The 72,089-nt window shown below is 42.1% G+C and overlaps 1 protein-coding gene and 1 long non-coding RNA gene across 2 annotated transcripts; both read left to right on the forward strand.

Annotated features, from left to right (window-relative positions):
- Nucleotides 1–388: 388 nt before the first annotated feature.
- On the forward strand, nucleotides 389–9,489 carry LOC117717052 (uncharacterized). Its single transcript, XR_013110237.1, has 3 exons — nucleotides 389–600; nucleotides 1,193–1,331; nucleotides 6,254–9,489. It is a non-coding gene; the product is annotated as an uncharacterized LOC117717052 (long non-coding RNA).
- A 47,357-nt stretch (nucleotides 9,490–56,846) lies between these two features.
- LOC117714125 (cytochrome P450 2B19) lies at nucleotides 56,847–70,055 on the forward strand. Its single transcript, XM_034510780.2, has 9 exons — nucleotides 56,847–57,049; nucleotides 58,737–58,899; nucleotides 59,041–59,190; nucleotides 61,020–61,180; nucleotides 61,887–62,063; nucleotides 62,812–62,953; nucleotides 65,123–65,310; nucleotides 65,486–65,627; nucleotides 68,693–70,055. The coding sequence occupies exons 1-9, from the start codon at nucleotides 56,876–56,878 to the stop codon at nucleotides 68,872–68,874; spliced, it is 1,479 nt and encodes a 492-aa protein (XP_034366671.1). The 5' UTR covers nucleotides 56,847–56,875; the 3' UTR covers nucleotides 68,875–70,055.
- Nucleotides 70,056–72,089: the final 2,034 nt, after the last annotated feature.

Here is a 72,089-nt window from a genome sequence, read left to right on the forward strand (position 1 = left end):
TCTCCAAGGGCAGCAATGCTTATTGTTATTGGGTCTCTTGTGGTAAACAGCTCCATTCTGGCCTGCTCAGGCTGACAGGCTGGCAGGCTGGCAGGTGGGGGAAGGGTACAATGCACAGAGAAGAAGTGGGTAGAACCTGTAGAGACCACCTACAGTAGATAGCCATGGCCCCTGGTCAATGGATGGAGCCAGCCACCCATCTCAAAGTTTTTTAATTCAGAAATATTTTTTTCTGAAAGAAGAACAGAAAAAAAAAATGGAACAAAGACTGAAGGAAGGGCCAACTCTGGAACAGCCCCACCTGACGATACATCATGTCTGCAAACACCAAACTCAACACTGTTGCCATGGTGCTTGCAGATAGGTGCTTGCAGACAGGAACCAAGTGTGGCAGTTAGTGGAGAGCTTCAGTCAGCAACTGACCAATGCAGAGGCAGATGCTTGGAACCAACCATGAAACTGAACTCAGAATCTGGTGGAAACACTGGCAGAAGGACTGGAGAAAGGGAGGGGAATTGCAACCCCATTGGAAAAACAAAGCTGGCCTGACCACCCAGTTCTCCCAGAGACTAGGCTTCCAACAAAGAAATGTACCTAAAGGTATCTTTTTTTTTCCCAGATACATATGTAGCAGACACTGGCCTTCCCTGACAACAATGAGAGGGTAGGTGTAGGTAAAACGGCTGGGGAACGCAGGGTTCCTCACGCCAGGCTGTGGGTGGGTAGTTGGCTGGTAACGCTCTGGGTTCCTCCAGCTGGAAGTTAGGCCCGGCTGCTGTGGCTCCACAGTTTCTCATGGCACGGCCTCAAACATGAGAAAGTCCATGGGTTTCCAAAACGGAATTATTGGCATGATAGATGGTGAATGGATCTGGATGCACCCCCCCAAAACCCAGGGCAGTCCTGAGTTAAATAGGGAGGGAAAGAGGGGGGGGGGGGGCTGGGGAGGAATGCTTATTTGGCTCCATCCTCTGACCTTCAGGTACCTCATTAGTATGTAAATCTCTCTAGGGCTTGAGGCCTGTTTATCATGACCTCCACCTGTGTCCTACATGACTGAAGGGTGCAGGTTGAATGGAGATTAGACCTCCTGTCAGGAGTCTGGGTTCTTGGGTTGTGGCTGAACCCACAACCCAAGAACCAGGATACCCTTTCACGGCCCGACATCCCATTCTCTTTTCTTTCATAAAAGGAGGGGCAACTCTGTTAATGAGAGATGTGGACCACATGGAGTAGTCTGCAACCCGAGCGCATGGGGAGATATATGCTGTCCCTGACAGGCAATGTCCTGTTGGGTCCCCAGTTATCTCAAACCCAGCACAGCCCGACAGGTATGTCCTTGGTCCTGGGGTAGTTTGATGCCCCAGTGTAGTGGGAGGCTGGAATGGTGAGGCAGTAAAGTGTGGGTGGGTAGGCATGCACTCTCATACAGGCAAAATGAAGGGGGAGGGCAGATGTGGGATGAGGAGGTGGCATAGGGGTAATCGGGAAGTGGGATATCAGATGGGGGGTTGGTGGAAGGGGTCACCGGGAAGTGGGATATCATTTGAGATGTAAATGAATGAAATGAATAATAATATTTTTTAAAGAAAATTACTTATGGCCAGATATATCACACATACTGTCATTCTAGCACATGGCATATTTAGTCAGGTGGATCATTACCCTGGATACAGGATGACATTGTCCCAAATCTATTTAAAAAATCATGATTGATACAGGTGGACCATCTAATCTAAACCAAGGGGTAGCAAGAAGTTGAGTTTGTTGCCAGTTGGGTCTTGCCAGGACCTGCAGAGGTGAGCTGTGTGGTTCCCTGAACTCCATTATCTAGCTCTGAGCTCACTCTTCAGTCCAGAAAAGCCTTGTGAGCCCCAAAGAAAGTCCTACTTCCTTCTGGAAGAAAAGGCTGTCCAGCCTCTCTCTCTCTCTCTCTCTCTCTCTCTCTCTCTCTCTCTCTCTCTTTCTCTCTCTTGCTCTCTCTCTCTCTCTCTCTCTCTCTCTCTCTTGCTCTCTCTCTCTCTCTCTCTTCAATATAGTACTTAAAGTTGTAGTAAGGGCAATAAGACAACTAATGGAGATCAAGTGAACATGAATTGGAAAAGGTGTCAAGGTATCATACCCCCAAAACTCTAAAAGAGAACTCATACAGTTGGTAAACACCTTCAGCAAAGTGACTGGATACAAATGTAACTCAGTAACTCAGAGAAAACAGTAGTCATGCTTAATATGAGAGATAAACAGGTTGAGAAAGAAGTTAAGGAGAAAATACCCTTCAGAGTACCCACAAATAATATAAAATACCTTGTTGTAACTCTGACCAAGCACAAGAAAGACCTATATGAAAAAAATTCAAGTCTTTGAAGGAAGAAATAGAGAGAGAGATATCAGAAGATAATCTGTAGGATTGACATAGGGAAAAATGGCTATTTTACTAAAAGCAATCTAGAATTTTATTTAGTATTTTTGTGTGAATATTCATAAGGGAGATTTTCTGAAGTTTTCTTTCTTTGTTCTGTCTTTGTGTGGTTTAGGTATGAGTGCAATTATGGCATCATAGAACAGATCTGGTAGTGTTCCTTCTGTTTGTATTTTGTGGAATAGTTTGAAGAGAAATGGCATTAGGTCTTCCTGGAAGGTCCAATAGAACTCTGCACTAAAACCATCTGGTCCTGGGCTTTTTTTGGTTGGGAGACTGTTAATGACTGCTGCTATTTCTTTAGGGGTTATGGGATGGTTTATATGGTTTATTTGCTTCTGATTTAACTTTGGTACCTGGTATCTGTCTAGAAAATTGTCCATTTCATCCAGATTTTCCAGTTTTGTTGAGTAGTAGGAGCAAATGATTTTTTTTAATTTCCTCAGTTTCTGTTGTTATGTCTCCCTTTTCAGTTCTGATTTTATTAATTTGGATATTGTCTCTTTGCCCTTTGGATACTCTGGAAAGGGGTTTAAATATCTTGTTGATTTACTCAAAGAACCAGCTTCTGGTTTTGTTGATATTTTGTATAGTTCTTTCTGTTTCTACTTGGTTGATTTCAGCCCTGAGTTTGATTATTTCCTGCCATCTACTCCTCTTGGGTGTATTTGCTTCTTTTTGTTATAACGTTTTCAGGTGTGCTGTCAAGTTGATACTGTATGCTCTCTCCAGTTTCTTTTTGTAGGTATTTAGAGCTACGTGTTTTCTTGTTAGCACTGCTTCCATGGAGTCCCACAAGTTTTGGTATGATGTGTCCTCATTTTCATTTAATTCTAAAAAGTCTGTAATTTCTTTGTTTATTTCTTCTTTGACCAAGTCATCCTTGAGTAGAGCATTGTTCAGTTTCCATGTGTATGTGGGCTTTCCATTGTTTTTGTCATTATTAAAGACCAAACCTTAGTACATGGTGATCTGATAGGATGCAAGGGATTATATCAATCTTTTTGTATCTGTTGAGGCCTGTTTTGTGACCAATTATATGGTCTATTTAGGAGAAGGTACCATGAGGTGCTAAGGAAAAGGTATATTCTTTTGTTTTAGGATGAAATGTTCTATAGATATCAGTTAAATCCATTTGGTTCATAACTTCTGTTAGTTTCATTGTGTCTCTGTTTAGTTTCTGTTTCCATGATCTGTCCACTGCTGAGAGTGGGGTGTTGAAATCCCCAACTATTATTTTGTGAGGTGCAATGTGTGCTTTGAGGTTTAGTAAATTTTCTTTTATGTATGTGGGTGCCCTTGCATTTGGAGCATAGATGTTCAGAATTGAGAGTTCATCTTGGGAGATTTTTTCTCTGATAACACATCGAAACAATCATCCATCATGATCAAGTAGGCTTTATCCCAGTAATGCAGGAATGGTTCAATACACGCAAATCCATCAGTGTACTCCACTATATAAGCAAACTCAAAGAAAAAAACCACATGATCAACTGGTTCCTTTCGGTCTGGACCCAGGAACTGAGCATATCTTGGCTGACAGCTCTGCCCCCAATCACACAGAACCCAGAGGAAGCAGGGCTCCCAGGAACTCTAACCTGGGCAGTATCTTAAGTAAGCAGACAGCAACATTCACCCTGAACAGGAAGTAACTGGGACCCACAAAGACACAGGAAGTCACTCCTGTCCCGGAGCACTGGTTCCTTCCGGTCTGGGCCAGAGCGCTGAGCAGATCTTGGGTGGCAGCTCTGCCCCCAATCTCTAAGAACCTAGAAGAAGTGGGGCTCCCAGAGATCTAACCTGGGCAGCATCCTGTCTGTGCTTGAGCACTGAGCAGATTTTGGGCCCCAGTGCTTACCCAAGTAGTTACACCCACCCCACAAAGTTCTGATACAACCAAGATAATAGGAAAGACAGGCTCCAGTCAGAGACAGGGCAGGTAGCACTAAGGAGATCAGATGGCAAAAGGAAAGCACAAAAGCATAAGCATCAGTAATCCAGGGTACTTGGCATCATTAGAACCTAGTTCTCCCACACTAAAGTCCTGAATTCCCCATATCACCAGGAAAGCAAGATTCAGATTTAAAATCAATTATAATGATGATGATAAAGGACTTTAAGAAGGACATAATTAACACTCTCAAAGAATTTGAGGAGAACACAGGTTAAAAAGTAGAAGTCCTTAAAGAGGAAACACAAAAATCCCTTAAAGATTTACAAGAGAACACAACCAAACAGGTGAAGAAATTGAACAAAACCATCCAGGACATAAAAATGGAAGTAGAAACAATCAGGAAATCACAAAGGGGGACTAAGCTGGAGATAAAAAACCTAGGAAAGAAATCAGGAATCATAGACACAAGCATCACCAACAGAATACAAGAGATAGAAGAGAGAATCTCAGGTACAGAAGATACCATAGGAAATATCAACACAACTGTCAGAGAAAACACGAAATGCAAATAGTTCTTAACACAAAATATTCAGGAAATCCAGGACACAATGAGGAGACCAAACCTAAGGATAATAGGTATAGATGAGAGTGAAGATTTCTAAATTAAAGGACCAATAAATATCTTCAACAAAATTATAGAAGAAAACTTCCCTAATCTAAAGAAAGAGATACCCATAAACATACAAGAAGCCTATAGAACGCCAAATAGACTAGACCAGAAAAGAAATACCTTCTTTCACATAATAACCAAAACACCAAGTGCACAAAACAAAGAAAGAATATTAAATGCAGTAAGGGAGAAAGGCCAAGTAATATATAAAGGCAGACCTATCAGAATTACACCAGACTTCTCACCAGATACTATAAAAGCTTGAAGATGCTGGACAGATGTCATACAGACCCTAAGAGAACATAAATGCCAGCTCAGGTTACTATACCCAGCAAAACTCTCAATTACCATAGTTGCAGAAACCAAGATATTCCATGACAAAACCAAATTTACACAAAATCTTTCCACAAACCCAGCATTACAAAGGATAATAGCAGGAAAGCTCCAATATAAGGAGGGAAATTATACCTTAGAAAGAGCAAGAAAGTAACCCTCTTCCAACAAATCCAAAAGAAGATAGCCACACAAAGATAACTTCACATCTAATAACAAAAATAACAGGAGACAATAATCACTGTTCCTTAATATCTCTTAACATCAATGGACTCAGTTCCCCAACTAAAAGACATAGGCTAATGGACTGGATACATAAATGGGACCCAACATTTTGCTGCATACAGAAAACCCACCTCAGTGCAAAGACAGACTCTACCTTAGAGTAAAAGACTGGAAAACAATTTTTCAAGCAAATGGTCCTAAGAAACAAGCTGGAGTAGCCATTCTAAAATCTCCAGCCCTAGAACACAAAGGGAGGGACTCATGACTTCACCTGTATAGGTAGTTGAGGGTGGCCTTGCCAGGCATCAGTGGAAGTGGACAGCCTTGGTACCTGAAAGTTTGGATTCCCTAGTGTTGGGGAGCTGCAAGAGCAGAGAGGCGGGAATGAAAGGATGGTGGGAGCACACCCTCATAGTAATTGGAGGGGGGGAATGGGGTAAGGGGTTAGGCATCAGTAGAAGTGGAGGGCCTTGGTGCCTGAAAGTTTGGATTCCCTAATGTTGGGAAATTTGAGAGCAGGAAGGCAAAAATGGGAGGACTGTGGGAGCACACCCTCATAGAAACTCCCAGAACTATATGGATTAGACATGACAGAGGCAGGCCGCCAGAAGACTAGATTCCAGAATTCAAACAAACAATTATCTTGATACTAAAATTTGTTTTGAGAATTATATATTGCAGAATACATAGCCTTGTTGTATCTACTCATCAGGCAAGCTGAGCAGACCTGCTTGAAACCTCTGATGTCCTGGAATTCCAGCTGGATGCAATGAAGACACAGTGTCAGAGGCTTATCAATTAACTCTTCCCTCCACCCCTCTTCTAATATCTCAACACCCATAATCAGCTTGAAGAAGTTAATGAAGAGTCAGTGCCCCTATTCCCTGGGTTTGGGGACTGAGGTGGTTAATATTGGGCTGTCTTTCTAGGGAAAAGTAGTGGTTTTGGTGGAACAGGGAGAATTAGCTAGGATTTATTGCATAGCCATAACCTACTGGTAGAAATATGTATAATTGTTATTAAGATGAAGTTATAATTTCTTAAATGGTACAAAATTTACTTTGATTTCAAATTTAAGGTTTTCATTGGTACGAGCTTCTTATTAATATAAAAGTGAGATGAATATTGTTACTATCATAGGCATTGCACCTGTATAACACATTTAGGAATACAAGGCTTAGACCCAGTCCTTCTTTAACTTTTTTAACTTATTTGAGATGGTTAGACTGTGAGTTAAGGGACTATAGCAAATTCATGGCTTTGAGTTTATGGTTTGGGAGTTTTCTGTATTTTCTTTAGAAATAGCTGAGAGCAGTTAACAGACAACAGTCCAGATTACCTTACATGGATAGTTGGTTTTCAAAATGTCAGAAGTCCACAGAATTGACGTTACAAACATTTCTGTAGTAATGTTCATTTTGATTAGAGACCGTCTGCTCCTGACAGCTTCCTTTCTTGGATTTTATGAAGAAATTGAGCATCTTTGGAGTTATTCCAATTGTGATGAAACAGCCAGTAGGCAAGAATTGCCTCTTTTCATCTACAGACAAAATACTGTTCAGAAAAGGACACACTTGCAGAATAGTCGACTGATTATATCTGTCCAGACAGAGTAATCAGCCCTTAATAATTCTGCATGACTAGGTCTGTCAGATGACCCTGGGTCAGAAGGCTGAAGATCAGATTCTCCAACATTCTGTAGTATGGGGACTGTCCTGGTGTTCAGCGGTCTCTATAAATTGGCTATGTTTTAGAAGCTATGCTTTGTGCTTCCCATAATCTCAGTTAATTCAGTCATCCTGGATTTCTGATGGGGTTGAAAACTTATACTCTTATAGCCAATCCTTGCTATTTACTTTCAGAGAAAAGATTTGAGAGGATGGTTTTCACCTGACATCCATTCTAAAGCCAAGAAAAAAAGCCAGGTTCAGAACTAAGTCTTTTATTTAGGAGAGATGACAGAGATTCTGCTTAGTGAACAAAATGATTGACTGGGTATTAGGTCTATCTTGCACCTTATTGACATAAATTAGTATAGTTATGCTCCAACTGTATTTTGAGAGAAAAGTTTTATTTTAATAGGAAGGATGATATGTAGGAGGAGCTAAGGTGGGAGGAGTAAGCAGAGGAGGAGTAAGGAAAGGAGGAGGAGGAGAAGGAGAGGAGGAGCTAGGTTATGAGAGAGAAAGAGAGAGGGGGGCCAGACATGGAGGCAGATGTTCACATGTCTCTCCCAGTCAAAGATAGTTGATACATCTAGGTTACACTTCTGATTGATACTGAGCATTACCAAATTTATAAAGCCATTGCTTAACATTTAAAAAATTGTATAAAAGGAAAAAGGAGAAGGGTTATGGGATAGGTGTTTTCTAGGGAGAGAAAATGGGGAAAGGGGATGGCATCTGAAATGTAAATAAAATATCCAATAAAAAATTAAAAAACACATGATCACATCACTAGATGCTAAGAAAGCATTTGACAAAATTCAACATCACTTCATGTTAAAAGTCTTGGAAAGATCAGGAATTCAAGGCACATACCTAAACATAATAAAAGCAATATACAGCAAACCAGTAGCCAACATCATACTAAATGGAGAGAAACTTGAAGCAATCCCACTAAAATCAGGGACTAGAGAAGGCTGCCCATCTCTCCCCACCTATTCAATATAGTACTCAAATTCCTAGCCAGAGCCATTAGAGGACAAAAGGAAGGCAAAGGGATACAGATAGGAAAGGAAGGAGTCAAAATTTCACTATTTGCAGATGATATGATACTATATTTAAGTGACCCTAAAACTTCCACCAGAGAACTACTAAACCTGATAAACAATTTCAGCAATGTGGCTGGATAAAAAATGAACTCAAATCAGTAGCCTTCCTCTACTGAAAAGATAAACAGGCTGAGAAAGAATTTAGTTAAATGACACCCTTCACAATAGTCAAATTAATATAAAATAACTTAGTGTGACTCTAACCAAGCAAGTGAAAAATCTGTAAGAGAAGAACTTCAAGTCCCTAAAGAAAGAAATCAACGAAGATCTCAGAAGATGGAAAGGTTTCCCATGCTCACGGATTGGCAGGATTAATTTAGTAAAAATGGCCATCTTGCTAAAAGCAATCTACAGATTCAATGCAATCCCCATCAAAATTCCAACTCTATTCTGCACAATGATAGAAAGTGCAATTCTCAAATTCATTTGGAATAACCAAAAACCCAGGATATCTAAAACTAGTCTCAAGAATAAAAAAACTTCTAGGGGAATCCCCATCCTAGGCCTCTAACTGTACTACAGAGGAATAGTGATAAAAAACTGCATGGAATTGGTACAGAGACAGGCAGGAAGATCAATGGAATAGAACTGAAGATCAAGAAATGAACCCACACACCTATGGTCACTTACAAAGAAGTCAAAAAATTAGACTCCAGACATTGAAATACCCTTATTAAAAATGGGGTACAGAGCTAAACAAAGAATTCTCAACTGAGGAAACTTGAAAGGTGGAGAATCACCTAAAGAAATGTTCAATATCCTCAGTCATCAGGGAAATGCAAATCAAAACAACCCTGAGATTCCATCTCACACTGTAGGGCCATGAAAGGGGTCTTGGTTTTGGTCAAAGCAATGGCTGGAAATCCTGGAGACCCAACAGGTGTCCATTGCCTGTAAGGGACTGGGATTCATTCCGCCATGCTCCGAGAATCCAGGCACCTAACATGTGGCATAAAACCCCATTGACCTACACTTTTCAATCACGTTCAAGGTAATGCAGCCCCACCCAAAGAGCACAGGTAGTGGTTGTGACTACAGGCCTCAGGCCCTAGAGAGATTACATACTAATGAGATGCCTGAAGGACAGAGGGCAGAGCCAATTAAGCATTCTTCCCAAGCCCCTTCCTCCTCTCTCCCTCCCTATTTAACTCAGGTTTGCCCTGGGTTTCACTGGGGTGCACATCCAGACTCAACCATCATCTCTCATGCTAATAAAGCCATTTTGGAAATCCAAGGACTTTCTTGTGTCATTGGGGCCATGCTGTGAGGAACCATGGAGAAGGCCTTTAAATGGGATGCTGTAGCCACAGCCTAACTTCCCACCTGGAGGAACTTTCAGCATTCCCAGCCACCCTACCCACAGCTGGCACCCCATATTGGTTCCCTTGTTCTGAAGGACATCCCAGGACAATCTCCCTGCTGGGGACAGGTTGAGAGCAGGAAGGATTTGCTACTGTCTTTGCTGCTGCCTCTGCCTGTGTCTCCACTGTCCCACTGTCCGTTGGTCTCTGACAGGCCTGGTGCAGGAGGTCTGGGCCAAAGGCCACAGAGTGAAAGCAGGGAGGGGAGATTGCCTGCCCCTGCTGCTGCCTCTGTTCACTCACTGCTGTTGCTGCCAGGTCACTTCCAGGTGCTGCACCTGTCTCTCCATGCTGAGCCTGCCAGGCCGGAGCCCAGGCTGGGTCCATAAGAAGCTGGCAAGGAGGCATCTTGGTGTCCCAGGCAGGTCCTGGGAGACCAGATCTCTCCCCAAGTGTTACAGCTCTTGTCACAGAAACTCTCAGACACCAGGATGATCCTCGAGCACTTTACTTCCCTTAAATAGAGCCCTTATATACAGTTTCAGGTTGGGTTAGGGTCTGGCAGCAGATAACACCTATTAGCTTAGTCTGAGAGCTTGGAGATTCCTCATCTGCACGTAGGAAAGCCTGAGGCACTGTTCCTCATGACTGATGGCCATAGACCTCTCTGTAGGAGGGGCTGTGGAGGGCTGAAGCTGAATGAAAAGAACCAGGGCCCAGGACCCAAGCCGAACACCTGCTGTCTGGGGTTCCAGGCTTATGCTCGACCAAGCACCCAGTTGCTTCTCACAGCCCACTGCCCCACGTCACACCAGGCAGAATGGCTAAGATCAAAAACTCAGGTGATAGCAGATGCTGACAAGGATGTGAGGAAAGAGGAACACTCCTCCATTATTAGTGGGATTACAAGCTGTTACAACTACTCTGGAAATCAGTCTGGTGGTTCCTCAGAAAATTGGACATAGCATTACCTGAGGATCCAGCTATACCACTCCTGGGCATATACCCAGAAGATGCTCCAACATATGACAAGGACATATGCTCCACTGTGTTCGTAGCAGCCTTATTTATAATAGCAGGATGCTGGAAAGAATCCAGATGTCCTTCTACAAAGGAATGGATACACAAAATTTGGTAATTTATGCAAGGAAATATTACTAAGATATTAAAAACAATTAATTCAATTAATATTAGGCAAATGGATGGAACCAGAAAATCTTATCCTGAATGAGGTAACCCAATCACAATAGAACACACATGGTATGCACTCACTGATAATTGGATATTAATCCAAGAGCTTACAATACCCAAGATACATCTCATAGACCACATTAACCTCATGAAAAAGGAAGACCAAAGTGTGGGTGCTTTGGTCCTTCTTAGAAGGAGTAACAAAATACTCAAGGGAGCAAATATGGAGAGAAATCATGGGACAGGAACCGAAGGAGGGGCCATCTGGAGACCATTCCACCTGGGTATTTATCTCATGTGCAGTCACCAAAGGTAGACACCGATGTGGATGTCAGGAAGTGCATGCTGACAGGAGCCTGATATAGCTGTCTCCTTAGAGGTCTGCCAGAGCCTGAAATATACAGAGGCAGATGCTCACAGCTAACCATTAAACTGATCATGGGGTTCCCAATGGAGGAGTGAGAGAGAAGTCTGAAGGAGCTGAAAGGGGGAGAACAACAATATAACCCAACCAGAGCTCCCAGGGTCTAAACAACCAGCCTGGTAACACGTAGGGAGGAACCAGTGGCTCCAGCTCTCTATATAAGGAATGATGGGCTTGTCTGGCATAGGTGGGAGAGGAAGTTCTTGGTCCAGTGAAGGCTGGATGCCCCAGTGTGGGGGAATTCATGGGTTGGAAGGTGGGAGTGGGTAGGTAGGCAGGGGCACATCCATATAGAAACAGGAGAAGGGGAAGATGGGATAGGGGGTTCCTGGGTGTGAGGAGAATGGGAAAAGGGGTTCCACATCTGAAATGTAAATAAAATATCCAATAAAAAAATAAATGAAAAACAGAAAAATAAAATAATAACTAAAAGCAATCTACTGATTAATGCAGTTCCCATCAAAATTCCAACACAATACTATTCAGATCATGAAAGAACAATCTCAACTTCATATGGAAAAAGAAAAAGCCCAGGACAGTTAAAACAATCCTGAACAGTAAAAGAACTTCTGGAGATATATCTATCCCTAAAATCAAGGTATAATGCAGAGCAGAAGTAATACAAACTGCATGATATTGGTATAGAAACAGACAAGTTGTTCAATCTTCCCACCTGAACCAACAGTTCTTCTCACTGAATGATCTCCAAAACAAAAGCAGAAGGAAGCTCATACTAAGACTCCATATAGGTCTCACCTGAATAAAACACTTAAGGAGGCCAACTTTGTCCATCTGCAAGAGGTTCTCCAAGAGGGGTAGGGGACAGGGTCCCGGTGGAAGATGACCATGGACCTTTGCATGGCCCCTGACCAAGAGTAGAAAGAAGCCCAGGAGGATAGCAAGGAGAAGCAGGATGGTAGCATCCATGGTCCTGGTCTAACCAGAATCTATTTCATTGCATACTCCAGCAAGACTTTTGGTGCTGAACCTACCTCTCCACTAGGATATGCAACTCCAGCTATTCCCAAGTCCTGTCTCTCATTGTCCAGGTATGTGAGCACCATAGTTTTGCTTGGGCTGCTGGTGACCTGCTCATTTGCTATTCTATTGCCCCCACCCTAGAGGTTGGCAAGAAAACCATGAAACAGATACACAGGACAAAAGGTCACTGGGAGAAATGCCTATTGACTTCTGGGTGTGTGTGTGCACATGTCAGCTCAATTTTATCAATTTATTTACTGAAGCATTGACCTGTGTGTGTATTCTCCCTTTGTGAAAAACATTTCTTACATGAAGATATTTATTGAGACCCGCACCCTGTCCACTCCTGTGTGGACACCGGACTCCTCCCGAGACATCATAGAGGATCCACTGAACCCAGAGCAGTAGGTAAGAAGACTCAGACACTGCCTTGCAGGGAGCGCTCAGATTCCAGCAGAAACCCAAACCCTGCCCCTGTGGAGAGGCACTCCCCTTACGCCATTCTCCCAGATCTGAGGCCTGGTGCAGACTTGCACCTGGTCTCCCTCCTGTGTGAACACCGGACTCCTCCTGAGACATCATAGAGGGTCCACTGAACCCAGAGTGATAGAGGGTCCACTGAACCCAGAGCAGCAGAGGTACCACTAAGGCCAGAGTGGCAGAGGAACAACTGAACTCAGAGTGACAGACAACATATCCCGAGACATCCTAGAGGAACCACTGCATTCAGAGCAGTGAACACCTTGTCCTGAGACATCCTAGAGGAGACACTGCACTCGGAGCAGAGGGCACCTTCTCCTGAGACATCCTAGGGGAGACACTGCACCAAGAACAGCAGACACCTAGCTGGTCTGCTACCTTGGAGGCATCATATCCTGAGGCATCCTAGAGGTACCACTGTACTCTGAGCAGCTGGAGAAGATCACAGAGACATCTGGACCCTGAGGAGATCAGACACAAGCAAGATAACTGAAAAGACAGGCTTCAGTCAGAGACAGCGAGTACAGGCAGCACTAGAGTTAACCAGATGGCAAAAGGCAAGCGCAAGAATGTAAGCAACAGAATCCAAAGTTAAATGACATCATCAGAACCCAGTTCCCCTATCATAGCAAGCCCTGAAAACCCCATCACACCAGAAAAGCAGGATTCAGAATTAAAATCACTTCTTATGATGATGATAGAGGACTTTAAGAAGGACATAAATAAGACTCTCAAAGAATTTAAGGAGAAGACTGGTAGACAGATAGAAGCCCTTAAAGAGGAAACACAAAAATCCTTTAATAAATTGCAAGAAAACACAACCAAACAGGTGAAGGAATTAAACAAAACCATCCAAGATCTTAAAATGGAAGTAGAAACAATAAAGAAATCACAAAGGGAGCCTTCCTCAGAGATAAAAAACCTTAAAAAAGATCAGGAGTCATAGACACAAGTATCACCAACAGAATACAAGAGATAGAAGAAGAGAGAAGCTCATGTGCAGAAGATACCATGGAAAACATTGACACAATTGTCAAAGAAAATGCAAAATACAAAAAGCTACTAACCCAAAACATACAGGAAATCCAAGACACAATGAGAAGGCCAAACCTAAGGTTAATAGGTACAGATGAGGGGGAAGTCTCCCAACTTAAAGGACCAGTAAATATCTTCAACAAAATTATAGAGGAAAACTTCCCTAACCTAAAGAAAGAGATGTCCTTAAGTATACAAGAAGCCTACAGAACCCCAAATAGTTTAGACCAGAAAAGAAATACTGTGGGGCAGAAATCTCGCGGGCGGGGAAAGGAGGGAGTCCGGCGACAGAGTCTCAGGGCGGTCTGACACCAGGGCTTCCCGCGCCGCCAGCCCCACATTCATGCAGCTGTTGGTGGGCGGGCCGGCGGCTGCATCGGCAAGGTTCCAGGGTTCCAAAAGCTGGGAATCAGGCGGAGAGACCATGGACACGTGGAGTCCAGTTTTCCAAAGCTTTTATTGTTCATGACATGGTGAATGGATGCAGGTGTTGTGCGCTTCTTCCCCCAAAGGCCAGGGGAGACCAGTCTTATAGGGAAGAGAGAAAGGGGAGGGAATAACTTAATTAGCTACGCCCCTGGCCTTTTGATAATTCATTAATATTTAAATCTCTGGAGGTAGAGACTTGTTAGTCACACACTCTACCTGTCCTACGTGACCAAAGGTAACAGATTAAATGGAGTTACCTCGTCCAAGGCCCAACAAAATACTTCCTGCCACATAATAATCAAAACATCAAATGTACAAAACAGAGAAAAAATACTAAAAGCAGTAAGGGAAAAAGGTAAAGTAACACATAAAGGCAGACCTATAAGAATTACACCAGACTTCTCAACAGAGACTATAAAAGCCAGAAGATCCTGGACTGATATACAGACCCTAAGAGAACACAAATGCCAGCCCAGACTACTATACCCAGCAAAACCCTCAATCAGTATCGATGGAGAAACCAAAATATTCCATGACAAAACCAAATTTACACAATATCTTACCACAAATACAGCACTTCAAAGGACAATTGGTGGGAAACTCCAGCACAAGGAGGAAAATTACAACCTAGAAAAAGCAAGAAAGTAATCTTCCAACAACCCTAAAAGAAGGTAGCTATACAAACATAACTCCACTGCCAATAACAAAAATAACAGAAAACAACATTCATTTTTCCTTAATATCTCTTAATATCAATGGACTCAATTCTCCAATAAAAAGATATAGACTATCAGACTGGATATGTAATCAGGACCCAACATTTTGCTGCATAAAGGAAACACACCTTTGTGAAAAAGACAGACACTACCTCAGAGTAAAAGGTTGGAAAACAATCTTCCAAGCAAATGGTCCCAAGAAACAAGTGGGAGTAGCGATTTTAATATCAAATAAAATTGTTTTTCAACCAAAAGTAATCAAAAAGATAAAGAAGAACACTTCATATTCATCAAAATGTACCAAGAGGAACTCGCAATTCTCAACATCTATGCCCCAAATGCAAGGGCACCCACATACATAAAAGAAACTTTACTAAACCTTAAAGCATACATAGCACTGCACACAATAATAGTGGGAGATTTCAACACCCCACTCTCAGCTATGGACAGGAACTAAACCGAGACACAATGAAACTAACAGAAGTTATGAACCAATTGGACTTAACTGACATCTATAGAACATTTCATCCTAAAACAAAAGAATATACCTTTTCCTCAGCACCTCATGGTACCTTCTCCAAAATAGACCATATAATTGGTCACAAAACAGGCCTCAACAGATACAAAAAGACTGAAATAATCCCTTGTGCCCTATCAGACCACCATGGACTAAGACTCGTGTTTGATATGGACAAAAACAACAGAAGCCCACATACACGTGGACACTGAGCAATGCTCTATTCAATAATAACTTGGTCAAGGAAAAAATAGAGAAAGAAATTGAAGACTTCTTAGAATTAAATGAAAATGAGGACACATCATATCAAAACTTGTGGGACTCCATGAAAGCAGTACTAAGAGGAAAAATCATAGCTCTAAGTGCCCACAAAAAGAAAATGGAAAGAGCATACACTAACAACTTGACAGCACACCTGAAAGCGTTAGAACAAAAAGAACCTAATATACCCAAGAGGAGTAGATGGCAGGAAATAATCAAACTCAGAGCTGAAATCAACCAAGTTGAAACAGAAAGAACTATACAAAATATCAACAAAACCAGGAGCTGGTTCTTTGAGAAAATCAACAAGATAGAGAAATCCTTAGCCAGACTAAACAAAGGGCACAGAGACAGTACTCAAATTAAAAAAAATCAGAACTGAAAAGGAAGACATAACAACAGAAACAGGAAATTTAAAGAAACCATCAGATCCTACTACAAAGGCCTATACTCAACAAAATTGTAAAATCTAGATGAAATGGACAATTTTCTAGATAGATATCAGGTACCAAAGTTAAACGAGGAGCAGATAAACCATCTAAACAGTCGCATAACCCCTAAAGAAATAGAAGCAGTCATTAAAAATCTCCCTACCAAAAAAAGTCCGGGACCAGATGGTTTTAGTGCAGAATTCTATCAGACCTTCGAGGAAGACCTAATACCAATTCTCTTCAAACTATTCCACAGTATAGAAACAGAAGGAACAATACCCAATTTGTTCTATGAAGCTACAATTACGCTCATACCTAAGCCTCACAAAGACCCAACAAAGAAAGAGAACTACAGACCAATCTCTCTTATGAATATTGATGCAAAAATACTCAATAAAATTCTTGCAAACCGAATCCAACACATCAAAGTAATCATGCATCATGATCAAGTAGGCTTTATACCAGGAATGGAGGGATGGTTCAATATCCAGAAATCTATCAATGTAATCCCCTACATAAATAAACTCAAAGAAAAAAAACCACATGATCATCTCATTAGATGCTGAGAAAGCATTTGACAAAATTCAACACCCCTTCATGTTAAAGATGGAAAGATCAGGAATTCAAGGTCCATACCTAAACATAGTAAAAGCAATATACAGCAAGCCAGTAGCCAACATCAAACTAAATGAAAAGAAACTTGAAGCAATCCCACTAAGATCAGAGACTAGACAAGGCTGCCCACTCTCACCCTACCTATTCAATATAGTACTGGAAGTCCTAGCTAAAGCAATTAGACAACAAAAGGAAGTCAAGGGGATAAAAATAGTAAAGGAAGAATTCAAAATTTCAGTATTTGCAGATGATATGACAGTATACTTAAGTGACCCTAAAATTTCCACCAGAGAACTCCTAAACCTGATAAACAACTTCAGCAAAGTGGCTGGATATAAAATCAACTCAAACAAATCAGTAGCCTTCCTCTATTCAAAAGATAAACAGGCTGAGAAAGAAATCAGGAAAATGACACCCTTCAAAATAGTTACAAACAATATAAAATATCTTGGAGTGAATCTAACCAAGCAAGTGAAAGATCTGTATGACAAGAACTTCAAGTCTCTGAAGAAAGAAATCAAAGAAGATCTCAGAAGATAGAAAGATCTCCCATGCTCCTGGATTGGCAGGATTAATTTAGTAAAAATGGCCATCTTGCCAAAAGCAATCTATAGATTCAATGCAATTCCCATCAAAATTCCAAATCAATTCTTTATAGAGATAGAAAGAGCAATTTGCAAATTTATTTGGAATAACAAAAAACCCAGGATAGCGTCCCTGACCTCAAACTGTACTACAGGGCAATAATAATAATACAAACTGCATGGTATTGGTACAGATACAGGCAGGAAGATCAATGGAATAAAATTGAAGACCCAGAAATGAGCCCAAATACCTATGATCACTTGATTTTTGACAAAAAAGCTAAAACCATCCAGTGGAAAAAGGACAGCATTTTCAGCAAATGGTGCTGGTTCAACTGGAGGTCAACATGTAGAAGAATGCAAATCAATCCATTCTTATCTCCTTGTACAAAGCTCAAATCCAAGTGGATATAAGACCTTCACTTAAAACCAGATACACTGAAACTAATAGAAGAGAAGGTGGGAAAGACCCTCAAATACCTGGGCACAGGGGAAAAGTTCCTGAACAGAACACCAATGGCATATGCTCTAAGATCAAAAATTGACAAGTGGGACCTCATAAAATTGCAAAGTTTCTGTAAGGCAAAGGACATTGTTAATAAGACAACACGGCAACCAACAGATTGGGAAAAGATCTTAACCAATCCTATATCTGATAGAGGGCTAATATCCAAGATATACAAAGAACTCAAGAAATTATACTCCAGACAACTAAATAACCTTATTAAAAAACAGGGTACAGAGATAAACAAAGAATTCTCAACAGAGGAAACTCGAATGGCCGAGAAGCACCTTAAGAAATGCTCAACATCCTTAGTCATCAGGGAAATGCAAATCAAAACAACCCTGAGATACTACCTCACACCAGTCAGAATGGCTATGATCAAAACTCAGGTGATAGTCAATGTTGGCAAGGATGCGGAGAAAGAGGAATACTCCTCCATTGTTGGTGGGATTGCAAGCTGGTACAACCACTCTGGAAATCAGTCTGGCGGTTGCTCAGAAAACTGGACATAGCATTACCTGAGGATCCAGGTATACCACTCCTGGGCATATACCCAGAAGATGCTCCAACTTATAACAAGGACATATGCTCCACTGTGTTCATAGCAGCCTTATTTATATTAGCCAGAAGCTGGAAAGAACCAAGATGTCTCTCAACAGAGGAATGTATACAAAAATGTGGTACATTTACACAATGGAGTATTACTCAGCTATTAAAAATAATAAATTTGAGAATTTTTTAGGTAAATGAATAGAACTAGAAATTATCATCCTGAGTGAGTTAACCCAATCACAAAAGAACACAGATGGTATTTACTCACTGATAAGCAGATGTTAGCCCAAAAGCTTGGAATATCGAAGACTCAACTCACAGACCACATGAAGCTCATGAGGAAGGTAGACCAAGAGGGGATGCCTCAGTTCTACTTAGAACGATTAACAAAAATACTCAAGGGAACAAATATGGAAATAAAACATGGGACAGAAACTGAAGGAGGGACCATCTGGAGACCATTCCACCTGGGTATCCATCCCATATACAGCAACCTAAGCTAGACACTGATGTGAATGGCTGGAAGTGCATGCTGTCAAGGACATGATATAGCTATCTCCTTAGAGGTCTGCCAGAGACTGATACATTCAGAGGACGATGCTCACAACTAACCACTGATACGATCAGGGGTTTCCCAATGGAGAAGTTAGAGAGAAGACTGAAGGAGCAGAAAGGGTTTATGACCCCATGAGGAAAGCAACAATACCAACCAACCAGATCCCCCCAGGGTCTAAGCCACCAGCCTGGGAGCACATAGGAAGGGACCCATGACTCCAGTGGTATATGTAGGGGAGGATGGGCTTGTCGAGCATAGGTGGGAGAGAAGATTCTTGGTCCTATGAAAAATGAACAGTGAGTGGGGGGGGATGTAAGGGTGGGGAGAGGGTAGTGGGTGACGGGAGTAGGTGGGGGCACAGCCTCATAGAACCATGAGGAGTGGGGATGAGATAGGAGGTTTCTGGGTGGTGGGAGGAAGTAGGGTAAGGGGATAAAATCTGAAATGTAAATATAATACCCAATAAAAAATTCAAAAAAAGATATTTGTTTCAGTTCTTTGGAACAAATTTGGAAGATATTGACCAGTTCTTTGATAACAGAAACCTTAAGTTCCAAAATGGGTCATGGTCCACCCACATATCAGTTTCAGACAGCCACACAAATAATAGAGGGTCAGGTACATTGATGTCAAATGGTGCTGGGTTGGTCATAGCTGTTAGAATTGGTGGTGATCCTCAACTTAAATACATGTGAGACCCAACTGGTCAAGTTGTATAACATCAGAAAAATGTATTATGATCCATAGTAAGGACAGCACTCATGTCTTCTAGAATATCTCTTCCCCAGAGGTTGCCAGGAACATCAGCCACAACGAGTGTAAAAGACCCCTGACTGCCATCCAAGTTGTACCGAAAAATAGATCAAGTAGAAATTTTGAGAGCCTGTTAACCTCTAAAGCCCATAATGGAGGGATCCAGGCCATAATATCCAATGGGAGAAACCCAGTGATTCATATTTTATTATTGTATTGACATCTGGCCCTGTGGTGAACAATCCTTTAACAGGTATGCCATCTAAATGTACACTCATCATCTGAGAATTGGGAAACAAAGGGAAGGTCCAAACAACTCCTGGCTCATCAGGGCTCCCTCTTACTGGAGGTGATGAGGGGTGCCCCATTTGGAGTTTAAATTGTCTTCCTAGTTTTGAGAATGACAGCCTCAAGACAATATAAACCTTTGTTACAACAAGGACTTCTGGTCTTAGGCCTAGCTGAGAGGCAGTCCTGTCCGAGATGAATGACTTGACACAGCCCCAACAGGTACAAAAAGGGGGCCCTTCAGGAGGGTTTCACATCCTCTGTAAAGCTTCATGACCAAGCATTGATGGAGAAAGTCAGGGCTACAATGGAGCCAGCACTAGGATACAAATCACAAGTGGTAACAACCCATTTATGGATATCATCATTTCTTATGGCCTTAACAGTGTTATAAATGGGGGCATTAAAGCCTTCCCATGTGACCTGCTTGATTAGCATGTTTCTGGCAGAGCCAGTATCAACATGTCTTTCCAGTGCCTCAGTCAAACAGAACAGGAAGTCCATGAAGGACTCTTCTGACTGCCTAAAAAGGTTGAGAAAGTGAGCAGGGGAATCTCAAGGGGTACAGTCTTTAAGGCCTTCAATGTAAGATCAGCCACTTTTGTAAAGCAAGCAGTTTGATAGTGGTTGGAGTGACTTGATTAATGTATGCCCAGAGGCCAGTAAGAATGTCAAGGGTAATGTTAAGTTTCTATTCCAGTTTAATTCTAGCCTTATTCTCAGACAAGTCATGATATACAGACCTCTAAATAAGAAACGAGGTGGGATTGAGCACTGCCTTAAGGAGATCATTCCAATTTCAGTAGGTCTAAAGGTGCATGGCCCATTACTTCAGTATGTGTTCAAAATATGAAGAATCTCAACAAAAATCATTGACAGATTTTCTGATTAGTGCCAAGTTGGCCAGAAAAATGAGAATCCAGGGACTAGTCTCTGTATCAAGGCCAAGTTTGACAGGGCCTCATGATATACCTGAGGAGTATGAGGCCTGTGGGGGTGAGACAATCAGAACTAGAAAAAGGCATCACAGGAGTGGCAGCTGAAAGACAAATTCCCCCTAAATCATGCCAGTGGAAAGCTGGGAGTACAGTTACTGGTGCAGGAAAGAAAGGGCTTGTGAGCAAGGGACCTGGGACAGCAATGCTAGGTGACTGCTTAGAGCCTGACAGCTGGGTGTGGGCTGAAGCAAAGGTGCCCTTGTCCTCATCACTGAGACCATGCTGTTTACCCAGAGAACTCATAACGGGGTCAGTAAGAAAGTTGCATATTAACCTGGTCTTCACAGTGTTTGTTATGTAATACCACCATTTCCTCTGGGGAAGAATTCTTAAGACTTGCTATGCCTGCAAGGAGGATAAGGACAAAGAATAAAAGAGGGGTAATCCCAGACTGTACCTCCTGCTTGCAGGGGAAGAAGGAAACATGCATCCAGAAGTCAGAGTCTCAGAGATAGCCAGAGGGCCAAAATACCAGCCTCCTCCCAAAATTGGTCCAGATCATGAGTTTTAATCTTGAGATCTCATGTTACCAGTACAATTTACAGTGGTCCCTTATGGATGAGGAAAGAAAACCCATAACAACAAGCCAAACTAAAACAAGTGATGAACAGACAGATATGACCAACAAGGTGTCAAAAGTACTAAGCAGGGGACTTTCTCAGGTGTCACTTCAAGGCCATATAAGCCATATGCCTGCATGCTTTCTGGAAGCAAAAGGGCATTCAAGAGCTGATCCTAGTACCACAGTCTGGAAGAACAGTCCCTATGCAAGGAACCAGAATGGATCCAGGGCCTATAAGAGAAATTACTTAAACTAATAAATCAAGAGAAAATATATGCTATGATATCAGACTTACAACATAAAGAAAAATAAAAATATGGAAACAAGGCTTAGAAATAAGATACTAAATGAGATTTAAAACATAAAAAAATAAAATTATGGAAGAAAAGTTTAAACAATAGGTATAAGAACTTATGGAGCAGAATGAACAACAGGAAGAGAAATTTAACACTTGACAAAAACTTGGTCTAGGGGAAATATTAGAACAAAAGGTACAGAATTTTACAAGTCATGATAAACAACATAGATAGAAAAATAAAGTTTGGAGATTAGGCTTGGAGGAAGAACAAAAGGAGCAGAAGTTTACAGATCAGACTGAATAACAGAAAATTTTGAAAATTGGAGACAGAGCCTGGAGGAGAAATTACTAATATTAAGCAATTAAAATAAAGTACATACTGAAATAACAAAATTGTGATATAAGAAAAACAATAAAATTTGGAATCATAGGTTAGAACAAAAGATTCAAGAACTTGGAACACAATTAACAACAAAAATAAAAAAAATGAGGCATGGGGGCAAGTTGTGAAACAGAGACTACAAAAATATAATTTGGGTGGAATAAACTGCTAGGATGGCAGACACATAAGCACTAGAGAGGTATGAAAAACAAAGGTAGAACTTAAGAGAGGGGTGTAAAATATTAATTAGGGAAAGTACTCAGATAGAGACAGTAGATAAAAATAAAGAAAGCCAGCCCAATGTTGTTAACAAACAAACTTTGGTTTATCCAATTAGTATTCAACAAAGACAGCAGATGATAATCATCCACAAAATGTTCAGCAATTTGGATGGCAGCCTGTGGATAATAGTGAACTGAGAAAATTTAAAGAAAGCATCACTAATTTGCATTCATCATTTGTAAGACAAATCCTGACTTCTTGGGCTGCCAAATATAAAATAATCCTTCAAGACTGGAAAGATATGGCCAGACCAATATCAAAACCTGGGCCATATTTATAATTGGATTCATGGTTGAGAGAAGAGACTAAGGAGATAGTACGAGAAAATAAAGTGAGAGGTATCAATATTTCTAAGGATCATCTGCTTGGTGATGGTCATTTTCCTAAAGTTAATGTACAGGCCAAATATGATAAAGAAACATTGACATTTATATAGCAGACTTAAATGCCCAGGACAGGGTTGAAGAAACAGGAAAAAAAAGGCTTAAACTGGTTTTACAGGTTTTGGAAAGTCTAAAAGAAAAAACACTGTAGGACTTTTACAAAGTTTGACTTCAACTGTAGAAACAAGGATCTCAGAAAGGCACTAATTGAATCTTTAGCTTCAGAAAATGCCATTGATGAATGCAAAAAAAAAAAAAGAAAGAAAAAGAAAAAGAAAAACAGAACACTAAGGGCAAAAACAGCATCAATGTATTAATAGATTAAAAATCCAGTTGATATTAGATACATTCCCCTAATGTAGCCTTAATAGGGTTGTCAATAAGGGCTTTGAAAAAGATCCAAACACTCAAATGTATTAATTGACGTGCACAAGATAATTTCCAAAGGAACTGCAAGAAAAATCAAATTAATTCCAAAAGGGAGCCCGTGCCTCCAGAAATATGTAAAAATGTCAAAAAGGCTGACATTGGAGCAGTGAATTTAAATCAACAACTGACAAATGGGGGCAGGTTCAGATACTGGCAGAGACAGGAAAGATACCTAGAAGGCCAGGAGAATGAATCCAAATATATAGCAGTGGGGATCAGGGGACAGGGGGAACCTCTAGAAAGTCCCAGAGACCTGGGAAGTGAGAGGCTAACAGGAATCAAGAGCAATGGCTTTAGCCAAAATGTCCAACAGTGGGGAAATAGAACCAGAAATCACCACCTCCAGTAGGTAGACATCCCCCCAGTTGAGGCAGGGGAACACACACACATCTTCAAAGTTTTTAACCCAGAATTGTCTCTGTTGAAAGGAAATATAGCGACAAACCCGGAGCAGAGACTGAAAGAAGGGCCACCAGTGACTGGCCCAACTTAGGACCGACCCCATGGACACACATCAAACCCTGACACTTTTACTGAGGCCATATAGTTTGTTTAGGCAGAAGGTTGTCATGGCTATCCTCAGAGAGGTTCTACAGCAACTGACTGAGACAAGTACAGATACCTATAGCCAACCATTGAATATAGGTCAGGGACCAACATGGAAGAGTTAGAGGAAGGACTGAAAGAGCTGAAGTGAATTGCATCCCTATAGAAAGAAAAACAGTGTCAACTCACCTGGACCCCTCAGAGCAGCCAGATAACAAACCAAAAACCAAGGAGCACACATTGGCTGGTTTGTGGCCCAGGGAACACATGTAGCAGAGGACTGACTTATATGGTCTTGGTGAAAGAGGATACACTTAAAAGTGTGGACATGTCATGCCCATGGAAGAGGGATGCTTGTGGGCATGAGGTGGGGGTGAAAAGAAGACAGGAGGAAGAATTTGGTGGGTGGGGGTGAATGAGGCAGGGGAAAACTTTTTAATGTAAATTAAAATAATTTGATAAAATTTTAAAAATAAAAACAAGATCAAAAAGTTACAACAAATTCTATAGATAAATTAAAGAAGAGAGTCAAAATATTCAAGTATTTGGGCATATTTCTATAGATGATTAGAGGACAAAACCGAAGATACTTATAAATAATATTGAAATAGAAGTAATGGTTGATACTGGAGCAGATGTCTCCATAATCTCTCTAGAATTTTGGACCTCAGACTGGCCACTTTCTGAGGTAGATATCCAATTTCAAAAAGTTAGGATTTTACCCAGATAAAACACAGTAACAACTCAGGTGATAGTAGATGCTGGCGAGGATGTGAAGAAAGAGGAACACTCCTGCATTGTTGGTGGGGTTGCAAGCTGGTACAACCACTTTGGAAGTCAGTCTGGCGGTTCCTCAGAAAATTGGACATAGCACTACCTGAGGACCCAGCTATACCACTCCTGGGCATATACCCAGAAAATGCCCCAACAAATAACAAAGACATATGCTCCACTATGTTCATAGCAGCCTTATTTATAATAGCCAGAAGCTGGAAAGAACCCAGATGCCCTTCAACAGAGGAATGGATACAGAAAATGTGGTACATTTACATAATGGAATATTACTCAGCTATTAAAAATAATGAATTCAAGAAATTCTTAGGTAAATGGATGGAACTAGAAAATATCATCCTGAGTGAGGTAACCCAATCACAAAAGAACACACATGGTATTTACTCACTGATAAGTGGAGATTAGCCCAAAAATTTGGAACAACAAAGATTCAACTACCAGACGACATGAAGCTCATGAAGAAGAAAGAACAAGTGAGGATGCCTAGGTCTTTCTTAGAAGGAGTAACTAAATACCCAAGGGAGCAAATATGGAGACAAAGTGTGGGACAGAATCTGAAGGGGGCATTGTAGGGAGACCATTCCATCTGGGTATTCATTCCATGGGCAGTCACCAAAAATAGACGCTGATAGGGATGTCAGGATGGGAAAGCTGACAGCAGCCTGATAAGGCTGTCTCCTTAGAGGTCCCCCAGAGTCTGACATACCCAGAGACAGATACCCACAGCTATCCATTAATCTGATCAAAGGTTCCCAATGGAGGAGTTAGAGAGTAAATTGAAGGAACCTTAAGGGCTGGTGGCCCCGTGAGGAGAGCAACAATACCAACCAGCCAGAGCTCCCCAGGGTCTAAACCACCAGCCTAGGAGCACATATGGAGAGACACATGACTCCAGCTGTATATGTAGGGGAGGATGGCCTTGTTGGGCATAGGTGGGAGACAAGGTCATTGGTACCCTGAAGGCTGAGCACTGGGGGGGGGGGAAATCTGAGGGTGGGGAGGGGGGCTGGGGGTAGGTGGGTAAACACCTTCATAGAAGCAGGAGGAGGGGGATGGGATAAGGGGTTCCTGGGTGGTGGGGGAAATATGGTAAGGGGATAAAATTTGAAATGTAAATATTATATCCAATAAAAGAGGGGAAAAAATAGAAAAGCGGTTAGAACCAACATTCTTAATAAAATGTCAGCCCTCTTAAAAAAAACTATCTTGATACTAAAATTTGTTTTGAGAATTGTATATTGCAGAATGATCAGCCTTGGTGTATCTACTCAACAAGCAAGCTGGGCAGACCTGCTCAAACCTCTGAGGTCCGGGAATTCCATCTGGAGGCAGCAAAGACACAGCATCAGAGGATTGTCAAATTGCTCTCCCCCCCACTCCTCTTCTAATATCTCAACACCCATAATCAGCTTGAAGAAGCTAATGATGAGTCAGCGCCCCTATTCCCTGGGCATGGGGACTAAGGTGGTAAATGTTGGGCTGTCTCCCTAGGGAAAAGTAGTGGTTTTGTCGGAATAGAGAGGATTAGCTAGGGTTTATTGCATAGCCATAACCTATTAGTAGAAATCTGTATAATTAATATCAAGATGAAGATATAAATTCTTAAATGGCACCAATTTACTTTGTTTACAAATTTTAAGGTTTTCATTGGCATGAGCTTCTTAGTGATATACGAGTGAGATGAATATTGTTACTCTCATAGGCATTGTACCAGTATAACACACTTAGGAATACAAAGCTTAGACCCAGTCCTTCTTTAACTTTTTTAACTGATTTGAGATGGTCAGCCTGTGAGTTAAGGGACTATAGCAAATTCATGACTTGGAGTTTATTGTAAGGGTGTTCTCTATGTTTTATTTAGAAATAGCTGAGTGGAGTTAACAGGCAACAGTCCAGATTACCTTACATGGATAGCTGGTTTTCAAAACATCAGAAATCCTTAGAATTGACATGACAAACATTTCAGTATTAATGTTCATTTTCATTAGAGACCTGTCTGCTCCGGACAGCTTCCTATGTTAAATTCTAAGAAGAAATTGAGCATCCTTGGAGTTACTCCAGTTGTGGTGAGACAGCCACTAGGCAAGAATTGCCACTTTCCTTCTACAGACAAATTACTGTCCAGAAAAGGACACACTTGCAGAATAGTCGACTGATTATATCTGCCTAGACAGAGTAATCAGCCCTTAATAATTCTGCAGCACTAAGGTCTGTCAGATGATCCTGGGCCAGAAGGCAGAAGAACAGATGCTCCAACATTTTGAAGTAGAGCGAGTGTCCAGGTGTTCAGAGGTCTCTATAAATTGGCTAAGTTTTAGAAGCTATGCTTTGTGCTTCCCACAATTATAGTCAACTCAGTCATTCTGGATTTCTGACGGGGTTGAAAACTTATAGCTATTTACTTTGAGAGAAAAGATCTGAGTGTATGGTCATCAGCTGACATTCATCCTAAAGCCAAGGAAAAAGCCAGGTTCAGAACTAAGTGTTTTAGTTAGGATAGATGACAGAGGTGCTGGTTAGTCAACAAAAGGATGGACTGGGTATTAGGACTATCTTGTACCTCACTGGTACAAATTGGCATAATTATGCTCTAATTGTATTTTGAGAGAAAAGTTTCCTTTTAACAGGAAGGGTGATGTGTAGGAGGAGCTAAGGTGGGAGGAGTACTGAGAGGAAGAAAAGGAGTAAGAAGAGGAGAAGAAGAAGGAGAGGAGAAGCTAGGTGATGAAAGAGAGATAGAGGGGGGAGACAGGGAAGCAGATGTTCATGTATCTCCACCAGTCAAAGATAGTTGATATATCTAGGTTGGGTAGTGGGTTACACCTCTGATTGAACAATACCAAACTTATAAAGCCTATGATTAACATTTCTTAAAAAAATGTATAAATGCAAAAAGGAAAAGGGGGCATGGGATAGGGGTTTTCTAAGGGGGGGAATGGGGAAAGGGGATGGTATCTGAAGTGTAAATGAAAGATCTAATAAATAAAAAAAAAAAGAAAAAAATATACAATAACCCACACCAATGTATCAAAAATTATCTTATTTTTCTATCAATATACAAAATTCTGTACCAATGTAAGATTATGATTATAAAATGTTTTTTGTTTAAGAGTAGACTCAATAAACTACCCCTATTTGTCTAATTTCTTATAATATTTCTATATCCACCTTTTCTTTTTAACCCTCTTCCCGTTGCCTAAGAAAGAAAAAAGAAAGAAGAGAGAGAGAGAGAAAAGAAAAATAAATTCCCAAATCCAACCTCCCTATTTCATCTCCTCCCTGTCCAAGACATAATTATTTGTAACTATCCACTTTTAAAAGACAACAAACATCTAACATCTTCTGATGACCAAAATTCCTTTCCTCCACCTCTTAAGAATGTAGTGACATTCTCTTATAATTGCTTCCTCCTTATTTTTGGACATAGAATTCATTTTTGGTGGCCCAAAAGAAATTAGGAATGGTTAGTCTAAGAAAGCTAGCAGTTGTTAGGAGCCGCAGTGAGTGTGACAACATTCGCCATTACAAGATGGCGTGGACATCCTGTGCTCCCACAAGTAAACAACTAACTGCACAGGTGCAAAAGGCAAAAGCGCGCCAAAGTCACTGCCCATCCCCGGGGCGTAATATGGGGTGATGAGTGAACAGCCAATCAGAAGTGAACATGCCACTCTAGGGTACATATAGCAGTGCTTTTCCCGAGCTTTGGGTCTTTCTGCTTCTGCTTATACAAGAATAAAGCCTCGTTGTAGTAACTACCCGAACACTGCCTCACGTGTCTCTTTTGCAGGCAAAGGGGACTTGAAAAGGGGCGCGGAACAATTTGGTGCCGAAACCAGGGAATTTCAAGGTGCCGCGGGAGACCCCCCGAGATTCGGGAGGGGTTAAAAGACTACAGGATCGAGGTATGTCTCTGAGAGGTATGTTTGGGGTGGAAGCCTTGGTTGCAAGCAGATTTTCACTCATTGCCGCCGCTACACTAGTTGGCCTCTTGCTTGCATTGTTTTCCCTTTTAGCTTATTTGTGTTGTGAGGATCCAGCTCTCAGCACAGCTATTAGGGCAAGTCAAGAGGTTTCAAGAGAGGTCCACTCCAGGCTATCAGAAACAGAGCATGTTAGCTGGCATCAGGCCAAGGAGCCTGGGGAAATAGATCAGGTCAAGGAGCCTGGGAAGGAGAAGCAGGCAAAAAAAAGCCTGGGCAACAGAGGCAGGCCAAGGAGCCTGGTCATAGAAAAGAGTACTCAAAAGGAACAAGGGCCACTGCAGGGCCTGTTAAGGATAAGGACCCTTCACCGGTTGGTGGAGAGAGAGCGGAGGTCAAAAGGACCCCCCTATACCCCATTAAGGAGCCTGCCTCCATAGACCTTGGCAGCTCTGAGGAGGAGAGCCTAGAGGAGGAAGCAGCCGCCTGTGCAAAGAATAGCCATTCTGGGATAAGACTAAGAAAGACCTTGAATCCCTCGGCCCCGCCCTTGCCTCTGGCCTATGCCCTGGGCAGTGCCTCTAATTCATTTCTCAGCCCAGGAGATCGCAGACAGCTACAGCTTGCATTTCCGGTCTTTGAAGTGGCAGAAGGCGTCCGTGTTCATGCTCCAGTAGAGTATAGGCAGGTTAAAGAATTAGCTGAGGCAGTACATGCATATGGAATTGGGGCTAATTTTACTGTATCCCAAGTGGAGAGATTAAGTACAGCTGCTATGATGCCAGGAGACTGGCAGGACACAGTGAAGGCAGTACTTAACAATATGGGCCAATACCTAGAGTGGAAGGCCTTGTGGCACGAGGCACTGCAAGCACAAGCCAGGATTAATGCAAACACTGAGGGACAGCAATTATGGACTTTTGACATGCTGGCTGGAGTTGGCGTACACGCGAACGACCAGACCACTCATCCCAGGCAGGTCTACGCACAGATAGTATCAGCTGCAATAAAGACATGGAAGTCTCTCCCTAGGAAGGAAGGCAGTAACCTTTATTTGTCCAAGGTAGTTCAGACATCTAATGAGTCTTCTTCTGATTTTGTGGCCCGAATGACCGAGGCAGCGGGTAGGATTTTTGGTGACCCAGAACAGGTGATGCCATTGATAGAACAAATGGTCTTTGAAAATGCTACAGGGGAATGCCGCACAGTCATTGCCCCTCGTAGGAACAGAGGGTTACAAGACTGGTTGAGAGCCTGTCGAGGCTTGGGACGTCCCCTTACTTACTTACTTACTTACTTACTTACTTACTTACATATAGTGGGGTCTACATGTTGCTACTGAGAAAGTTCAATTTTCAGAAATTGGCTCCTTTTTAGGGATGGTTATCTATCCAGAAAAGATAATTCCTCAGAAATTGGAGATTTGTAGAGACCATTTACATACTTTGAATGATTTTCAGAAATTATTAGGTGATATAAATTGGTTAAGACCTCTTTTAAAAATTCCCTCAGCCGAGCTGAAACCTTTATTTGATATTTTGGAAAAGGATGTTCATATTTCCTCACTGAGGGCCTTAACACCGGCTGCGAGCCATGCTCTGCAAGTAGTAGAAAATGCTTTACAAGATGCCCAGTTAAAACACATAGATGAAACCAAAACCTTTGACTTATGTGTTTTTAAAACTAGACACTTACCAACTGCTGTGTTATGGCAGGAGGGGCCTTTGTTATGGATTCATCCCAATGCTTCTCCCGCAAAGATTATTGAAAGGTATCCAGATGCAGTTGCTCAACTTGCCCTTCGTGGACTAAAAGCAGCCATTACCCATTTTGGAAGGGAGCCTAAGGTTTTGATAGTGCCTTATACTGCCCATCAAGTCCAAATACTAATGGTGACCTCTGATGTTTGGGCAGTGCTGGTTACTCCCTTCAATGGTCAAATAGATAATAATTATCCTAAGCATCCCATCTTACAATTTGCATTAACTCAAGCTATCATATTTCCACATATTGTGTCTCAGGAGTCACTCCCAGATGGAATGGTAGTTTATACAGATGGGTCTAAAACAGGAATGGGTGCCTATGTGGTTAATGATAAGGTTACATCCAAACAATACCATGAAACCTCACCTCAAATTGTGGAATGCTTAGTGGTGTCAGAGGTTCTGGAAATCTTTTCAGGTCCCTTAAATATTGTTTCAGATTCCTTCTATATGGTTAATGCAGTGAAAGCATTAGAAGTTGCTGGGTTAATTAAGACATCTAGCAGACTTGTAGAAGTTTTTCAAAAGATTCAGCTTACCCTGGCTAAGCGAAGATTCCCTGTCTTTATAACTCATATTAAGGCTCACTCAGGCTTACCGGGACCTATGTCCCATGGAAATGACCTGGCAGATCGAGCCACAAAGTTGATTGCAATTGCCCTTTCGCCAAAATTAGATTTGGCTAAAGCCTTTCATAAAAGGTTTCATGTGACAGCTGAGACACTACGAGGTCGATTTAACATTACTAGAAAGGAGGCTAGAGATATCGTGACTCAATGCCAAAACTGCTGTCAATTTCTACCTGTTCCCCATACCGGAATTAACCCTCGGGGAATTAGGCCATTACAGATCTGGCAAATGGATGTTACCCACATCCCATCCTTTGGCAAATTACAATATTTGCATGTCTCCATTGATACCTGTTCTGGAGTTATGTTCGCCTCTCCATTGACCGGAGAAAAGGCGGTCCATGTTATTCAACATTGTTTCGAGGCTTGGAGTGCCTGGGAAAAGCCTAAAATCCTTAAAACTGACAATGGACCAGCCTACACTTCTCAAAAATTTCAACAATTTTGTCGCCAAATGGAGGTGACACACCTGATGGGTCTTCCTTACAACCCTCAGGGACAGGGCATCATTGAGCGTGCTCATCGTACCCTTAAAACTTATTTGATAAAACAAAAAGGAGAAGTTGAGGAAGCTCTGCCCACAGTGCCACGAGCTACTGCCTCTCTGGCACTTTTTACTCTCAACTTTTTGAATTTGGACAGTCAGGGCAATACAGCAGCTGATCGCCATTGCCTGGAACCAACTAGGCCAAAAGAAATGATAAAATGGAAAGATGTTTTGTCTGGTCAATGGAAAGGCCCGGATCCTATTTTAATAAGATCCAGGGGAATGGTTTGTGTTTTTCCACAGGAAGAAGACAACCCATTTTGGCTGCCAGAGAGACTGACGTGGCGACTCGTGGTTCCTGAAAATAATCCCCCCGATGGGTTCATCTGCAGACGCTCTCAGTTCTCATTTGGACTCTCCTAAATTGGGTTCCTAGTATATATAGTGAATTTAGATGGCTATCCTATCTGCTTTTCCAAAACCTATGCCCTTGCCTTCTTAAAAGGCACTGCTTCTGCTAAACAGAATTTCTCCTATACCCTTAACTGTAATGCCTCACTCCAGTTTGTGTGTATCCACCATTTCTTTTCATCTTATCCAACAACTCCTTAAATACTTGTACCAATGTAACTTGCTTTATGTCCCAGTGCTGGTCTGCTCTTGTCTATAAGCAGGCCTTAATAGCCAGTATACCACTTGGATCCCTATTCCCGTTCAGACATCTGGGACCTTGACCTTATTTCGACAGAAGAGAGATTTTGATATAACTGCAGCCATTATCACTGCTGTTGCCATCTCTGCAGCTGCAGCTGTGACAGCCGGCATGGCCTTGGCTGATCAGGTTACAGCAGCTACTGTTGTTAATCAAATTTCAGAAAAGACCTCTGAGGCTTTGACCACTCTACAGAAAGTGGATGCATACTTGGCATCAGGCATCCTGTTGGTCAATCAGAGAGTTGATTTGCTCCAAGCCCATGTGGAGCAGCTCACGGATGTGGTTCAAATGAGCTGCGTGTCAGCAACCCCACATCTATGTATTACACCTCTGAGATTTATGAATGATACATTTATTTAAAGCCATAATCTTTCTGCTTATTTACAAGGGAATTGGACTGGGGAGTTGGACCAGGTGCAGCAGCAATTGCAGATCCGGATCTTGAGCCTTGATGGAACACGAGTGGACCCTGTTACCCCCTGGCGATTTTACTTCTTGGCTTACCTCTGCCTTTTCTTTCTTTCTTAAAAGGTGGAGATAGGCCTGTTTGGTGCAGCCCTATGTTGTGGATTAGTGTTCATGTTATGGTTGGTCTGTAAGCTCAGAGCCCAACAAAAACATGACAAGGCCGCTATCGCCCAAGCACTCGCAGCCTTGGAGCAAGGATCTCCCCCTGAAATTTGGCTATTTATGCTAAGAAAGTAACTGATGACTGAGACCCTCAGTCGATGCACCCCAAGGGTTCAGCCCATTGCACTGGGTCGATGAGAGGTCTAAGTCCAGCCAGCCCTTGCCTGAATAACTGTGGTACCTGAATATTTAGAGGTGTTTGCGAGTGGATACTCGACAGGGAATGTTCCATGAGTGTGGATAGATTTCCCAAAAGTATGCCTGATTGCACAAAGGTTTGATGCCAAAAACCTCCTCTCCTGGTGGCGCCCCAGGGGGGAGGCTCCCTTTCCCCGTCAAAAGGCATCGATATGGGTATGGGAAGTATTACTCATTGCACGACGACAAGAGAAGAAACCCATTACAATATCTCATTTTGCACAGGGGATCAGGCCTCTGCTTTCCCTCACTGAGTTGGGGCTGCGCTTGATAGGCAATAGGCTGTTCCATCTTAATAATATTGATAGGGGGAGATGTTAGGAGCCACAGTGAGCGTGACAACATTCGCCATTACAAGATGGCGTGGGCATCCTGTGCTCCCACAAGTAAACAACTAACTGCACAGGAACAAAAGGCAAAAGCGTGCCAAAGTCACTGCCCATCCCTGGGGCGTAATATGGGGTGATGAGTGAACAGCCAATCAGAAGTGAACACGCCACTCTAGGGTACATATAGCAGTGCCTTTCCTGGGCTTTGGGTCTTTCCGCTTCTGCTGATACAAGAATAAAGCCTCGCTGTAGTAACTACCCGAACACTGCCTCACGTGTCTCTTTCATGGGCGAAGGGGACTTGAAAAGGGGCGCGGAACAAGCAGTAATCATTTATTGTTCAGCCTCTATGTGCTGAAAAAGTTCAGGGATTAACTGAAGCCCTCACTGGAATAGTCTGAAAGGCTGGATGAACTGAGATCATCTTGAATCAGCAGTCCTTTCTAAGCTGTTCTGAAAGCAATTTTCCCAAGGAACCAGCAGTCTGAGGCTAGATCAGCCATCTCAGAATTTTCAAGGATGGATCTTGCCATGGCTGCTCCCTTGGACTTCCATTCTGCAATATACAAACCTTACAAGCAATATGTAGTTACATAAAGACATTTGTATGGAATGTGCAGAGTATACAGATAAATTATGGATGATTTACTGTTCTTTGTTTGAGCAGGTGGAAGACAGCTGTCTTTCTAACGAAGTTAGTTTGAACATATAGTCAAACATCAATATAAATTCATGCCTTAGGAAAGGATGGTATGTAATAATAAGTCATGAGAATTCTGTAGCAAACAAGATTTATTGGCTATGTACAGCTGAAGCTCTGACTAAAGACATCTTAAAATCTCAGACAGTTTTCGAGTTGTTCCAATAGAGGGTTTAGCGTTATACACTACCAGTTCATTTAGTCCTTTTGATTTTCTCCTTTCTGTCTGCAGCCAAGATCTTTAGGAGTCTCCCTTTACTAAATCTGATTTTTATAATTTTTGAAGGAATTCAAAGCTTTTTCTTCTTTCCTGTTAACACAAACCTTAAGCCTCTCTTCCAGCATACCATGCCTTTTGTCCAGTGGTTTGAAGTCATCATAAGTGTAGACTGATTCAATCCACCAGCTCCTTTTCTGTTTAGGTCTGCTCTATTCTGACCTCTCAAGGAGGGAGCAGCATACCATCACAAGCATTGAACTTATAGTCACCTGCATTTTGATAATTTTAAAACAATTAATATTATTATTTATTGCGATATTATTTCTCTGTGTAACCTGGGCTGACCTGGATTTGTCCTGTTGATTAGACTGACCTTGACCTCACAAAGAACCTTTCTGTCCCTGTCTTGTTCTCTTAAGTATTGAGGTCAAAGACATGAAATTAATTATTTGGTATCTATGTAACCTTGAAAATATTTATGTCAATTTTTATTTTTTCTCCCTTCTTTGGATATTATTATCTATGTATATGTATTTGTCTTACCCTTTTCTCTCTTTTTTGGGTTTTCTTTTTGTGGTTTTTTAGATTTGCTTTCATTTTATTCTTTTTTAATTGTTTTTAATTTTATTTTATATTTTATTTACATTTAAGATACCATCCCCTTTCCCCATTCCCCCTCACTAGAAAACCCCTGTCCCATGCCCCCCTTTCCTTTTTGCTTTTATACAATTTTTTTTAAATGTTAATAAAATGATTTATAAGTTTGGTAATGCTCAATCAGAAGCGTAACCCAATACCCAACCTAGATATAAAAACTATCTTTGACTGGTGGAGACATGTGAACATCTGCCTCCATGCCCCCTCTCTCTTTCTCTCTCTCATCACCTAGCTTCTCTCCTTCATCTTCTCTCCTTACTCCATCTCTTCCTCTCAATACTCCTTCCCACTTAGCTCCTCCTACATATCACTCTTCCTGTTACAGTATAACTTTTCTCTCAAAATACAATTAGAGCATACTTATTCCTAATTGTACCAGTGATGTACAAGATAGTCCTAATACCCAGTCCATCATTCTGTTGACTAACCAGAACCTCTGTCATCTCTTCTAACTAAAACACTTACTTTTGATCCTGCCTTTTTTTTTTTTTTTTTTTTTTTTTTTTGGCTTTAGAATGAATGTCAGCTGAAAACCATCTACTCAGATCTTTTCTCTCAAAGTATATAGCCAGGATTGGCTATGAGACTATAGGTCTTCAACCCCGACAGAAATCCAGAATGACTGAGTTAACTGAAGTTATGGGAAGCACTAAACATAGCTTCTAAAACTTAGCCAATTTATAGAGACCGCTGAACACCTGAAAAGCCCCTATACTACTGAATGTTGGAACATCAATCTTCAGCCTTCTGGCCCAGAATCATCTGACAGACCTTAGTGATGCAGAATTATTAAGGGCTGATTACTCTGTCTAGGTAGATATAATCAGTCGACTATTCTGCAAGTGTGTCCTTTTCTGGACAGTAATTTGTCTGTAGATGGAAAGAGGCAATTCTTGCCTAGTGGCTGTCACCACACAACTGGAGTAACTCCAAGGATGCTCAATTTCTTCTTAGAATCCATGACAGGAAGCTGTCAGGAGCAGACCGGTCTCTAATCAAAATGGACATTAATATATAAATATTTGTAGCGTCAATTCTATGGACTTCTGACATTTTGAAAACCAACTATCCATGTAAGGTAACCTGGACTGTTGTCTGTTCACTCCTTTCAGCTATTTCTAAATAAAATATGGGAAACCTCCTAACAATAAACTCAAAGCCATGAAATGGCTATAGTCCCTTAACTCATAGGTTAACCATCCCAAATCAGTTAAAAACGTTAGAGAAGGACTGGGTCTAGGCCTTGTATTCCTAAATGTGTTATACAGGCACAATGCCCATGAGAGTATCAATATTCATCTCACTTTTATATTAATGAGAGACTCGTACCAATGAAAACCTTAAAGTTGAAATCAAAGTAAATTTTGTACCATTTAAGAAATTATAACTTCATCTTGATAATAATTATACAGATTTCTACCAATAGGTTATGGCTATGCAATAAGTCCTAGCTAATCCTCCCTGTTCCAACAAAACCAATACTTTTCCCTAGAAAGAGAGACCATTATTAACCACATTAGTCCCCAAGGCTAGGGAATAGGGGTGCTGACTCTTCTTTAACTTCTTCAAGCTGATTACGGGCGTTGAGATTTTAGAAGATGGGTGGGGGGAAGAGTAAGTTGATAAGCCTCTGATGCTGTGTCTTCACTGAATCCAGATGGAATTCCAGGACATCGGAAGTTTGGGCAGGTCTGCTCAGTATGCTTGATGAGTAGATACACCAAGGCTGTGTATTCTGCAATATACAATTCTCAGAACAAGTTTTAGTATCAAGAAAAAAAAATTTCCCCCCTAGGGGGCTGACATTTTTTTAAAGATGTTGGTTCTAACAACTTTTCTTTTTTTCCCCTTTTTAAAATTGGTTGTAATATTTACATTTCAGATTTTATCCCCTTACCCCACTTCCTCCCACCACCCAGAAACCTCCTATCCCATCCCCCTCCTCATGGTTCTATGAGGCAGTGACCGCACCTACCCCCCCACTATCCCCTCCCCACCCTCACATTCCCCTCCACTCTGTGTTTATTTTTTTTATGGGACCAAGAAATTCCTCTATGCCCAACAAGGCCATCCTCCCCTACATATACCACTGGAGTCTTGGGTCCCTCCCTATGTGTTCCCAGGCTGGTGGTTTAGACCCTGGAGGGCTCTGATTGTTTGGTATTGTTGCTTTCCTCCTGGGGTCACAAACCCTTTCTGCTCCTTCAGTCCTCTCTCTAAGTTCTCCATTGGGAAACCCCTGATCATATCAGTGGTTAACTGTGAGCAACGTCCTCTGAGTGTGTTAGTCATTGGCAGACCTCTAAGGAGACAGCTATATCATGTTCCTCACATTATGCACTTCCAGCCATTCACAACAGTGTTTAGCTTAGGTGGCTGTACATGGGATGAATACCCAGATAGAATGTTCTCCTGATGGCCCCTCCTTCAGTTTCTGTCCCATGTTTTGTTTCCATATTTGCTCCCTTGAGCATTTTTGTTACTCTTTCTAAGTAGAACTGAGGCATCCCCTCTTGGTCTTCCTTCTTCATGAGCTTCATGTGGTCTGCTGGTTGAGTCTTCGCTAATCCAAGCTTTTGGGCTAACATCTGCATAACAGTGAGTAAATACCCTGTGTGTTCTTTTGGGATTGCGTTAACTCACTCAAGATGATATTTTCTAGATCCATCCATTTACCTAAAAATTTCTCGAATTCATTATTTTTAATAGCTTAGTAATACTCCATTGTGTAGATGTACCACATTTTTTGTATCCATTCCTCTGTTGAGGGACATCTTGGTTCTTTCCAGCTTCTGGCTATTATAAATAAGGCTGCTATGAACATAGTGGAGCATATATCTTTATTATATGTTGGAGCATCTTCTGGGTATATGCCTCAGGTAATGCTATGTCCAGTTTTCTGAGGAACCGCCAGACTGATTTCCAGAGTGGTTGTACCAGCTTGCAACCCCACCAACAATGGAGGAGCATTCCTCTTTCTCCGCATCCTCGTCAGCATCTACTATCACCTGAGTTTTTGATCTTAGCCATTCTGACTGGTGTGAGGTGGTATCTCAGGGTTGTTTTGATTTGCATTTCCCTGTGGAATTGGATGTGGAGCATTTCTTAAGGTGCTTCTCAGCCATTCAAGTTTCCTCTGTTGAGAATTCTTTGTTTTGGCCGGGCGGTGGTGGTGCACGCCTTTAATCCCAGCACTTGGGAGGCAGAGGCAGGCGGATTTCTGAGTTCAAGGCCAGCCTGATCTACAGAGTGAGTTCCAGGACAGCCAGGACTACACAGAGAAACCCTGTCTCGAAAAAACCAAAAAAAAAAAAAAAAAAAAAAAAAAGAGAGAGAATTCTTTGTTTTGCTCCATACCCCATTTTTAATAGGGTTATATGGTTGTCTGGAGTATAATTTTTTCAGCTCTTTATATATCTTGGATATTAGCCCTCTATCGGATATAGGATTGGTTAGGATCTTTTCCCAATCTGTTGGTGGCCGATTTGTCTTATTGACAATGTCCTTTGCCTTACAGAAGCTTTGCAATTTTATGAGGTCCCATTTGTCAATTCTTGTTCTTAGAGCATAAGCCATTGGTGTTCTGTTCAGGAACTTTTCCCCTGTGCCTAGGTATTTGAGGGTCTTTTCCACCTTCTCTTCTATTAGTTTCAGTGTATCTTGTTTTAAGTTAAGGTCTTTTATCCACTTGGATTTGAGCTTTGTACAAGGAGATATGAATGGATTGATTTGCATCCTTCTACATGTTGATCTCCAGTTGAACCAGCACCATTTGCTGAAAATGCTGTTCGTTTTCCACTGGATGGTTTTAGCTCCTTTGTCAAAGATCAAGTGACCATAGGTATGTGGGCTCATTTCTGGATCTTCAGTTCTATTCCATTGATCTTCCTGCCTGTCTCTGTACCAATACCATGCAGTTATTATTACTATTGCCCTGTAGTATAGGTTGAGGTCAGGGATGGTGATTCCCCCAAAAGTTCTTTTGCTGTTAAGAATAGTTCTGGCTATCCTGGGTTTTTTGTTGTTCCAAATAAATTTGCAAATTGCTCTTTCTATCTCTATGAAGAATTGGTTTGGAATTTTGATGGGGATTGCATTGAATCTATAGATTGCATTTGGCAAGATGGCCATTTTTACTATATTAATCCTTCCAATCCAGGAGCATGGGAGATCTTTCCATCTTCTGAGATCTTCTTCGATTTCTTTCTTCAGAGACTTAAAGTTCTTGTCATACAGATCTTTCACTTGCTTAGTTAGATTCACTCCAAGATATTTTATATTATTTGTAACTATTGTGAAGGGTGTCATTTCCAGAATTTCTTTCTCAGCCCGTTTATCTTTTGAGTATAGGAAGGCTACTGATTTCTTTTAATTGATTTTATATCCAGCCACTTTACTGAAGTTGTTTATCAGGTTTAGGAGTTCTCTGGTGGAAGTTTTAGGGTCACTTAAGTATAATATCATATCATCTGCAAATAGTTAAATTTTGACTTCTTCCTTTCCTATTTGTATCCCTTTGACTTCCTTTTGTTGTCTAATTGCTCTAGCTAGGACTTCCAGTACTATATTGAATAGGTAGGGTGAGAGTGGGCAGCCTTGTCTGGTCCCTGATCTTAGTGGAATTGCTTCAAGTTTCTCTCCATTTAATTTGATGTTGGCTACTGGATTGCAGTATATTGCTTTTACTATGTTTAGGTATGGACCTTGAATTCCTAATCTTTCCAAGACTTTTAACATGAAAGGATGTTGTATTTTGTCAAATGCTTTCTCAGCATCTAGTGAGATGATCATGTGGTTTTTTTCTTTGAGTTTATTTATATAGTGGATTACATTGATGGATTTCCGAATATTGAACCATCCCTGCATTCCTGGGATACAACCTACTTGATCATGATGGATGGTTGCTTTGATGTGTTGTGAATTTTATTGAGTATTTTTGCATCGATATTCATAAGAGAGATTGGTCTGTAGTTCTCCTTTGTTGGGTCTTTGTGAGGCTTAGGTATGAACGTAATTGTAGCTTCATAGAACAAATTGGGTATTGTTTCTTCTATTTCTATTCTGTGGAATAGTTTGAAGAGAATTGGTATTAGGTCTTCCTGGAAGGTCTGATAGAATTCTGCAGTAAAACCATCTGATCCCGGACTTTTTTTGGTGGAGAGGTTTTTAATGACTGCTTCTATTTCTTTAGGGGTTATGTGACTGTTTAGATGGTTTATCTGCTCCTCGTTTAACTTTGGTACCTGGTATCTATCTAGAAAATTGTCCATTTCATCCAGATTTTCCAATTTTGTTGAGTATAGGCCTTTTTAGTAGGATCTCACGATTTTTTAAATTTCCTCTGTTTCTGTTGTTATGTCTCCCTTTTCAGGTCTGATTTTATTAATTTGAGTACTGTCTCTATGCCCTTTGGTTAGTCTGCCTAAGGGTTTGTCTATCTTATTGATTTTCTCAAAGAACCAGCTCCTGGTTTTGTTAATATTTTGTATAGTTCTTTTTGTTTCAACTTGGTTGATTTCAGCCCTGAGTTTGATTATTTCCTGCCGTCTACTCCTCTTGGGTATAGTAGCTTCTTTTTGTTCTAATGCTTTCAGGTGTGCTGTCAAGTTGTTAATGTATGCTCTTTCCAATTTCTTTTTGTGGGCAGTTAGAGCTATGATTTTTTCCTCTTAGTACTGCTTTCATGGAGTCCCACAAATTTTGATATGATGTGTCCTCATTTTCATTTAAATCTAAAAAGTCTTTCATTTCTTTCTTTATTTCTTCCTTGACCAAGTTATCATTGAGTAGAGCATTGTTCAGTTTCCACGTGTATGTTGGCTTTCCATTGTTTTTGTCCAAGTCAAAGACAAGTCTTAGTCCATGGTGGTCTGATAGGGTACAAGGGATTATTTCAATCTGTCTTGTGACCAATTATATGGTCTATTTTGGAGAAGGTACCATGAGGTGCTAAGAAAAAGGTATATTTTTTTGTTTTAGGATGGAATGTTCTATAGATGTCAGTTAAGTCCAATTGGTTCATAACTTCTGTTAGTTTCATTGTGTCTCAGTTTAGTTTCTGTTTCCATGATCTGTCCATAGCTGAGAGTGGGGTGTTGAAATCTCCCACTGTTATTGTGTGAGGTGCAATGTATGCTTTAAGCTTTAGTAAAGTTTCTTTTATGTATGTTGGTGCCCTTACATTTGGGGCATAGATGTTGAGAATTGCGAGTTCCTCTTGGTACATTTTTCCTTTGATGAATATGAAGTGTCTTTCTTTATCTTTTTTGATTACTTATGGTTGAAAAACGATTTTATTTGATACTAGAATTGCTACTCCAGCTTGTTTCTTGGGGCCATTTGCTTGGAAGATTGTTTTCTAACCTTTTACTCTGAGGTAGTGTCTGTCTTTTTCACAAAGGTGCGTTTCCTGTATGCAGCAAAATGTTGGGTCCTGTTTATGTATCCAATCCAATAGTCTATGTCTTTTTATTGGAGAATTGAGTCCATTGATATTAAGAGATATTAAGGAAAATGAATGTTGTTTCCTGTTATTTTTGTTATTGGCAGTGGAGTTATGTTTGTATAGCTACCTTCTTTTAGGGTTGTTGGAAGATTACTTTCTTGCTTTTTCTAGGTTGTACTTTCCCTCCTTGTGTTGGAGTTTTCCACCAATTATCCTTTGAAGGGCTGGATTTGTGGTAAGATATTGTGTAAATTTGGATTTGTCATGGAATATTTTGGTTTCTCCATCAATATTGATTGAGAGTTTTGCTGGGTAAAGTAGTCTGGGCTGGCATTTGTGTTCTCTTAGGGCCTGGATGATATCAGTCCAGGATCTTCTGGCTTTTATAGACTCTGGTGAGAAGTCTGGTGTAATTCTTATAGGTCTGCCTTTATATGTTACTTTACCTTTTAGTATTTTCCTTTACTGCTTTTAGTATTTTTTCTTTGTTTTGTATATTTGATGTTTTGATTATTATGTGACGAGAGGTATTTCTTTTCTGGTCTAGTCTATTTGGGGTTCTGTGGGCTTCTTGTATATTTAAGGACATCTCTTTCTTTAGGTTAGGGAAGTTTTCCTCTATAATTTTGTTGAAGATATTTACTGGCCCTTTAAGTTGGGAGTCTTCACCCTCATCTATACCTATTATCTTTAGGTTTGGTTTTCTCATTGTGTCCTGGATTTCCTGGATGTTTTGGGTTAGGAGCTTTTTTCATTTTGCATTTTCTTTGACAGTTGTGTCAATGTTTTCCATGGTATCTTCTGCACATGAGATTCTCTCTTCTGTCTCTTGTATTCTGTTGGTAATGCTTGCATCTATGACCTCTGGTCTTTTTCTTAGGTTTTCTATCTCCAGAATAGTCTCCTTTTGAGATTTCTTTATTGCTTCTACTTCCATTTTTAGATCCTGGACAGTTTTGTTTAATTCCTTTATCTGTTTGTTTGTGTTTTCTTGCATTTCTTTAAAGGCCTCTAGCTGTTTACCTGTGCTCTCCTCAAATTCTTTGAGAGTGCTATTTATGACCTTCTTAAAGTCCTCTAACATCATCATGAGAAGTGATTTTAATTCTGAGTCCTGTCTTTCTAGTGTGATGTGGTGTTCAGGACTTGTTATGGTGGGGGAACTGGGTTCTGGTGATGCCAAGTAACTTTGATTTCTGTTGTTTACATTCCTGCGCTTGCCTTTTGCCATTTGGTTAGCTGTGGTTCTACTCGAACTCACTGGTTCTGACTAGAGTCTGCCTTTCCAGTTATCTTGGTTGTATCAGAACTCCTCGGGGTACGGATGACTCTATGATCCTGAGCTCCAGCTGCTCTGGGTTTAGTGGCTCCTCTAGGATATTTCAGGATATGAAGTCTCCACAGTGGTAGATCAGCTAGGTGTTTGCTGTTCTGAATGTAATCACTTCTCTAAGATGCTTCAGGATATAGTGTCCCCTGCTCTGCTGCTCTGTTGGCCGTGTCCTCTCTAGGATGCCTGCAGCTCTAGGGTCCTTGACCTCTCTTGGGTGCCTCTGCAGCTCTGTGGTCTGTGCCTTCCCTAGGGTGCCTCCGGACTCAGATTCCAGAGGGGAGCAGATCGGCTGGGAGACTTCTGGAGCCACCGGTATCCAGGCCAGAGGCGGAAGGGGAGTGGTTCTCCACAGGGGCAGGGTCTGGCTGCCAGGTGCCCTCTGGGGGGGGGGGGGGCTCTCTACTGCCAGTTGTGCTTCTAAGGCCTAGGGCTGTGGGTGGGTTCTCCTACCTTCTGCTCTGCGGTCAGTGCCCTCCCTAGGGTGCCTCCAGACTCAGGTTCCAGAGGGGAGCAGATCAGCTGAGAGACTGCTCGAGCCACCAGTATCCAGGCCAGATACGGAAGGGGAGTCCCTTTTCTCTCTTAATTTAATGTCTTTTTTTTATTCAACTTCATTCAAATTCCCTTCTATTTGATGTATAAGCATATTCCCAAACAACATGCATCTGCTTAGAGGTTTGTGTGCCATGCACTAGGGTGAGCTGTAACCAGTTCACCCATGGGAGCCCACATTTAAAGAGACTAGTTGTTCAGAGTAGTATTAATACCATACTTCACTAGAGGTAACAAGTCCCCAATCTATGCCTTTTTAAATTGGGCCACTGTGTGCCCAGTTAGATACTATGATGGCATATTACATCTAGACTTCAATTAGCAATAATCCCTTATCTTTTAAAATCTAAAACAATATCATACTGTCTCTGTGACATACGTGTTTATTTGACTGATTTATCTCCTTTGACTAAACTCATTTGCATCCTGTATTCCCAAGCTGATAATTAACGTGTAATATAATTAATACACTTAACAGTATTATTCTTTATTCTTTTGTCCAGTTGTCTCTGGATGCCTTACACTGACTAGCAGACTATATCTTTCCTGGGGAAAATGCTTTTAGGCAACAGAAAAAGCATTATCTTTCTATTTGAAATTATAAACATACATTATGTGGATAAATATACCTATATTTGTCTTTCTCTTTATAAAAAATTAAGATGGGTGTGCATTTATTTTTAAAATTACTAAGTATACTTCTACTTACTATTAAGCAAAAAAAAAATTAAATAGTGTCTTTAAGGGAAATAATATTGTTTTGAATTTTAGACTGTCATTTGCAAGTAGCTGTACCTATCAACAGAGAGTTTCACCCTGACTTTATTGGGTAAATCAGGCTGGTCTAGAATTCACAGAGATCTGCCTGACTCTGTCTCATGTGTCTGTTGTGTTTTAGCTCAGAGGCTCATTGTCCCTTTGTATACAGAGGAAGACATTTAAGCCTTCCACCGGACCTTGGCCACAAGAGTCAACCTAGGACTGCATTTCCACATGCCATGAGCACTGAGCATTAATTTCTATAGGACAGGATTGGGCCAACCTGCTGTATCAAGCTTGGGAGAACCTGAAGTGGCTTATCCTACAGCTGTAGTCTCCACACAGGTTCCTCCCCCTCAGATGCTCTGCCCCTCAATTTCTGTGTTCTGCTTTTAAATTTAGTAGGGGCTTCTTTAAAAAACCACTTTCTGTGCTACCAGTTTGTAGACTCCTTTCCAGCCACTAGTCTTGTGCTGTTCCAGGAAATTTCATCATTCTTTTTTTTTTAAGAGACCAGACCTCTTATCCAGCTAGCCTGACTTTTCTCTACTTTTTACGGAGGTCTTTTAAGGCTGTAAGTTTGGGTTCTAATTGCCCCATGTTGGTCAATATTTTATAAGTTAAACAAGGTTTTTCCTCCCAGCCCCATGACCTCAGAAATAAGATTCAGACTCAAAATATATTTACATATACCTTGCTCATATACATAGGCTCTACTCTGACTAGATCAAAACTTTGATAACCCAACTATTAACCTACATTCTGTCACATAGCCAATTATTCCCATGCTCAAATACCATGCTTCTCTCTCCTCACATCTTCCCAGGCAAACTCTCCCATGCCTGGCTCTATCTCAGAATTTTTTCTCCTCCCAGATGTTCCAACTTCTATATCTTGCCTATGCCATAAGCTTTGTTGACAGATGATGCATCCATACAATACACAAGATATTCTCTCTATAGTCAAGAATGTGTGTGTGTGTGTGTGTGTGTGTGTGTGCGTGCGCACACATGTGTGTGTTATATTAGTTGGATTAATAAACTAATGAGTTTTATTTGATCAGGTGGGCTGTTTGTCATTGATTCATTGGTTCATTCATATGTGAATCTTTTCATTCCTTAATCGTTCCAACTGGCCTTTGAATTCACCCTTCATGCCACCAATTCCTCCAGGTATCCACTTAATAACTCGCTCATTTATCTATGATTCATTTAACATTCAATACAAATATTAGTTCTTATACTACTCTTCATTAAATTTAACATTCAATTGATCATTGATTAGTTGTGTTCACTAATTTTTGTGTTTATGAACCAATTATTAATTTTAATTGATTAATATAATGAGTAATAGGTGGAAAATACACACCTTATTTCCATCACTCATCAATCTTTCCTTTTATTAACTGGCTCATCCACTTCTTGGTTGACCTACATACACACATTTTAAAGTTTTAAAAACTATTTGAAGTTATTGTGAGCCTGCCTCCCACAGCTGTATGTAGAGATGAGAGGAGAACTTGGTGTATTCTGTTCTCTCCTTCCACATGCACATGGGCTCTGGATGTCAAAGTCAGGCTGTAAGACTTGCAAGTCAAGTGCACTTATTAGTTGAGACATTTTAGATAACGTATTTATGTTTTGTGTGCAGTTATGCATAGATTAATCGACTTCCCCTTTATTCCTGAGGGCATAGCTCCAGATTCTTAGCTTGGAAGTTACATTTTAATTGGTGGTTTGGCTGCATATGTATCTGTGTGAGGGTATTGTATTCCCTGGATCTGGAGTTACAGTGTGAGCTGCCATGTAGATGCTGTGAATTAAAACTGGGTCCTCTGGAAGAGCAGTCGGTGCTTTTAAACACTGAGCCATCTCTCCAGACCCTTGGATTTGTATATATAAATTCCCTGCAAGAGAGAGAGAGAGAGAGAGAGAGAGAGAGAGAGAGAGAGAGAGAGAGAGAGAGAAGAACTGTGCTGTGCGCGCAGGAATACAATTGATAACATTCATTACATTCTTGCCATTTCCCCTGCAGCCCTCACTCCAGACTGACAGTTGAAATGGCCCTTTGCCGGAGGTTTTCCTTTTCTCTTTTACAAACAAAGCTTGAGCTTGTTGAGAAGAGACTCTAACATGCTCTAAGCATGGTTGGGGAGAAAGGTCCTTAAGAGAAGCACAGGTGTGTGCACCCAAGAGGGCACTGTGTCTTCCTCAGCAATCTCCTTGCTCTGAACTGTTCCTGGGTTATTGAATCCCAAAAAACAGGGTCACTGTGCATTGCCTTCAAGAAGGGAGCACTGTCTATTGTCTCCCTTTTCTATGCAGAGAAAGTCCAAAAGGATATTGATCAGGTGATGCAGCTCACACTGGCTACCAACCCTTGATGATCCCTTTATGATCATACCAAAATGCCATACACTGATGCAGTCATTCATGAGATTCAGAGATTTTCAGATCTTTCCCTAATGGGCCTGCCAGGCAGAGTCACCAAAGACACATTGTTCAGAGGGTACCTGCCCCCCAAGGTGAGACCAGTTGCTATTCTGCATCGATACTCCATGAGCATACTCCACTCTCCTAATCATCAACCTCATCTTGTCTGTGGTTTCCCAGCATTCCGTGTTTCTTAGGGACTATCTGTTTTTGCTTATGGGAGTCAGAGCATGTTAACATATTTGTATCTTGTAACTTCTCGTAGAACACTGGGGTGTACCCCATCCTGAATTCAGTTCTCCATGACCCACAGTACTTTGAACAACCACACACCTTCAATCCCAAGCACTTTCTGGATGCCAATGAGGCAATGAAAAAAAGTAAAGCTTTCTGTCCTTCTCCACAGGTGAGACAGACCTGTGATTCTTTTCCCAGACAGCAGAGGGCAGTCCCAACCTTCGGGACACAAACAGCAATAGGTCTCTGTTTACTGAGTCTGTCAGAGCTGCCTTGCCTGACCATCCTATTCACCCTGGCTGTAACCCCATGTGGGAGTCTTGAATTAAAGAAGTAGCCTAGTCAGGAAGAATTTGAGGGACTATTTAAAAGCCTCTTAATCGGGGCAAATTCATTTTCTTTTTTTCATATATTTATTTACTTATTTGTTTATCTGTGTGTGTGTGAGAGAGAGAGAGAGAAATAGAGAGAGAGGGAGGGAGACAGGGAGGGAGGGAGAGAGAGAGAGAGAGAGAGAGAGAGAGAGAGAGAGAGAGAGAGAGAGAGAAAGAGAAAGAGAGGTCTGACTGTAGTTTTCTATATCTGTTCCCATCTGCCTCGAGTGAAACTATCTCTGATGATGGTTGTATAAGGCAACAAATTACAAAAATAACAACATATCTTTAAGATTCCTTTTATTGTTGCCTTTTTTTACCAGTAGCATTTGGTTTTGTCCTAGGTATCTAGGCTATCTAGTCACTGGCTCTTTGTCAAACCAGACATTGGACGGCGATTCCCACAAGCTTTGTGCCACCATTGCACCCCAGCACATTTCACAGGCAGGACAGCATTCTACATCAAAGATATTATGGCTGGGTTGGTGTATACATTTCTCACTCAGTAGTCTGCAAAGCACATTCCATATCAAAGACGCTAGACCATGCCAATGAAGGTTCTCAGTAGGCACCAGCTCCCTGTGTCCAATGAATTGTGTGGATGCTGTTTTCAGAAACGGGTTCTTGCTGTCGCTTCTGTGGAGAAATCTATTGTCTTGGTAATATTCTGGGTTATTTGGAGATTTCTATGAGACACCTTTAGTTGACAATCCAATGTAGCCAACCCCTGGTACTAGTAGCTTCATTTGGTGATAAGAGATGGCCATTTAGGACTATGTCTCTCTCATTATTTTGAGACATCATTAGAATAACCTTCATATATTGTAGGAAGTTTATACTTAACTAAGTTTCCCTCAGATGCCTCTCAATTCTAGCTGTCTCTCCCCACATTGTATCCCTCAAATCTATCATTCCTCCCCATCTGATCCTCCCATTCCTGTTTCCGCTGCTGTCACTAGTCCACCCATATAATCGATTCTATTTCCCCCTCCCAGGGAGATTCGTGCCTTGCTCTTCTGTCTATTCATAACATTCTGGGTCTATCTTACACTTGTAAGAAGGCTAAGATCAATAATGCAAGTGACAGTTCATACTGGCAAGGATGTGGACCAAGGGGAACAGTCCTCTGCAGTGACAATTTTAGAGTTTCTGCATCTTTGAAAAACACAGAAATATTATGAAAGTGTGTTTTTGTTTGAATCCCAGGTGTGGGATATGGGGCTGTTTCTGATTTTTCACAGGAACTAACTATAGTTTGGCATGATTTAGACAGCTGCATATAGTTCCTGAGATTATGTGACATTTGAAATTCTGGGGACTTTTGGGGGAGTATATAAATGCTAGGGCCCTGAGAGGCTGGGTCATTGGTGGTTGGTTGGTTGGTGGTAGTCATTGTTTGTCAATTATTTGAGGATGCAGTAGAAATAAGAAGAATGGGAGAAGATAGAGGACGAGGAGGAGATGAAAGAAGAAGAGGAAGAGGAGGAGGAGGAAGAGGAAGAGGAACTTAGATATCCTGACCACGAAGATCAAACTTGCCTCAAAGGCCTTGATACCCCTAACCAGCAAGAAACAGTCTAAAATAATGTTACCCCCTTTAAACCCCTGAATTTATTCAGGAATCTCTTTTCTTTCCTATCTAGTTCTAGGGGGTCAAAAGGGTAGAAACCGGGTGGGAAAGGATGGAAGAAAGAAGAATCCACAAAGTAGCAAAAACACAGCTACACTCTTCCATTGCTGGTGTGAGTACAAATTCGTTCAGCCACTATGGAAATCAATCTGGCAGTTCCTCGGAGGAGTTAATCTACCTCAAAATCCAGCTATACCACTCTTGGCCATAGACCCAAAGACTGCTTCATCCTACCACAAGGACACTTTCTCACCCATGTTCATTGCTGCTCTATTCATAATCATCAGAATTGGAAACAACATACATGTCCCTCAACAGTAGAATAGATTTAAAAAAGTACATATTACATTTATACAAAGAAGTATTATTCAGGTGTTCAAAATGATAATAAATTTGCAAGCAAATGAATGGAATTAAGGAAAAATCATCCCAAAGTAGTTTTGATTTGCATTTCCCTGATACCTAAGGATGCTGAGAATTTCTTTAAGTGTTTCTCAGCCAGGACTGGGGGGACAGAGGGAGAGGTGAGATCTACAGGCAGACTACCTGGCTCCCAGGCAGGAGTGGCCTTTGGGTTAGCAAAGAGTGAAGATTCATTTTTATAAGAAACAACAGCAAGAACAACCAACATCATCTATGAACACTGCCATGAGCTGGGTAGGGTCTTGACCACTGGGGAGGCATTGACTTTATCTCTGAACAGTAGGGTGATAAAGCATGTCTTGACACACTCATCTCTGCATTAAATACTCCTTGGTTTGTTATATTTTAAGAGAAATAGCATTGTGAGCATATATTTGAGCAAAGAAGCTATTCGTGATGGATAATATTCTGATCCAGAGAAAGTTCAGAATTACAGCACCCATCAGTGTCAGCAAGCAGTGTCTATGAATAAAAGAGGGGCTGGGTATGTACACACAGCTTGATTAGTGCCAGCTCTACTTTTGACTTACTTGGCCATGAAGCAGAGGTTGGCATCCTGGAATGGGTCAACTGCTTTGAGTGCCTGAGACTTATTCTTCATTAGAAGAATATAATCTCAAGTTACTGTATAGTCCAGTTGACTATGGTTGTTTGGTTAGTTTGCTACACACAGAAGCTGCTTTTAGCCAAATTAAGTCAGTTTATTAAACTCTAAGATGTAAGCACGGAAACTTTGTGTTCCGGTTTCTTTTCTTTTGGAGAAAGAGATGTTCTAGAAACAATTATAAAGATTTTGGCCGCCAACCCCTCCCCTTACCACAACCCTCATGATGGAACCCAGGGCTGTGTGGTTTTAAAGAAAGTTTTCTTGTGAACAGTCCACACCTCCAGCCCCTCCCTGGTGCATTCTAGAAGATCCTTTCCTGGTGATCCTTTAGGGGTCTAGAAGATCCTCATTGCCCTCATCCCTCATTGAGGAGTTTTAGGCAAGTGCTCTCCTGCTGAGCCATGTCTCAGCGAAGAACTGTCTGGTCCTGAGTGTAAGCGACTTCAGAGACCTTGAACTCATCCCTGCTCCTAGATCTGACTGGCATAATGGCCTCTTTCATATTTTATCTTTGAAGTTGGAAACACATAGGGCAGTGATATTAAAAAAAAACATGAATTGTTCATAGAACAGTTCCAAGATTAGAAAGGCGGGTGTATGAAGAAAAAAGACAAAGATAAGTTAACAATAGAGAAGCAAGGACATTGAAACAGATGCCAACAAAGAAAGGCACACAGAGAGAGATAAGGCAGCTCCAACAAGAGGAGACATTTTGTGAGAATGAGGGAACAAACATGAGACAGAAAAAAAAAGTGATGCCAGGCAGTGGTGGAGCACGCCTTTAATCCCAGCACTTGGGAGGCAGAGGCAGGTAGATTTCTGAGTTCAAGGCCAGCCTGGTCTACAGAGTGAGTTCTAGGATAGCCAGGGCTACACAGAGAAACCCTGTCTCAAAAAAACCAAAAACACCCCCCCCCCAAAAAAAAAAGAAAAGAAAAAAGGTGGTGAACCAGACAGGAAGAGAGGGGGAGGACAGAAAAGGAAGCTGGAGAAGAACACAACTAGAAACTGACAAAGGACAAAGGAACATGAGAGAGAATAGAAAAGGAACACTTGACAAGTTGTCCTTAGAGAAAAGGGGTGGTTAGGATGGTATCTAGGAAATTTAGAAAGATACACAGAGAGAACAGATCAAAAGACATGTAGTGGTGATAGATACAGACACAGGTTCAGGGAGACTATGATGGACAGAGAGAGACAGAAACAGAGACAGAGACTGAGATAAGTCATTAAACTTTTCTGGAAAAAATCTAGGTCACAGAACCAGTTCTAGGATAATCATCTCAGAGCTACTCCATAAATTACTAAGCTCATGTCATCTAAATTCTGGAAAGGAGATTCCCAAAGAGATAGGGTACTTTTCTAAATACACCCACACAGGCACAATTTTCTAACAACCTGGAAGGCACAGAGGTTGCTGGAAAATCCTTGCTGAACCTGGAGGCTCCAGGCAGTCGGTTGCAGATAAAGAAACTGGTGTACCATACCTGAGGTTACAAACAGCAAGGGCTCCTCATTCCTCTGAGAATTCAGTGGGTGCCATAGACCCCTTATCATGAGCACCTTCCCATTCTCAGTTATATGAACAATTGTGTTTCTAAGTTTACTTGTTCAACCTCATTAATCTCAAGGTATAGAACAATATCAGAGAAAGAGAAAGAAAAAGAGAAAGAAAGAAAGAAAGAAAGAAGCGGGTGATGAGAAACAGAAGGGACAAAGAAAGATGAAAGACAGAGAGCTCTTGCTATGTAGCCCAGATGAAATCATCTTCCTGTCAGTCTCCTGAATGCTTGGATTACAAGCTTGTGCCTCCATGTTTAATGAATACAGGATTCTTTTTAAACAGTACCTGTTCCCTCGGGGAAGGCCTATGAAATGGGTATCAATCTCCTCATATGGAAAAGGAGGGACACTAAAGATCTTGCATTATAAATGTGTGCACAAACTTTGCAACTATCCTAAGTGGTTTTTTACAATTCCAGAAGAGCTCTGGTAATCTAACAAAAACTACAAATCTGTCAAAAGTGACCATGAGACAGCCAACAACAATTTGTCTTTCATTTTATAATTTACTTATTGTATATGTGTTTGTATATGTATACATATGCACTAAGGTGTGTGTTTGTATGTGTGGGGGTTTGTCTCTCCTTCCACCATGTGGGTCCAGGGGGTTGAGCTCATGTTCTCAGAACTGGTAGCAGGCTCCTGCCCATGCTAAGGCATCTCACTGGTCCTTGCATCAATTCATTCGGTTTTGGGAATCTCTTAACATTCTGATTTGAATTACAGGTTGAAGGTTAAACTCATTCTTACTCATTGCAATGGTCAGAGTTGTCTAAATGGATTTAGGAATGGGACAGTTCAAAAGTTGTATACTGGCCTGGGGCTCGAATGGCTTAATTTCTCTGCCCACAGGAAAGCATGTTTGTCCTTACAAAGGTATTGCCTGCAATCAATTGTTCCTTTTCTTCACCTTTATCCTGCAATCAATTGTTCTTTTTCTTCACCTTTATCCTCCAGAACTTCTGTGTCCAGCACTGTGACTCCTAAAGACACCGACATCCCCCCCCCCAAGGAAACTGGTATTGGAAAAATACCCCCAGTGTACCAGATCTGCTTCTTAGCCCACTAAGTGGGCTGAGGCAGCCAGTGTCCCCACTACTTTTGAGAATGGCCCTATGTTTCTGCCTCTGGGAGGCCTGCTAGAAACCAGGCCCTAGATAGCTGTTCACAAAGCACCAAAGCATATTCAACTGTCTGTTTGCTTGAACAGAGACTTCTAGAGTCCACATCTCATGCTGAACCACTTTCCTCTTACTCCCAATAACCCCAGTCCCCAGCTCTCCATACTCTGTGATCTGTGCTAATGGACTCTGTATAAGGTCTGAATTCTATGTCTATAGACTTGCCTAATATGTATGGTTCAGGTAAATGGAATCAAAATAGTGTGTGGTCTTTGGTGTCTCGTGCCTTTACTTCACATAATTTAACTTAGTTTTCTGTATCCTATAGACCACAGTCATACACCTTCATGGGCCTTTCTCATGTTCTTTCTTAGCATCCTCTTCCTGCATGTTCTGTCTAGGCAGAGGCCTCCTCAGCCCATTGTCCCTGAGCTGCATGTTTCTGAACACTGACCTCAGATTCCTGTATGTTTCTCTTTAAATCTCCCAAGAGTCACACCAATGCCTGCATTAGTAAGGGTTCCCTAAAGGAACAGGATTGACAGCATCTATCTATCTATCTATCTATCTATCTATCTATCTATCTATCTATATATCATCTATCTATGGGAATTATGACACTGGCTTTCAGGCCATGGCTGGGTAGTGCAACAACAGCAGTTCATAGTAGAAAGTCTGAGAATTAGGTAGTTGTCTGTCCATGAGTCTGAGAGTCTCATCTGTCCCACTCAGTGCTATAGCCCTGAACGATGCCTGGAGAGCTGCTAATGTTTAAGTACCTGTTGCAATCCAGGAGAAGTTGGATTTAGCATCAGGCAAGTAAAAGGTTAGACAAACTTGCCAGGGACAATGAGGGCAGGCAGGCAAAAATTCTTTACTTTTGTCACTGGTTCCAATTCAATGTTAGCCTATCTATATTTGTATATATGTGTGTCTTATATCTATCTCTTTTTATCTCTCTATCTCTGTCTGTTTCTCTGCATCTCTCTCTCTCTCTCTCTCTCTCTCTCTCTCTCTCTCTCTCTCTCTCTCTCTCTCTTCTTTCTCTGCTGCTGCTATTTGATCAGTGACAAATTCCCATGTCAAAGCAGAAGCCCAAGCTACCAAGGAATTTCAGGCTAGGAACAGCAAGTTGGTTTTTATCACACAAGAATTCTGTTCCTGGTACTGATTTTCTACATCTGTTCCTGTGTTTGTCACTATGGTTAAACATCTGATCAGAAGCAAATGTTCAGAAGGATTTATTTATGGCCCGTTTCATGGCAGAGAGGCATGGCAGCTGGGATGAAAGTAGCAGCTGGGAAGGAGAGACAGGCTGGGAGGGACGAGGTCCTTGAAGTAATCTTCTTCATTCTGCTAAGTCTTCCATGTAAAGCATGTCAGAAATTCTTAAAAATACTGTTCATTAGAGATCACGCATTCAAACACATGGAGTCAAGGGAGATATTTTACATTCTTCTTTTCTTATTTTATTTTTCTTTTTTACTTTTTATTTTATTTTTGCTCCTCTGTTTTCCCTATGAAAAAGCAGGATTCCTAGGAATATTGATCAAACACAACATGACATGAAGCTATAAGACTAGGTACAAACCCTGATATCAAAGCTCAATGAGGCAAGCCAGTGGGAGGGGAAAGAGTCCCAAGATCAGGCAAAAGAGTGAGAGACACCCCCACTCCCATTTAACCATGGCACTTTGTGACTAGATTGATGACAGTATTATAGAACTGTGTCTTCTATGGTCATACCAGGGTCCTTTTTAGCTCTCCCAGTCTTATCACACTTGCTTGCCCCTGTGACATGTTACAGTGCAGCAGCAAAGGCCTCACCAGGTACTGGTGATGAGTTCTTGAAAATAGCTGCTTCTAAAATGTCTACTAATCATAACCACCCAGTCTATGGCATTCTGCTTCAGAAGAAAACAGACTGAGACAGGCTCTGCATCCTTCAGTGCAGAGTCTTGGGGAGAACCGAGACACTGTTAAGAGAGGGATAGCAAGAGGAAGGTCAGGAAGCTTCATATGCCTTGAAATAGCCAGGAGGAAGGGATCACCATTCACAGTGATCAGAGACCTAAAGGTTTCAACTACTCCTCTTTCAGGCTGAAGCCTCTCTCTCTCCACCTGACTGCTGAGCCTCACCATGCCTGTATCTCTTTCTCTCATTCCTTCTTCCTTTGCTCCCTGTCTGTGGCTATCACAGGTTAGAGAGTGCAATGGGGACTCTGAAGAAATCACATCTGCACTGGGGTTGGGGTTTATACAAACACAGTGAGGCTCACACAGTAACATGTAACTCTACTTCTAGCTACCGCTCTCATGCAAACCTAAAAACATACAGAGTAGCTCCACAGTGCAAGAATATACTTATGAGCTGTGCATGCATCATAAATTTTAATATTCAGGAGGCAGAGACAAGAGGTTCTCTGAGTTGGAGGCCAGACTAGTCTACAGAGCAAGTAACAGGACAGTCACGGCTACACAGAGAAATCATGTCTTTAAAAAGCAACCAACAGAGACAGACAGACAGACAAACAGACACACACATACTCATGCAAGCATATCTAGAGGAGCACAAAAGATCATGTATGCACATTCACTCTGGAAATCAATTTGGCCATTTCTCAAAATATTAGGAACAATTCTACTGAAGACCCAGCTATACCACTCCTGGGCATTTACCCAAAAGATGCCCCACTATACTACAGGGACACTTACTCCACTATGTTCATGGCAGTTTTATTCATAATAGCCAGAAACTGAAAACAACACAGGTGTTCCTTAACCAAAAAAAAAAAAAAAAAATGGATACAAGAAATGTGGTTCATTTGCACAATAGAATACTATTCAGCTATTTAAAACAAGGACATCAAGAATTTTGCAGGCAAATGGATTGATCTAGAAAATATCATCCTGAGTGAGGTAACCCAGACTCGAAAGGACACACATGGCATGTACTCCCTTATAAGTGGTTATCAGCCATAAAGTAAAGGAAACCCACACTACACTCCAAAGACTCAAAGAAGCTAAAAAAGAAAGTCCCAAATGAGGGTGTTTGAATCTCACTTTAGAAGGGGGAATAAAATAGTCACAGGAGGTAGACTGAGGGAGGGAACTGGGTGGGAGAGGGGATGAGGAGGGAAATGAGGGGGAGCTGTTTTCTGGATCAGGTATGGGCAAAGACAAGAGAGAGGGCCAGAGGGCCAGGAGAATGAATGGAAGTTGGTAGCTAATGATGGTGGGGGTTGGGGGAATCTCTAAGATGTACCAGAGACCCAAGATAGGGAGGTTCCCAGAAGTCTAGGGGGGTGTTTTAGCTGAGACGCCTAGTGGGAATATGGAACCTGAAGAGGCCACCTCCTGTAGCATCCCCAGGGGAGGAATAAGGAAATCAACCCACCCACCAAACTTTTGACCCAAAATTTGTCCTGTCTATTAGAAATGCAGGAAGCAAAATCGAGTTGAGACTGAAGAAATGAGCAACAAATAACTGACCCAACTTGAGATCTATCACAAGGACAAGCACCAATCCCTGACACTACTAATGAAATTCTATTATGCAGATAGGAGCCTGGCATAACTGTCTTCTGAGAGGCTCCACTCAGCAGCTGACTGAAACAGATACAGATATTTACAGCCAAATAGTGGACAGAGCTCAGGGACTCTTATGGAAGAATTGGGGAAAGGATCAAGGGCCACGGAGGGAATAGGAAAGCCACAAGAAGACCAACAGAGTCAACCAACCTGGACCCTTGGGGAATCTCAGAATCTAAAACACCAACCATACACAGGCTGGACCTAATTCACACACACACACATACACACACACACACACACACACACACACACACACACACACACATATGTAGCAGGTGTGCAGGTCAGTCTTCATGTGGGTTCCCCAACAACTGGAGTGGGGTTGTCCCTAATGTTGTTGCCAGTCTGTGGATCCGTTCCCCTCCCTGGGCTGCCTTGTCTGACCTCAGCAGGAGAGGCTGTACCTAGACCTGTAGAGACTTGATATGCCAGGGTAGGCAGATACCCAGTGGGGGCCTCTGTCCTCTCAGAGGAGAAGGAGAGGGAAGGATGTGTGGAGGGACTATGTGATGGGCGGGGATCATGAAGAGGAGGCAGTGATCAGGATGTAAGATGATTTAATTAATTAATTAAATAAATGATAAATAAATATATGGAAAAAAGAAATGTTCCTTCACATATGCAGCACACAGAGGTCCATGCCTAAGTAAATAAACAGATAAAACTGAGCTGACAAGTGCAGAAATCAAAATGTGTTACTCCCAATGCCCTTCTGTTCTGTGTATCTATTTCATGATATCTTTGCCAATATCTAGGTTTGGAGTAAGGGAATGAGGACTGAGCAGGTCACCAGCAGCCCAAACAGGAAGTATGGGTGCTCACATACCTGGACAGTGGTGAGACTAGGGGCGGGTACAGCTGGAGTTGCATAAGTGAGTAGGGCGGCAGGTTCAACATAAAAGATCCTGCTGCAGTGTTTACTGAAGTCAATGGTGGTTAGAACAGGACCATGGAGCTCAGTGCCCTGCTCCTCCTCGCTCTCGCTGCAGGCTTCTTGTTATTCTTCATCATCCAAAGCCAGCCAAAGACCCATGGCCACTTACCACCGGGACCTCGTCCCCTACCCTTCTTGGGGAACCTCTTGCAAATGGACAGAAGAGGCCTTCTGAACTCTTTCTTGCAGGTGAGCCATGCACAGGGCCTGAGTCCTGTGGGATTAACCCCTGTTTACTCTTGGAGGTCATTTAGCAGGAAGAGAAAGGGACTCCTTCTAGGCTGTAGATTCAGGTGGGAAGTTCACTAAGTGAAAGGTGACATGCTGTCTCATGATGATAGTTCTCACACGGGCAGGCAAGTCTTTCTCTGTTGGAGTTGTGTAGGGCACTGCGCTTGGAGTGCGAGAGGTATGAAGGTGTTGAGGTGTCGTTTCACTCCTCAGGGTTTGCCTTTTCTAGAAGAGAAAGAAAAGTGTCAGAGGCATCAACTATAGGTTTTGCTCCTGCCAAAAAAAAAAAAAAAAAAAAAAGAGAGAGAGAGAGAGAGATTAGCCTGAGGTGTTCCAGGATAAAGAGGAGAAGAAGAAGGGCAGGAGGTGAGGTGAGTAGGTGGGTAGGTAGGTAGGACTAATCAGTTATAAACACCATGCACGATTCAAGCCAAGGACATTGGCACCATCTTTACCAGTCTATGTATTGTTGCTTCACGAGTGGTATTTCATTGTTCATTAATAATCAATGACCATCCATGACCCCATGTCCCATTGACAGAGCAGATATAGTGGCAGTAATCCCAACTTCCTGCCCTCCTATGGTTTTTTAACAGATCAGCCTGGATTCAGTGGCATAATCATTCATTTTTGTTTAGCTTTCAAGACAAGGTTGTCCCACTTTTCCCAGGCTAACTACTAACTCCTGATCCTCCTTCAAGTTTCACATAATATCTTTCATCTGATCTGTAAATTGTTATTTCACTGTTTCATAAGGTATAGTTCTGTGACCCCACCTAAAATCATAAATATATCAACATCAAACATATAGAGATTTTTCATAGAATTATTCCCTAAACAACATGGGAACTGACCATTTTCATAGCATCTAATCTCTATTAGCTTCATGGAAATCTAGACTGAGCTAAAAGTCCCAAGAGAATGAGAGTGGATTATTTGCAAATGTGCACCGTTCTATTCAAGGACTTTCAGCATTGTAAGGTTTGGATGTTCCTGGGACCAGTTCCGTGGAGATGCGCAGAGATGGTTGTACTGCCAGGTAGTTTCCCAGTGGTCTATACTATAGACATGTTTGACAGTCAGGACCATCATCAGGGGTCATCCATTTCCCCTCTCAAGTAACCCAGTGGATGGGTCAGGGCCATTCTCTCTGTTATCAGAGGCATTGATCAGGTTGAAGCGGGGTCACAGGAAGGATGGTTTCTAGATGAGATGTCAGGAACTGCTGGCCAGACTGAAGGGCATGGTCATGTGTCTGTATCTACATCTGTATCTATATTCATATCCATCTAGAAATCCATATCTATTTTTTTTTGAGATAGGGCCTTAGGTAGCCCAGGAAGGCCTCCAACTAGATATATACCCAAATATAACTACTCATTCTCTGGCCTCTACATCCTCAAAGCTGAGTTTATAGTCATGTGTTAGCCCTACCTAAACCCTACATTTCCGGTGCATTGATTAGAACATACAACCAACAGTGCAGACCTGCTGGGTGGTGAAATAACCCTTCAACTCATATGTCCTCAGAAGGAGAAGGGTGATCAGAGGAGGAGATGCCTATTTATCAATCTGTATCTAAGCATTTAACAGTTTAATGTTTGTGCTGACTAGACACAATCCCGGTGCCCTTGTGGTTTGGCAGCTTCAAGAAAAATATGGAGATGTGTTCACAGTACACCTGGGACCGAGGCCCGTGGTCATGTTGTGCAGCACAGACACCATAAGGGAGGCTCTGGTGGACCAAGCTGAGGCTTTCTCTGGTCGGGGGACAGTTGCTGTGCTTGATCCAGTTATTCAGGGATACGGTGAGATATGGGATAGGGTGGAGAGGAGAATATGGCCCAGGAAGGTGAGTCTGAGAAGTAGGACCTGAGCTATGGGGAAGGACTTGGGATTCTCTGAACTTCCAGTGTGACCCACCCACCATATTTTCCCTAATTCCTTAGGTGTGGCTTTTGCCAATGGGGAATGCTGGAAGACAATTCGGCGATTCTCTCTGACCACCATGAGAGACTTTGGGATGGGAAAGAGGAGTGTGGAGGAGCAGATAAAGGAAGAGGCCCAATGTTTGGTGGAGGAACTGAAGAAATACAAGGGTGAGTCTAGGAGAATGGGCATAAAGAAGATATGAGGGCACAACCAAAGCAAGAGACACACAAGGGTAGAAAAAGACAGTAGAGACAGAAGAGATAAAAGGGAGTCAAGGGTGGTGTGGATAAAGGTGGGGAGAGAGAAATACAGAGACAGAAAAAGAAAAGTGAGGTTTATGTCATCCACAGATATCTCAGAGATGTAGATTAACCATGCTGGTCACTTGTGTACAGAAAAGTCAATCTTCAAATTAATTGTATCTGTCAGTTGGGTATGATTGGTGCACACTTATTATCTGAGAACTCAGAAGGCTGAGACAAGGCGGTCATGAGTCCAAGGCCAGTCCTGTCCACATTGTGAGGTCCTGGCTTACACTGTGGTTGTTTGTGAGTTGGAGAGTGTTTCCAGTACCATATATAGTTGTCATGCTTGAGTGTGACTGTAGTCCTTCAAGTCCAGAGGGGGAGGCAGGATGCTGAGATTTTCAAGGTCATCTTCTACCACATAGAGAGTTCAAGACCACTTTGGCTTAACCTTTATCATGTCCTCCCAGCCCCACAATGGTCTTAGTCCCATAGTTCTCAACCTTCCTAATGCTATGACCCTTTAATACAGTTTCTAATGTTGTGATGACTCCTCAATCATACAGTTATTTTTGTTGTTACTTCATTACTATAAATGTGCTACTGTTAGGAATCATAATACAAATATCTGTGTTTTCTGATGAACTCAAGTGACCCCTGTGTTGTTTGATCTCCAAGGAATCATGAACCATAGGTTGACAACCACTAGTTGTCAGGAAAAACGGCAGACGTGTTCAAAGCAGGAACTGTGTTTCTCCTTGTCCTTGTGCTGATGGGAATCAGTGAGCACAGAGGTTCATGGGAGTTGTAGATTGGTAGAATTCTGAGGCACTTTTGGGTCCTTCATGATTCCCTATAACAAGTGCATCTCGGTGGCACAGACCTTGATTTGCAGCTCCATTTCTTTACAGCAGGCATTTGGTGTCTCTTATTGACATTTCTCAGGAGAGCTGAGATGATGCCAATGCAGAAGTGGGAGAGGAAGAAAGGCGCAGAAACTGGGAAGAATGTCTGGAGAGAGAATGCATAGAGATTGAGGACCCAAAGAAAGACGAGCTATAAGGTTGAGAGTGAAACTGACTAGCCTCAGAGAAAACGCTACAGGGAATCAGAGACTGTAGACAAGCCAGCTCCAGAGAAAGGGCAACAAGGGCCCAATACTGTTGGACAGACAACAACCCTCCAACCACCAGGGTCCATGACTGAACCTGGCCTGCAATGACAGCAAGTCCTGATGGCTAGTGAAACACCACAGAGCCTAGAAGTCTGAGAAGGGATAAAGACTGGCAGAATGGAGTGGAGCATTCAGGGCTTGTGAATCCACACAGACAATCCCTGAACCTTTCTCTGTCCTTTTCTGCCACTAGGAATTAACTATCATCTCAAAGTCAGAGTGGTGACCACGGAGAAGGGGCATTGTGGAAACTAACTATACATGCTGTCTCTCTCAGCTCTTAGGGGTCTGAATTCTACCCCTAGTCATGAGTAGCTATGTTTTCTTAGTGGACTTAGCTACCCTCTTTGTATGCTAACAACACTGAATCTTATGTCCAATATCCTGGGGAAATTAAATAAAATGATGTATTCAGTGCTTAGAAGAGGGCTTGGTCCATCATATGTGCTAGTGAGATTAGCTGCTGTTGCTGTTCTTTGAATAGTGAGTGGTGGGGGCAGCCTCAGAAGATGGAAATAAATTCAAATATTCCTGTTTCTGTATCTTCTGTCTCCTGTCTTGCCTCATCATCCTCTAGGAGCCCCCCTGAACCCCACCTTCTTCTTCCAGTCCATTGCAGCCAACATCATCTGCTCCATTGTCTTTGGAGAGCGCTTTGACTACACAGACCACCAGTTCCTGCGCCTGATGGATCTGATCTATCAGACATTTTCCCTCATGAGCTCATTGTCCAGCCAGGTCAGTGGGTGGGAAGAGAGGAGCATCCAGGGCAGAAGAAACAAGAGAGTGCTTTGTGGGTGAAGGAGGGAGTGTCTTACAGCTGGAAGGGAAACAGAGACAGCATGAAGAAATAAAGAGGCTGAGACCTGGAGGCAGGGAGGGGGCATGTTTAACAGGTTAGAGAGACCTGAATGTAGAAATACAGAGCCATCCAGACATGAAGAAAACAATGATGTGTTATAAAGATGTAGTTCAGAGGGCAGAATACTATGTTTTCATGCATGATCCCCTGGGTTCATCCTGGGTTTGGTGGTATACAAAACATGAAATTCCAGCACTTGGGTGGTGGAGGCTGGGGGATCAGAAATTCAGGGTGATCCTTGGCTACATATTGAGTTTAAGGCCAGTCTTGCTTAAATGAGACCCTGTGATTCCCACCCCCCCAACTCACAAATTAAAACAAAGAAAGACAATTCAGCAAAGGGGATTGGGAAGGAACATAGAGGAAAGGAAAAGAGAGATACAGAGAATGCAGGACAAAGGTTAGAGATGATTCAGAGCTACAGTTCAAAAGCATGCATGTGTATGGTATATATAACTGTGTGTGTGCGTGTGCGTGTGCGTGTGTGTGTGTTGCTTCATGAAATCTGAGTACCTAGGAGCACTGCCCACTTCCTGTGACCCAATAGCTCCAGATGACCCCCTGAGTCTCTCCTTCTTGCAGGTGTTTGAGCTCTTCCCTGCCGTCCTGAAGTACTTTCCTGGTGGCCACAGACAAATCTCCCAAAACCTCCAGGAAATCCTTGACTACATTGGCTATAGTGTGGAGCAGCACAGGGCCACCTTGGACCCCAGCGCTCCACGAGACTTCATTGATACCTTCCTTCTGCGCATGGAGAAGGTTAGTCCTGCATGGATGAGAGAGGGGGTGGGTGAGAGTGAAGGATGTGGATGTGGTCAGAGAAAAAGATGGAAGGGGACAGCAGATGACAAGGAGAGAAAGAAACAGAGTGGAGGAGATGAAGAATGTCTGGAAGAAAAGAGAAAGGGAGGAGAAAATGACTGACATAGGGAAAGAGAAGGGGTGTGGCTGGGGAAAAAACACAGGGCAAAGAATAAAAAGCAGACAAGACCACAGAGTCTGGAGAGAAGGCTCATGGTTTAGAAACACTGTCTGCTATGGCAGATGACCGAAGTTCCTTTCCCAAAACCTATGTTGGGATGCTCACAATTGTATGTAACTCCAGCTTTATGGACTCCAATTCTGTCCCCTAGCTTTTCTGGAAAACACAGACACACAGAGCCATAGACAGACAAACACACACAAACACGCAGATACACATACACACATACTGCAGACACCCACAGTCACATATACATAAATATACATAAAATAAATTTTTCTGAAAAGAGCTGGAAATGACAAAAAATGACAGAAAAGTGAGATTCTAAAGAGCAGAGTAGTCCAGTGATGACTGAATAAAAAGAGGCAAAGAGGCCATGAAACAAGTGGTGTGAACTGCTGAGGGGACACATGCCCAGTGGCCCAGACAGTGTGAGACACAAGCACAGTGACTAGAAAGACACACGCATCTCACTGCAAGGATCCAGTCACCACGACCTCTCTTCTCTCTCCCATCTGGAACCAGGAGAAGTCCAACCGCCACACAGAGTTCCATCACCAGAACCTCATGATGTCTGTGCTCTCTCTCTTCTTTGCTGGCACCGAGACCACCAGCACCACGCTGCGTTACAGCTTCCTGATCATGCTCAAGTACCCCAATGTCGCAGGTGTGCCATGAGTAGACAGTTGGGTGATCTTCAACTCTCTTTTGGCTACAGCAGGTTATGTAGATGAGACATAGGCCTGTTACATCTGGAGCTCTGAAGGCTTTGTTTGGTTTCCTAAACTAAGGCAGTGCTGTAGTGGTGTGTGAATGAGCAATAGGCTGACCTGTTTTCTGTTGTTTCCTCCTATCACTTAAAGGTTGATCCAACCATCAAATCAGCCTTCCTTCCCTCTATCTGTCTTTCTGTCTTTACATCCATGCATGAATCCATCCAACCTTCCTTCCCTCCTTCTGTCTTTTTGTATTTACATCCATCCATCTATCCAGCCATACATCAATTCAACCTTCCTTCCCTCCTTCTGTCTTTCTGTCTTTACATCTATACATCAAACATTCCATCCATACATCTATCCACCCATCCATCCATCTATACTTTCTTTCCTTCCTTCTTCATTTCTGTCTTACATCCATCTATGTGCTCATCTTTTTATCTATCCACCTCTTCATCCATTCACCCATTCTAGTCACTATCCCAGACATCTATCGTCTATACATATATACATTTTCCCACCCATCCAGCTATAAGCCTGTTCACCCACTCATATAGTCACCTGTCCATCTTTATAGCCATAGGTTATTAATCCTTGAATCACCTGTCCATCTTCTCTATATCCATAGATTATTAATCCTCGATTTATTCATCTCTGATTCACACAAGGATATGCCTTTCAATCATTCATTTGGATTATCAACTCATGAATTTTATTCTCTGATCAGGAATATTTGAGTGGGCTGTTGTTACTAATTTGTTGGTCCATTGAAATATAAATCTTTTCATTCCTTAATCGTTCCAACTGGCCTTTGAATTCACCCTTGATGTGTCCACCAATTCCTTCAGGTATCCATTTAATAACTCACTCATTTATCTATGATTCACTTAGTATTCAATACAGATATTAGTTCTTATATTACTCTTCATTAAATTTAACATTCAATTGATCATTGATTAGTTGTGTTCACTAATTTCTGTGTTTATGAACCAATTATTAATTTTAATTGATTAATATAATGAGTAATAGGTGGAAAATACACACCTTATTTCCATCACTCATCAGTCTTTCCTTTTATTAACTGGCTCATCCATTTCTTGGTTGACCTACATACACACGTTTTAAAGTTTTAAAAACTATTTGAAGTTATTGTGAGCCTGCCTCCCACAGCTGTATGTAGAGATGAGAGGAGAACTTGGTGTATTCTATTCTCTCCTTCCACATGCACATGGGCTCTAGGTGTCGAAGTCAGGCTGTCAGACTTGCAAGTCTTATTAGTTGAGACATTTTAGACAACATATTTATGTTTTGTGTGCAGTTATGCATAGATTAATCGACTTCCCCTTTATTCCTGAGGATATAGCTCCAGATTTGTTGGGAGCCGCAGTGATTTGCCATTCCAAGATGGCGCGGACATCCTGTCCTCCCACTTGTAAACAACTGACTGCACAGGTGCAAAAGGCAGAAAGCACGCCAAAGTCACTGCCCATCCTGGGGCGTAATATGGGGTGATGAGTGAACAGCCAATCAGAAGTGAACACGCCACTCTAGGGTATATATAGCAGTGCACATATGTATCTGTGTGAGGGTATTGTATTCCCTGGATCTGGAATTACAGACAGTGTGAGCTGCCATGTGGATACTGTGAATTGAAACTAGGTCCTCTGGAAGAGCAGTTGGTGCTCTTAAACACCAAGCCATCTCTCCAGGCCCTTGGATTTGTATATATAAATTCCCTGCAAAGGTGTGTATGTGTGTGTGTAGACCTGTGCTTTGCATGCAGGAATACAATTGATAACATTCATTACATTCTTGCCATTTCCCCTGCAGCCCTCACTCCAGACTGACAGTTGAAATGGCCTTTTGCTGGATGTTTTACTTTTCTCTTTTACAAACAAAGCTGGAGCTTGTTGAGAAGAGACTCTAACATGCTGTAAGCATGGTTGGAGAGACAGGTCCTTGAGAGAAGCACAGGTGTGTGCACCCAAGAGGGCACTGTGTCTTCCTCAGTAGTCTCCTTGCTCTGAACTGTTCCTGGGTTATTGGATCCCAGAAAACAGGTTCACTGTGTATTGCCTCCGAGAAGGACGCACTGTCTATGGTTTCGCTTTTCTGTGCAGAGAAAGTCCAAAAGGAGATTGATCAGGTGATTGGCTCACACCGGCTACCAACCCTTGATGACCGCTCCAAAATGCCATACACTGATGCAGTCATCCACGAGATTCAGAGATTTTCTGATCTCGCCCCTATTGGTCTACCACACAGAGTCACCAAAGACACATTGTTCCGAGGGTACCTGATCCCCAAGGTGAGACCAGTTGCAATCCCCCATCGCTACTCCATCCATGAGATACTCTACGCTCTTAATCACCAATCTCATCCTGTCTGTGACTTCCCAGCATTCTGTGTTTCTTGGGAACTGACTGTTTTGCATATGTGAGTCGGGGTTTGTTAACATCTTTGTATCTTCTAACTTCTCCTAGAACACCGAGGTGTACCCCATCCTGAGTTCAGCTCTCCATGATCCACGTTACTTTGAACAACCAGACACCTTCAATCCTGAGCACTTCCTGGATGCCAATGGGGCACTGAAGAAAAGTGAAGCTTTTCTGCCTTTCTCTGCAGGTGAGACAGACCTGTGATTTCTTTCCTAGACACTGGAGGGCAGGCCCAAATCTCTGGGACACAAACAACAATAAGGTCCCTGTTTACTGAGTCTCTCCCAGCCGTCTTGCCTGAACAATACCCTTCACCTTGCTACAGCCCCATGAGGGGATTCTTGAACTAAAGAACATGGTCAGGAGAACTTTTTGAAGGCGTATTTAAAAGCCTCTAAACACAAGAACATTCATTTTCTTAAGAAACAACAACAAGAACAACCAACATTATCTATGCACACTGCCATGAGCTGGGTTGTGTCTTGACAGCTGAGGAGGCATTGACTTTATCTGTGAGCACTGAGGAGATGGCACATGTCCCCAGGACATACTTGTCCCTGACTGCATTAAATACTCCTTAGCTTGTTAAATTGCAAGAGAAATGGAAATTATGACCATCTATTTGAACAAAGAACCCATTCATAATGGTTAAGATCCTGAACCAGAAAAAGTTGAGAGTTACAGCAGCAGACAGTAGTGTTGGTCAGCGGTGAGTCATTTGGAGCTGAGCATGCGGGTATAACCTGACTTTGCCAGCTCTACTCTTCTCTTACTTGGTCACCCTGTAGTAGTTAGTAGCCTGGGATTGGTTTGCTGCTATGTTTGGCTGTGATTCGGTTATTAGCTAGCAGAAGAGTTACTTGCTAGTGCAATATAACCTCAATACAGTTTGCAGTATTATCACTAATGATTCCACTAATTACCACTAATGAAGTTAGATTAATTTTTGTTATGTATATGGGCGGCCTTGTGCCAAATTGAATTCATTTTAACAAGGTCTAGCCCTGAAGAACTCTATCTAGATAGATTCCTTATCTTGGAAATAAAGGAAAGTCCAAGAAAGAACTCAGACCTTTTCATTCTGTGGTAATGATTGAACCTAGGGTTTGCAAATGTTAGGCAGGGGCTCTACCACTGAGCCACGCCCCCAACCCCTCACTGGGGGATTCTAAGCAGGGGCTCTACCACTGAGCCACACCCCCAGCCCCTCACTGGGGGATTCTAGGCAGGGGCTCTACCACTGAGCCACGCCCCCAACCCCTCACTGGGGGATTCTAAGCAGGGGCTCTACCACTGAGCCACGCCCCCAACCCCTCACTGGGGGATTCTAGGCAGGGCTTCCGCCGCCACTGAGCCACAGCCCCAGACCTTGTCTAGAGTTGAGTGTCTTAGTGACTTCAATGACTCAGGGCTCAGCTCTACCCTGAAATATCCAACGTATTGGCTTTCTCCAATATTTAATCTTTATTCAGTGTGGGAACAACGAGTTGGATAAAAGTGAATGTCTCCATTCCACAGTTGTAAGTTTAGAAGGAGGCAGGAATGGAGATAAATAAAGCTAGAGACGGAAAGTAGACGATAGAGAAATAACAAACTTGAAACGGGAGGCACAGGGAGACCAGGACAAGGTATATACTAGTAAACACTAAGAGGGAGAAGGGGAGAGGGAGAAAAAAGAGAAGAGAGGGAATAGGTTGGGAGAGAGGGGAAGGATGTGAAGATATAGAGAAAGAGAAGGGAACAGAAGAGAAAAGGGAGAGAGATGGGGAGGGGCAGGGAAGAGAGAGAAAAATAATGGGGAGTATAGAAAAATAAGCAGAAAGGGGGAAAAGTGAAAGAAAAATAATGTCTGCTAGGTAAAAAAAGATACATATTGACTGTCCTGGCCCACAAGAAAAACAAAAGAAGCGAAAAGGCGTTAGAGCCAAAGAGCCATGGAAGGTGTCCAAATCGCCAGCTCCAGGCCTGGGGACATCATATTGAGAAAGACATAAGTCATTAAACAGTTCTGGAAAAATCTAGGTCACAAAACTGGTTCTAGGAGAACCATCTCAGAGAGCTACTCCATAAATTTTTAAGCTCATGTCACCTAAATTATGGAAAGAACATGCCCAAAGGGATGGGGTGCTTTTCCTAAATACTCCCACACAGGCATAATCTCCTAACAACGGGAATAGGGGGTGTTGAGAAATCCCTCCTGCACCTAGAGGTCCTGGGGGAGGAGAGTTGCAGATTAAGAATCACTGAGGTGAGGGACAGGCTGTGGTGCCTGTACATGGGTTTTCAGGCTTCCGTTGCTCTATGGTGCTCCATACCTGAGGTTCCAACCAGCAAGGGTTCATTATTCCTCTGAGAACCTGGTGGGTGCCACAGACTCATTATCACATTTACCTGCCCATTCTCAATTGTCTGAACTACTCAGATAGGAGCTTGTTGAAGCTCATTGATCTAGGGCTGAGACCAGAAAGGGGATGGGGGAGATCCAGAAACACCTTCTGCACTCCCACATAAACACACTACACGGATAAGAGCCTTTCTTCCTTTCTTCTTTTCTTTCTTTTCCTCACTCTCCTGTGTTCATCCCACTTTCTCTCCTTCTCACCCTCTCTTCTTTTCTCCCCTTCTCCTCCTCCCCTCCCCCTTCCTCTTCCTTTTTCTCCCCTTCCTTCTCTTCCTGTTAGTTTTTTAAGATGGTTAGGGTTGGTCTTGCTATACAGTCTAGGCAGTTTGGGAGTCATGATCCATCTCCATCAACTTTCCCACATGCTAGAATTATAGGCATCGACCACCATGTCTGGTTCACAGAGAATTATTAATACCAGCCAGGTGTCAGTTTAAGAGTCTTTACAAACATTGACTTTGTGCTCACAAGAACTTCACGAGCTGGCTGCCATTGTCCTCATGAGAGGAATTAAAAAATCCTAAAGACATCATGTTGTAAATGTTCACACCCACCTACTCACCTATCCACCCTCAACTCCAAGGTGGCTCTAACTTCCTCTGGGGCAATGGATGCTTTGAAAATCCAAGTCTCATAAGTGAATGCTAGCCATCCACCAAATACTTTACATGCCTTTTTTGAGGTTTGGAGGGTTTTTTTTTTTTTTTTAATAGTCTCTTAGCATTGTGGTTTAAGGGGCAAATTCACACTTTTCATTGCAATGGCCACCATTGTCTGGGTTTAGGGATTAAAACAGTACAAAGGTTATATACTGCCACAAAGCTAATGTGACTTGTCCTTTGTGCCTACAGGAAAGCGTATTTGTCTTGGAGAAGGCATTGCCCGCAATGAATTGTTCCTTTTCTTCACCACCATCCTCCAGAACTTCTCTTTGGCAAGCCCTGTAGCTCTTGAGAACATTGACCTCACTTCTAAGACCAGTGGTTCAGGCAAAATACCCCCGCCATACCAGATTCACTTCCTGTCTCGCTGAATGGGCTGAGGGAGGAGAGTCAATGGACTTCAGGTCCTCACATGTCCCTACTTCGGTCCCATGAATGGAATAGGAAAACCCAGTGAAGTACCTTTCTTGATGTATGGACAGAGAGACTTCTGGAGGCCACAGCTTGTTCTGAGTCACCTCTCCCATGTTTGTTAACAGCCGTAGTCCCTACTTGCCAGCAATCTAGACTCCATGATCTGTGCTAACGGACTAGAGATGGTCTCTCTTGAGTTGACTCCATCATACTCCCAGGTGTTGTGTTGGAGGGTCATATTTGAGGATTCCCTTTATGCATGAGTAACAGGCCACACGATGACATCACACTGCTAGTGAGTAGGGGGAACAAGATCACACTGTGAATCTAGAACAGCACTCCCCTCCCCTACTTGTGTTTAAATCGAGATGAAATTCATATAACAAAGCTGATAAATTTTTTTAGTTTTATATTCCAAGAGAGTCTCATGTAACTCAGATCAGCCTCAAAATCCTATATACATCCAAAGATGTCTTGAGTTCTGGATCTGCTTTCTAGTGCAGGCGTCATAGGCACATGAACCCACACCCAGATTTTAAACTGACTATATGTTTAGATTGTAATGTCTTTTCATTTTTCCACAATACTGTACGACTTTACTATCTAATTCCAGGTATTTTGTCACACTTAATCAATACCACCCCAAGCCCCAACCTATTAAAAGATCAGTTCCTCATCCTCTCTCTCCATAGCCTCCCCCGCATCCACCACCCACCCCGCCACACACAGTCTTACTTCTGTGTCAATGGACTGGCCTGACTTGTGTATCTCGTATTAAAAACAACAATGTGATCTTTTATGTCAGCTATCTTTTATGCCACACCCTACTTCTCAGGTCCCTGTACTGTGCAGGCCACAGTCACATAGCTTCACAGGCCTTCCTCGTTCTCTTTCTTAAATTCTTCTCCCTGCATCTTCTCTCTAGACAAGAATCTCCTCAGCCCTTGGCCCCTGAGCTACATGACTCTACTTAGATTCTCGAACATGCCCCTGCAGATCTCATAAATACATAAAGCCTTCCTCACCAATCAAGAAAGAATCTCTGCTATGAATTTGAGTGTGGGCTGCTTGTTTGTTTTTTGAGACAAGATCTCACCTTGTAACTCTGAGTGCTGGGATTAAAAGTTTGTGCTGCCACACTTGGTTAAACACTGCTTGGGGTTTTTGTTTTTCTGTATTTGTTTGGGTGTGTGTGCGTGTGCGTGCGTGCATGCGTGCGTGCGTGCGTGCGTGCGTGCGTGTGTGTTTGTGTTGGTGTTTTGTCTGCATGTATGTCCCTGCCCCATGTGTGTGTCTGGTGCCCATGGAGGACAGAAGACATCATCGAATCCCTTGGGATGGAGTTACTAATGGTTGTGACTACCATGTAGGTGCTGGGCATTGAACCCAGGTCTTCTGGAAGAGCAGCCAGTGCTCTTAATCACTGAGAAATCTCCAAAAGGTCTTTTGGAGAGAACTTTTCCATCTCATCCAAGCTGGGTGAGAGAAGGGCCAACCTACACTTGGAACAATAGGTGGCTGATGCCACACATCTGCCAAAGAGGGAATAAGTAAATACATAAATAAAGTGATGAAACCAGCCACTCATTCAACTCACCCATTGTGTGGCCATACCTAGCTCACTTTCTTATGATGCCCAGAATTAGTCCCTGTCCCCAAAGGGTTTACCTTTGCCCCAGTTCTGCAACCTATCTGCTCTTGGGGCCTCTTGCTGCCTTGACACTTTCTGACAGAGGTGGCCCTGAACCACACTTTTACTGGAGCCACCTGAAACTCTCAGCCTCCACACAGCACACTGTTGGGCCCCGCAGGCTCCCTTAAGGAGAGTGCTATTTGCCTAACATCCACAAATGCACTGACATTTCCCAACAGCCATTGAGGCTTTCAGCCTCAAATCTGAGTGACTGAATTTCTACCTGCGTGCCCTGTAGCCCTTGGAGAGTTACCAGGAGCTTTGCCAAGGTAGATTCTCAACACACCCTCCTCCTCCAACCACAAAAATATAACATAGAAAACTGCCCTTCAAGAAAAACAGGGGAAAGTAAGAGAGGAGGCCATGAAGCTCCAGCTTCTGGTTTTAAAAATTGCCTCTTTTTTGAGATTATAATATATTTACAACATTTCCTTCTTCCCTGTCCTCCATCCAAATGTTAGCATATACTCCTCCTTGTTCAGCTTTTCATTAATTGCTGTTACTTGTGTGTGTGTGTGTAAGTATATATATGTGTGTGTGTGTGTGCAAGTATATATATGTAAGTATATATGTGCATGTATATACATGCAAGTATATACATATGCAAGTATATGTGTGTACAAGTAATATATATACATGTGTATATATACATATATGTGTGTGTGTAAACATATATGTGTATATGTGTATGTATGTGCATTCCACAGTCTCTCATTCTCAGCATCCTTGCCAGCTGTGGGTCTTCATCAATTGCCGTCTACTGCAAAAACTAAGCATCGCTGCTTTTTTTGTTCGTTTATTTTTATTTTTGCTATTGTTGTCTTATTGGGACAAGGTCTTTCTATATAGCCCTGGCTACTCTGGAACTCACTCTGTAGACCAGACTGGCCTCCGACTCACAGAGATCCGCCTGCCTCTGCCTCCTCACAAGTGCTGGGATTGAAGGTGTGCGCCACCACTCCCCTGGTAAGAAACTTCTCTGATAGTGGATGACAGCTGCACTAATCTTTAGGAGTGGGTTTGGTATGATATCCAATTAGCAGAACAATAGTGGGTTCTCCTCTCGGGCCTATGATCTACCTGGCCATGGGTTCTTGGCCTCCATACTGATGCTAGGCATGGGCTGTATCTTATGAAGTGGACCTCAAAATCCAATCAGAAAGTGTTCCAAACTAAGTGTCCCATAATATTAGTTTTTCTATTGCGCAATGGATATGCACAGGCTTTTTTTTTTTTTTTTTTTTTTTTTTGCAGGCTTGTCCTCACTGTTGTTCACAGGCTTCACAGCTGGGTAAGGTTGATGACTGTATTTCTTCCCCAGTAATCAACATAGCACCTTCTAACACTATGAATGCTAGCCAATAGGGGTGAAGCTTCCTGGCAAGTCAGCACCTGCTTGATTTCTCCATGTTCTACGATTCAAGTATGTAGTGTCTTCAGCAATAGGGTTTTACTATTCATCAAATTTTGGAGGGTAAC

The sequence above is a fragment of the Arvicanthis niloticus genome, chromosome 1 (assembly GCF_011762505.2).
Source record: "Arvicanthis niloticus isolate mArvNil1 chromosome 1, mArvNil1.pat.X, whole genome shotgun sequence".
In the NCBI taxonomy this organism is placed as follows: Eukaryota; Metazoa; Chordata; class Mammalia; order Rodentia; family Muridae; genus Arvicanthis; species Arvicanthis niloticus.

Excerpts from the sequence above, each read along its gene's own strand:
- LOC117714125 (XM_034510780.2), top strand. The coding sequence starts at position 56,876 with ATGGAGCTCAGTGCCCTGCTCCTCCTCGCTCTCGCTGCAGGCTTCTTG. Across the intron at positions 59,191-61,019 it reads GGAACTGAAGAAATACAAGG|GAGCCCCCCTGAACCCCACC; the intron begins GTGAGTCTAGGA and ends ATCATCCTCTAG. Across the intron at positions 65,628-68,692 it reads TTTTCTGCCTTTCTCTGCAG|GAAAGCGTATTTGTCTTGGA; the intron begins GTGAGACAGACC and ends TTGTGCCTACAG.